The 72089-nt window shown below is 38.0% G+C and overlaps 2 protein-coding genes across 3 annotated transcripts in view; one reads left to right on the plus strand and one right to left on the minus strand.

Annotated features, from left to right (window-relative positions):
• The window catches only part of LOC145989854 (sodium- and chloride-dependent GABA transporter 1-like), a 239803-nt gene extending 223099 nt beyond the window's left edge, over positions 1-16704 (minus strand). Inside the window, exon 1 of one of the 2 annotated variants that reach the window (XM_083125312.1) lies at positions 16614-16704. The gene's annotated coding sequence lies outside the window, so the exon portion shown is untranslated. Of the gene's footprint in view, positions 1-4906; positions 5040-16613 lie in introns of those variants that run through there. The other variant, XM_083125313.1, reaches the window with a different exon arrangement.
• A 24068-nt stretch (positions 16705-40772) lies between these two features.
• On the plus strand, positions 40773-41312 carry LOC145990469 (protein GVQW3-like). Its single transcript, XM_083126162.1, has one exon. It carries the CDS (start codon positions 40773-40775, stop codon positions 41310-41312), a length of 540 nt encoding a protein of 179 aa, XP_082982288.1.
• Positions 41313-72089: the final 30777 nt, after the last annotated feature.

Consider the following 72089-nt stretch of genomic DNA (forward strand, 5'->3'; position numbering starts at 1 on the left):
ATTTTCCATCCTTGTGACTTGGATTTTCAAGACTTAGGAAGGTTTCAGACTGAAGGGACACGCAATACATGTCAATTGGAATGGGCCAATCAACAGCAACGTTTCACACCGTAGAGACACAAAAGGCCGCACAAACCTAATTTCGACTTGTGAAATCCTCGGGCGACACGGTGTGAAGTCTCCCTTCTTAGGCCACTGTCATTGTCACCTCGAAGTAGTAGCTCTTGTTGACCACAGAAAAAAATTATCCTCAACCGGTGGGAATGCTCCTCAGTTTTCTTCTCTTTCCTATAATTTCTGCTTCTTCACTATACAGGCAACATCTTACGATTTGATATATACAGGACATGTACTATGTAGACATTTTAACGAAAAATCGGTTGAAGTCAAGGATGGCTAGGTGGCTCAGTTGGTAGAGCCTGCAATTTCCGCCTACATATGCAACATATTCCTTTCTCTTCTCGACATTCATAAAATTTTCGGCTCTCTTTATGGTAGTTAGTGTTTGAATGTGTAGGCTTAAACAAAAGTTGTTTTTTTTACCATGAAATTCTCGGACTGCATATACGAAATTTAGTTCTGGCAAAACTAAATCATCACTCAAAACTTTGATTTTCAGTTGATCTATGCAGCTTATTTCTGTTTTAATAAACCACTCCAATATGCGGTACTGCTGAAATATTCACTATAGAGAGAGAGGCCTTGATCTCTTCGGCCCTCGAACCGAGCTAGCACTACTCTGAGGCCCCGGAAGTTCTGCTGTCGTCAATGTCTTCATTTTAGAATCACTATATCTTATAAAGCAACCAGAGGACGCTGACTGATATGATCACCAATCGACTGTATGAATTGTCTTACTTCTGAAATCTCATTAACCGATTCTTTGTACAGATCAACCGAAAAATTGAATCTGCGTATTTACGTATATCCTCATTATATTCTAGAACGTTCCGCAGATAAAACGATTCATTAATATTGCCAGTAGTTGGCTCCTTCTCTCATTCAAGAACGTACCCTCTCCCGACTTCCAGAGATTAGAAATTACAACGAATCGCCCTACTTGTGGCGCTACCTTTGTTGTGCAGCTTCCAAATGCTGACAAGTCTCTACATAGTGCTCAAGTGTGCTGCGACAACACCGAAAGCGTAAGAAAAGTTTACGTGCAATATTATCAACAACAGGGTTATAGAACATTCTCCGTCTTGCCTAGATAATTTTCTATCTCCTTAAATCATCGTCACATTATTCAAAAAGCCAAAAACCTAATTTTATCTAGTGTAAAATAGAAAATTTCCCAGAGGGAGGGGGGGCTCGAGCAGCCTCAACCCCACCTTGGATATGTGCTATTAATAATAACAGGGTTATAGAACATTCTCCGTCTTGTCTCGATAATTATTTCTCCCAAATTATCATCACATTATTCAAGAAGTCAAAATACTAATTTTATCTAGTGTAAACAGAAAAAATTCCTGAAGGTAGGCTCGAGCCTCCTGATTCCCAACTTGGATACGTGCTATTGACAATAATAAGGTTATAGAACGCTCTCCATCTTGTCTCCATAATTATTTCTCTCAGATTTATAAATTTATTATCTTCACATTATTCAAGACGCCAAAAATTTAATTTTATCTAGTGCAAATTGAAAAATTTCCTGAGAGGGGGCTCGAGCCACCTCATCCCCACCTTGGATACGTGCTATTAACAATAACAGGGGTATAAACATGCTCCATCTTGCCTCTATAATTATTTCTCTCCTTACATTATTTTCACATTATTCAAGAAGCCAAAAACCTAATTTTATCTAACGTAAACTGAAAAATTTCCTGGGGAGAGGGTCGAGCCCCCTGTGCCCCATCTTGGATACGTGCTATTATCAATAACAGGGTTACGGAACATTCTCCGTCTTATTTATTTCCTTAAATTATTGTCACATTTTTTATTTCACACCACAAGAAACCAAAAACCTCATTTTATCTAGTGTAAACCTAAAACTTTCGGGGGGGGCTCGAGCCCCCTAAGCCCCCCCTCTGGATACGTGCCTGTCTCAAGGTAAATGACCTTGCGGGATACGATAGGAACTGCTGTGCTTGTTCGGCAGGATGCCGGTTTCCAGACTCGTTAGGTAAATATTTGCATTCCAATCGTGGGTGGGATATATCTACCCAAACCAGAATTTTACGCTGTGTATTGCGGGAAGTATCATCGAAATAATGTCCGTTTGACAAAAATAAATATAAAATTATTGACCAATTACTTGTTGCACTGGTGACTTTGCAGTTCGTTTCTAATTGTATTTTTTAAAGAACTCACATCGTATCAACTTCACTGACTTTGATCGGACGTTAATGGAGTTATGGGAACGTAACTTGTTCCCAAGCTATGTGCATTTGCGTTGCTTAACCCCCCCCCCCCCCAGGTTTTGGAACCCAATCGCCACCACTGCTCATTTTGATTTGTCTTCTCTCTCTCTCTTTGTGTATGAATATATATATATATATATATATATATATATATATATATATATGGGTATATATGTATATGGGTATATATGTATATGGGTATATATGTATATATACCCATTCCCACCACATGGATACGCATAAAAACTTGTTCGAAATGGAAATTTTCACTAAACGGAAAAATTTGACATGGTATGTACGTCTCTGGTTACCAGAGCTACGAGACAACGACTGGTGAAATTATGCGCTGTATTACAATTAATAATAGTTAATATTAACGCAGGCCCATACTCAGAGGGGTGGGGGCATGCCACACCCTTTCGAGCCATGAAATATTTTAATGTGAACCTATAAGAAAACCTACAAAAACAACATTGACTTTTTTTTTTTAGATTTTGCAGGAATTTCGGTTTCATTTAATTTATAAATATATTATTTTCTAAACATAGAGTTATCATGGCTATGCTGGTACAAGACAACTATAGAACATTTGAAAACATTGTTAATTTGTGGAATACAGTAGTGTTCGAATACACCACAAAATTGAATGTAAAGAATGAACACCAAGGTGTACGCCCTGTGACAGACAATAATAGAGCCTTTGTATGCAAGCGACTGGTGGTTGAGTCGGATCAGGGGGTCTATCGGTAAGTTGATTTTCCCGTTTCTTCGGACCATTGTAGTACCTGTAGCTGCAATACTTGTTGGTTATCTCCAGGGTGCGAAATATCTGGGGTGTGGGTGGATTTTCTTTCTCCTAACAATCTTGTTCTAAAATTTCATCGAACAAAAATTTTCCATTGGGGAAATATGAGCAATTAGTTTTCAATATACTTGACTAAGGATAATACAGAAAAAAGCAGGCGAAGAACAAAGAATATGTTTGTCTCTGTCTGAATGTTGTATGCATCTCCCTTCCCAACTCTCTCTCTCTCTCTCTCTCTCTCTCATTCTCTCTTTAGAGCTGGTAACATCATGGGGTTAAAGCGTAGCAAAAACGTCATAGATTAGACTTTAAATTTATATCAAATTTGACTAGTCAGGAACGGAGCCATAACTGTGAAGGGGAGTAGGAGAAGCCACGGGTGGTCGCCCCAATCACTGAGGCAAAGAATGCACGACTTATTGATAATTATTAATAGAAAGTAACAATTAAAGAAATTTAGCACTTAGCTAATACAAACATTTAAACTATTTTGTAATCTCTTGACATTTGAAATCTCCCTCCGTCACACACACATGCGCATGCGAGCACGTACTCCCCTCCACACACGAAAAGCAGCATATTTTCGGATCTGGCCCCTTTTAAAAAAATCCTGGGTATCCCTGTAATTAAAGTACATTTACGTAATCATCAAACAGTATCAAACTCATTTGACACGAGTCTTCTGCAATTTCTTTCCCCTTTTAAAGGTTAAACACATAGAAATCGTGGATGGTGTTCAGCTTGCCCAACTGGGATTTTTTTTTTAATTAACTGTATCCTAGCATCTTGTTTCAATACAAAGGAAATGTATTTCCATATTATTATTTTGCACATGATCAGGGATTGTTTATTACCTATTTATGACTGGAATTTATTGTTTGACTGTCTTGAAATTTGACTGTTTGTTTGTTTAATCTAACAAACCAATGGAATCCACAAGACAAGATGAATAATAATAACTAACAAATGAATAAGTGGAAACGAAAACCACAAGTGACAAAAAGGATGAATGCAACACAGACGCCATCATACTCTGCTAAGTAGAGGAGAAGCTTGCTTATATGAATGCTATAACATGCCCTGTTCATGTATTCACAAGTTAGCTCACACACTAAAGGAAAATGGAGTGAAATATCTAAAAGAAAATAAAAAATAAATGAACCGGAACGGCCCGTTGTGGTGTCTGACGAGACGGAAAGGGAAGGTTGCAGATTTTTAAACCATTCCGGTCCTCTCCGGTCCATTTCGAGCACTAACATAAACAAGAAAGAGCGTTCAACCAACATACATTGTCTGCGAAAACTCTTATTATGGATTTTATATGTGCAAATTATATCGTTATGTAAAACTCGAATATAAAGTGATTAAAAAAATATATATAGAAGGAACACACACACGTCTGCTTTGTCGATATTTACTGGATTCACGTGGCTTTAAGCGAAGTACTTTGTATCTTAATGTATAAGTCGCAGTTTCATTTTCACATGAAAATAAATACATAAAAACATGCTACACACATCAAACCTCAGGAGTTAACGCGTTACGTAACAGCATAACACGTTAAATAGGCAAATATGGGACATTATCCCTCGGTTTCAATTGTAGCACAAAACTCTCTTCTGTTTACAAAATTAGATTTTACAATCTCCACATCACTTGGACGTCATTTACGATGAAATATTGAGAGACAATTTGAGAAGTGTTAGAAAATCCCCTTTTAAGTATTTAAGTCAAAACATACCCGTTCTAAAATGACAAGTCTCAATTTGCGCTGGCAGAAAAGTATTCCTTGTATTCCTTGTAACCAACTTGTGATGCACACAAACTGTATGCTCTGCAGTGAAATTCCTGAATCCCCTTGTTGTTAGGCAGCAAACACTGTCCTGATGTTCGTCCGGGTTGCCTAAGACGTAGGCGTAGTGTGAGGGAGGGCAGCGTCCTTGACAAGGGATGTTTACTTCATGCGTAGGAAGGGAACTGCACATGCGCGCTTCATCTCCCGCCAAATTGACGTCGTAACGTCTCTCTTGTAGCGCTGGTTGTGGGTGGTATCGGCCTGTGCTCTATTGTATGCTTGAGCAACTGTGCGCACGCGCAGAAGAAGGAATCAATAACGAAATGAACAGTAATTTATTCGTCGAAGCTGAGAATGTGATGGATGTGACTGAAATTCGCGCCCCGTCTATGCTGCGTACATACACGTTCGTTAAAGCTTAACGCCCACTCAGACGCTGTGAAACGCGGCAACAGAAAGCAACAGAACTTCTGTTGTCTGCTTCTACTAAAACCAAATGGTGTAACGTCCACTACAGGGAAACGAGAGGAACATAAGCGGAATTCCTGTGCCAGAAGTCTGCCGGTTATCTTAAGGGTTATCGCCCACTGAGACGCAGGGAAAAAATCTGTTGCGCAGTGGACGTCAAGCTTGGAACTGGAATACCAGTTTTCATGACAGTGCTCAAGCTCTTCAAGAAAATAAATTTCTAAAGAGGGCTTTTGAAATAAATCGTTGGAAAAGGTTGGCAACATTTACTTATAGACATCAAGCAAACAACCACTACTTAAATAAAATAACTCACTTAGCGTTTAACGACAGAGAAAAGATTCAGGTATCCTTGTAAAGGTCTTAAAACGCTCTACAATAATAATATAAAACGTTTGATATTGCTTCATAATCATTAAATAATTTACGATTAATACCCCCTATACGCCTTCATGGCGTGGTGCTAAGCACAGGGGAACACTTTACCTTTTACCTTTTTACGATAAAAGGTTAAAACAGAAAATGGAAAATCTAATTTTCTCATGTTCTTGTTAATATATTTCAGACAGCATGTCGAACAAACAATATACTTTATTTTATAAATTCTAAAATTGATTCCCTTTAGTTTTGTTCGAAAACGAAGGTTCTATCTCTATTCTGTCAGAAGTTATTTGCGTTTAAAGATTACGCTATAAATTCTGATACGGCGGCCATATTGATGACGTCATATCTCCAAAACTGGCAACAGGATTCTTTGGGATTTTTTTGTGACAAATACTCCTCAAGTAGTTGTACAGTGGGATCCATGAGTATTACTGTGAAAATTATCCATCACCATGTTCGTGCACTTTTGACCCGATAAGATCTTCAAGAATTTAAAGAAAACTCAAAACAAGCTGTTGATAACTTCTGCACCAGCATACATAAAAATCTATCGCTTAAAAACGCATAGGAAGTAAGAGGAAAATTACTGAAAATAGTCATAGGCAATTTGCCGAGCAATACTAGTGGATCCCGCTGTACGTTCCAGCACGTTTCGTTTTATTTTTTTGAATGTCTAGGTTTACCTCCAGAAATGCCTAATTTGACTACTAATTGGCCATTTTGCGCATTCCAGTTGCAGATTAGTTTCCTGAGGTGCACGGCGTAGTAAAAGGTAAAAATCTCGCTGCACTTTGTCTTCAAAGTGTGACTCAGTTCTGAGAAGTAGACTCGTGCCAGTAAGCGTCATGGGAGGGAATAAATAATGAATCACAAATCCATTTTCGTATCTGGCACGTGGAGCCAATGTTCCGCTTTGATCTTCCGGTTAGAATCGATTCTCCGCTCAATCTAGTTCTACTATTTCCATTAGCGTTTGTTTGCTGTGGTTTTGGAACATAATGCACTTTCTTTCAGAATCAAATAACCACATAAATTGTCAGCAGGCAGGCATGTATCTAGAAATATATTTTTGGGGTCAGAACCGAGGTCTTAAAAATAATAATAAATTAAAATAATATTAATATGTAAATTAATTAATAGCGTATTATTATTACATGAATAGGTACAATAACTGTTTAAGAATAGGGATTTAACAGCTCGTGTTCATTATCTAGCTTACGTGTAGTTAGGATCACCAAAATTTGCATAGAAACAACTGCCTGCCAAGGAAACTGTCAAATAGACAGAGAATTGAAAATTTTTTAATCACAAAAAATGATGTTAGATCCAGTTGACAAAAAGTAAAGTTAGTGAAGTGTCCCACCATCATTTTCATCTAAACAGCACTCATTATCATAGTTACGATTAACCAAAAGTGCCAGGAAAGCAACGCACAGGCTAATGATAAAAATACAAAATTCCAAAACTTAATGGTCATTATTTGATTACTGATGATTGTAACACAGTAAATATATTCAAACTTGACAAAAAATTAGGAGGCAAATTGCACCAAATTAAAAATTGCCTACTTGCAACACGATTCACTGACATGTAATTTGTTACCATTTAACTAACTAACTGGTCTTGAAAGTGTATGTCTGCAGGAACACAAACCATCTGTTCCTATACTGGGCAACATCAATTCAATCTTCTTCATCCTTACCGATTTCCTTCAGGTCCATCTCAACGTCTTGGCCTTCCTACAGGTCTCTCTCCATCAACAATAATCCTGTAAACTCTTCTTTCCTCTCCCATTCGTGCTACATGGCCTGCCAACTTAAGTCGTCTTGATTTAATTATTCTAATAATATCTGGACAAGAATACAAATTGTGCAGTTCTATCGCTATCTTTCTCCCTAAAACATGGAATTCAATATCAACCAATATTAAATGCCCATCGCTTACAGTTTTTATTGGCAGCATTATTGACAGGTTTTCGGGGCTTGGTGGAGCAGTGGTATTGTACGTATGTTTAAACTGGATGTGATCCTCATGATGGTAACCAACTTGATTATCCACTTTAAGCCCCTTTTGCAAAGTTTAGGGGGTGTTCTCTCCTCCTCCTTGTATTTACACTTTCCGATTGGACAGACTCTTCCGGGCGCAACAACCGGATCGATCTCTCTCTTGAGCATGCGCGAAGGCATTGTTGACCAAAGATGATGCAATCGAGGTGCACGCTTGCACGAGGTCACACAACTGAACGGGAAAATTCGGGAAGGGAGAACTTTTCTCTTTTCGCAGTTAAAGCCTGTAACTCGTGGTAATGCTAAATCTAATTGGTCAATTAAAAATAAAATTGAATCGTTAATCTAATGATTAGGGTTAGGATTCTCATGACTTAGCATATTTCTTTTTTGTAAGGGTGATGTGTTCCGTAAATACATAAAAATTCATATAATTAAATTAAGGTGCGTTTTAAGGGCTTATTCAGCATATTTAGCCATTTCTGCGTGATAGAGCACATTTTGATAGATTTTCTGTCATATTCAGCAATCAGCATATTTTAGGTTTTTCAATGAATATACAGCCATTTTCGAAGTGCATTCGTAAATAATTAATTATTGATAATTGTAAAAAAATCACCACTTGAGTAAACGTTGGAGAAGGAATGAATCCACTTCGAAAATGGCTGAATATGACCAAAAATGTATCAAAATATGCTCTATCGCGCAGAAATGGCCAAATATGTCTAAACATGCCCTTAAAAATCACCTTAATTTAATTAGTTTCTTCATAATATGAATTTTTATATATTTAGGGAACACATCACCCTTACCAACAAATTAAATATGCTAAGTCATGAAAATCCTACACCTAGTAATTAACATAGCATCTTAAAATTAGGACTCCGTTCTTGTTAAAGGATGCCGTTTAGAATTTACATTAATTAGTGAGAAAGGTCAAGTTTGATTGTTCTTGTTCGATTCTGTGCGCTGATAATTGTGTATGCAACGCTCTCGTGCGTCGCGGACCCAGTGCATGTGCAAGAGAGGCGTGTCCCGACATGCAAAACGTTCATTTGTGGAAAGCACGTGGTCGATTTGTACAGCAACTGCGCTTTGGGTTCCTTTTCAAAGGGAGACATGTATCTATATTTTATTTGATTTCCAATATCTATTATGAATGTTGGCATGTCCGTTGTAATGCGCGTTGGGTCACACTATTGCGTCTCAAACGAAATATTGACTTTCTATGGTGGTGACTGTTAAAGCATACTGTGCACTTACTTCGTTCGTTACTTGCAGTAACCTTTGAAAATTTAAATGGTCTCTATTTCTACACACAGAACCAGTGGCGGCAATTATGGGGGCGAGGGAAGGAATTGCCCCCCACTTTTTGCCACTTTTGTCCCCCCCCCCTTCCACTATGATAAACCTAATACCCTACTGTCTTTTTTTACACCTTGCAACCCGGGTTTTGGAACCCAATCGCCGCCACTGCACAGAACCCAAAACTTGTCAATTTGACACATATATGTTGACTCCAATAACACATTAACGTGCATAAACTGCACATGAGCACTTTTGGGTGTATCAAAATGCACACAGAAACGGCGCTTTTATCAGCTGATTTTCCGTGTGATGCTCTAAAAATGCATAATTTCAAAGATAACAAAATTTCGCGTTTAATGCATTAATTGACACAGCTAAATGTGTAGTTTTGATTACCTTAATTTCTAAAAAAAATCTCTCATCTGAATTAGACGATTTCTTTCTCACTTCCTTGCACTGTGTGACGAAGAAGAAGATTAAAATGTATTCTTTCCTAGTTAGATTAGTGAGAAAGTACACCTACAGGGGATGGACAAAAATTATTGAAACACCACGACATCGGAACGGGTGATATCGACGCAATTTTTACACTTGAAATCGGACGCGGTGCGGCATTTTTTTTATTTTGCGCCGTGAGATAGGACCCTGTCGGACTGGGGGTCTCACTTATCGCACAACACTTGAGCAACCTTGTGTTCTGACGTCACGGGAGAGAGCTTTTTAATTTTAGGCTAGATGCCTACGTTGTCAGTTTAGGCTAGCTATGTTTAGTTCTCTTAGCCGAAATAATAATTTTTCATTGTATTTATGCTAATGAAACCTAACCTAACAGGCCTAACCTGACCTCGTAGGCAATCCTCGTCTGACGTCAGAACACAAGGTAGCAAAACTGCTGTGCAGAGAGGAAGACTTGTCGGACTGGTAGGAGTCGACAGTTGCACTGTAGATAGCGGGCAGCGCAGTTGATACTGAATTATGTCCCAGCTGACAGTGTTTCTAAGAGGGTAAATTGTTGGTGCCCGCCTTGCAGGGGCCTCTGTTACCAAAGTAGCCATGTTATTTGGCGTATCGAGAGGGACTCTATGCAAGATCATGATGACCCCTAATAGGGTGTCCGGAAAGACATCATCAGATATAAACCTGCTTAGACGGAAATGTACACTGAGTGACAGAGACAGAAGGATATTGAGGAGGATTGTGACCATGTTTTGCATGAAGAATGGTGCAAGATCCCATTATCCACCGTCCAGGACTTGTATTTGTCCATTCCTCGGAGACTGCAGGCCGTTTTGGAAGTTAAAGGCGGTTCTGCACCTTATTAGCTACAGCATTCCGGCTTTTCTTCCCAGGTGTTTCCATATTTTTGTCCATCCCCTGTACATATTACTTTACATTTGAAATAGTACTGTAAATTATTTATAATATTAATGATTAAACATTTTCCTCAAAAATGTGTACGTGCAAAAAAATATGGTGTGTCGTACGTGAATAAAATAGTAAAAGTATAACAAATAATCTGATGCTCTTCGTCGCGCTGTCATATCGACTTGAAATTACCCACAACTAAGTCTGTTGAAAGCCATTGCATAACAGCAGAGGCAGATATTGCTACACTGGTTAACCTGATTACTGTGACATTCTGGTAACTTCTTCCGGTACAAAAACGGAAGCTCTGCTAAATGCACGAATGAAACTCTTCCTTGTGAATCGGCTATTTTCCTCTTTAAGACTTTTGCAGTTATTTTCTCTTCACTGAACTGAGGCGCAACTACGAACTTTTGTCTTGGGAAGGGCAAGTACGAGATAAACCTGCCAATAATAATAATAATAATAATAGTAGTAGTAGTAGTAGTAGTAGTAGTAGTAGTAGTAGTAGTAGTAGAAGCATAGATGTGCGCAGAACCTCTGATGAGGGGGGGGGGTGGCAAAAACCTTGATGAAAGTTCAGTTGGGAAAGATAATATAAATATATATATATATATATATATATATATATATATATATATATATTAATTAAGAAAACCAAGAATTCATTGTTTCTGCATGGTACGTTATAATGTTTCCATAACGTCTCTAAGAGGAAAGATGAATGTCCTGGCGCAGTTGCTCATTTTTCGAATTTCAGTTGGTCTGTTGTCAAACGTATTTAATGCAACAGACGATCGCGGATGATTGAAACAATTTTCAAGATTTTCACACATTGCAATATTCACAAATCTACTTTGGCTACGTATTTCTTTCCGTAGTAAATAGTAAACAATGCCAACACTAAAGTTTTTGAAACAAACAAATAGAAATTCACCCGCCTGTAAAACCGTAAATTTTCACCTCGCAAAGCGCTTGAAAAAAGTGTGACCGCGGCCAGCGAGTTTTACCAACTCTATTTGACGGATGTGTCCATGGACATGTTTTTTGTCTTAATAGACCGAACACTCGGAAACGTTTATCTTCACATAGAATACGTCACTCGTATGTCAACTATCATGTTTTTGTCTTTTGAAACTGTATAGTTTATTTATGAATATAAATTTTTACTAGCTTGGTTGATATGCTACATCGCTAACAGTATACAGTACACTTGGACACTTAATCGTGCAGTTCGTAACACTGAGGACATCAGTAGACCGATCCGATGGCACTCTGGCTTTCTTTCGGGCTTACAAGTTGAAAAACAAATTTGTCTCCACACAACCTACCCTCCCATTGGATCCTTCAAGTTCGCCGGGGGATTTCTCTGGCTCCTGGTGGCATTGTAGGCTACAGGATGGCCAAGGTGATACTACACAGATGTTTTGTCAACACGCTGCGAGAGGGTGTTCATGGCCCCCCATATCGGGAGGCTTGCAGGTTGATATTCTGTTGAGGCAACCCGGAAGAAATAATGAGAAACCAAAAGTTAAAGAATTAATTTGTAACATTTATGCTGTATGCCACCACTGCTGGCCTTGCTGTACCGGAGTGCATATATATGACACACGAGGGTCATTCGGAAAGTAACCGCCGTTGTGGCGTGGCGCTAGTAGTAGTGGGCAGAGCGCAACCGTTATTACATCACGCAATCTGTGATTCAGTAAGCTTCCAGCTGTGCTAGTGAGAGCATCGTAGTGCCGCGCGTGTGCTGGTTATGACGTCACATAATGTGTGCTGCCATCGAAAATCCCGCCAAATGCGAGATACACAGAGTGATAAGATTTCTTTGGGTAAAAATTCGTGGAACGTGGTACGACAATCACTTCTGAAGTTTACTTTAACACTTTGCAGAAACTGAGAAGAGCCATCCAGAAGAAACGTCGTGGTCTGCTGACATCTAAGGTTGTGTTCATGCATGACAACCCTCGCCCTCACACTGCTCGGCGAACACAATACCTTTTTGCGCGAATTCAAATGGGACTTTTTTGATCATACCCCGTACATCCCGGACGTGGCTCCTTCTGATTTTCATCTGTTCACTCACATGAAGAAGTGGCTTGGGGCACAGCACTTCGTTGACGATGAGGATCTTCAAAATGCTGTGACAGGTTGTTTGAATTCCCAGGCGGCCGAGTTTTATGCAGAAGGGATCGGTAAGTTAATGAAACGCTATGGGAAGTGCTTGAATTTACATGGCGACTATGTTGAAAAATAAGGACAGCTGTACCTTTCAGATGTAAAGTAAAAATTTGTTGTATCTATGCGGGTTTTTTATTTATACCCAAACGACGGTTACTTTCAGAATGGGCCTCGTATATATATATACACACACACACATTGCTTCAACATCGAGGCACCATAACGAATAAATAAATTGTCTCTGAAATGTGCCGTGCTCTTTTTCCTCCAAACAATTGTGTTCATGCATTTAAGACAAACTCTTTAGCAGCAAGAGTCTGAAGTACTTAGTAGTTATAACTCCTCTCTTTGGTAATTTACAATACATTACAGAAAACAACAAAAGTGCGAGCGAAGCAAGCGAGAAAATTTTACGAAATGTATTTTTATTTGTATAAAATTTGATATCGATGGGGAGCAATTACCCCTCTGTGTCCCCCTGCAGGTGGTTTTGGCCGCCTGGAAGAAATAATGTAAGAAAGACGCGAAAACTAAATCCATCTTGAGTATCATTTTTTATTGCTACTCTTCGATTCTACTAGTCTTACTTTCTTTTACATGAATGCTTGCCCCCTTGGCCTCTAGAATTGATTTCCGTTCAACATTGGGGATGGGCAATGCCCATAGCCCCCCCTGTGGTTTCGCCACTGCACTCCCTTCCCGCGTAGTTGCTTTAAAAATAATTAATTTTCTTTAAGCGTATAATATCGTTTAATAACGGCGATAAGATTCCTCTCCACCAAATTTTAGGTGAAAGTACAATAATGTAGGAGGGACATGGACGTCTGGAAGGGGGTGGGGAAGAAAGGCCACACCTACCTCTTAGAAATCGAATGTCAACCTAAAATTTTACATTTCACCCGTATAATTTGATTTCAGCCATAGTAATTTACATTAATGCGATAATTTCAAATTCAAGTGGTGTTTTTTTGAGGGGGCAACACTGTTATCGGAGTAATTTTCCCCATAGAAAAATACCTTGCTTGTCCCTCCGTGGAAAAAATCTGCCGACGTCCATGATTATGGGGGAATTTCCCCCTCCCGTGCGAATGCCTATGGGTAGTAGTAGTAGTAGTAGTAGTAGTAGTATCAAAGATGTCTATTATCCTCGTAAATTACACAAAAAGGGGGTAGAAGTCGGTGCTAAAGGAATTTTGCTGGAACAAATGATTTGCAATCTTTCTTTTCACCAGGTTCAATTTCACATTAACTAATAATGGAAAACAAGCACACGAACTGTATTTTTGAAATACAGAAAATGCATGATAAATGCATTCCGAATATATGTCCTTTGGTACATATAACGTGCATAACTTTCATGCGCAATATTTGTTTTACACATATGCAACATTAAATTGTGTACGTATTGAAAGTTTCTTTAACACACATATATACAACATATATTATTTAAATACATTCCATAATCAATTCATCCACCTCCTAACAAACCAACAGCAAAAAATATATAAAGTGTCTCTCAAAGTTTCTTCTCTCCTTTTTCTTCAAACAATTATTCATGCATTTAAGACACAACTAATTAATAGAAGTCTTACTTTGGTAATTTACAATACATTACATAAAACAATGGAGCAAGCAAGAAAACTTTTAGATCCAAGTTTTGGCAAACTGAAAACAATGTTCATTTAATGTGGTGCAAATAATTTCAAGGGCACCATACAACTTTTATCCATTTAGATCATTCGGCGTCCAGGGCCGACTCCCGCCGTCCTTTAGCTACTGTCTGAACTTGATGAGAATAAGGTTGGTTGCTTGGTTGATTTAGTGTTTCAAGTCCGCTTTATGCACAGTAAGGTTAATCGGAACTGGACCTACGGTTTGAAGTGGGATCCGAACCACTATGTGTTGATGAGACTAAGGAAAGCAGCTATTGCGACCGAAGCGAGCAAGAAAATGTTAAGAAATGTATTGTTATTTGCACAAAATTTTAATTCGAGGGAAACAATTGTCCCTCTGTGCCCCGCCTGCAGATGCCCTTGGCCGTTAATGTTTAGCCCCCCTTGCCCCACGTCCGTATGGTTGCGCAACTCGTCCCCATATAACAAATTGTCCTTTGTACCATCCAGTGCATTACTAATGCCACACTTCGTAAACGATTTCACCACTGTCTTATTTATTCATGGCATCCACCTATTCACAAACCTCTTTCTTCCTGATGGTGTAACCTAAGTATCGACGTACTAGATGCACCCTATGTTTCGGGCCTATTTTTGAAGGGAAGAAGTGCGTCCCACGCTGGGGTTCGTCGTGCTGACCACACGCAACACCGTAACTGCTTGGATGATCTCCCACCTCGGCAGATGGGAGTGAGGTCAGTAGTCGGTAGGTAGTCCCTGTGCCTCACGGGCTGTTGCGCCACAGGTTATGCGACACGGGTTATTATTATTACTCACATGAACATGGATTTTAGTTTTGCTATTATATAATCCAAACGTGACGAATTAGTGTAACAATCGACCGTACAAGAATAAATGGTTATGAAAATATTACTTAGCTGGCGATTTTATTTCATCTCAATTGAAACAGAGGAAAAAAACATTCTTGTCAGAAATGCCAAGCATCCTTTGAGTGATTCATGACAGTCGTTGGTGGGAAAACGTTTTTGTAATTTAATTATCCAAAAATGTGACACCTACGAAAACGAATTTCAAATATCTACTCTTGTATAACTGAAGACGTAAGTAAGTAACAGTTGTAAAGGTTCAGGTCAATTCATGAACCATATTTACTTGCATGAAATTTATTCTCTTTAATGTAAGGCCATCTCATCTGTGTTAGAGGAGATCAACATCAACGTGGATACAGCAACATGGACCACACAAGGAATGACAAAAGGAAAACAGTGTGAACAAATGCAACAAAATCTGAACAGATGGCAGCAAGGGCGCCCACAGGGAGGGGCCAGGGGGGGGGGCACTTGCCTCCCCTGATATTTTTGGAAAGAGTTAATGTAATTCGAATGGTGAAATTTTAGTGATATTTTACAACAAAAAAATATTCTTTCTTGTGACTTACAGGCCTTAAGTTACAGAAACAACAACTATTATATACAACAATAATTATAATATTATTAGTATTATTGAAATAGGGTTACATTTAAACTTTCAGTCTAATATCTAACTATAAAAACAGCCTTTTGTCCTAAATGAATTAATATGCTAAGTACACAGTTATGCAAATATGTATGGATATCCAGAATATGAAAATTATAAATGTATGTAATTTCTTAAAAAAATATAAGTAATAATAATAATAATAATAATAGCAGTACTACTATACTACTACTATTAATAATAATAATAATAATAGTAATAAAAGTTTCATTGACTCTGCCCCCACCCCCTTGAGAAAAATTCCTGCGTGCGTCCTTGGATGGCAGGGATGAAAGTTTCAAAGACTGATTCCCACACCTCACGTCCTTCAATGAAAACGTATTACGACGACACACTTGTCTTCTATATTAAACAATCCACGCGAAGCAAGTAAGTGCGACATATTGCTTAACTGTCCATAACTGAATTAGCCCCGTCCAGTTAGCTGCACTTTTTGACTCTCTTTACACTCGAGCGTGTAGTTGGTTGCACGGTGCAACACCGACTCGTCTAGTTCGTTGATTTGGGGGTCAAGAAGTGCATTTGGTGTCTGCACCGTTTGCACTACGTTCTGGAGCGGTGTGGTGTAGAGTCACGTGGTGCGTGTTAACTAATCAAATGCACGTTTAAAGCAGCAGACAGGCATTTGTTGAATCTTCTGAACTTGAACACCGATATTCGTCTACTTGATTGAACGTCATTGCACCAGCCTGACTCACGGATAGACCTGCACTACATCTAGTGTCAAAAAGTGCAGCGAACTAGACGGGGCTATTACTTAGCGCTTACCTTGGAAAGAATATACAGCACAAGAACGCCTTCACTGCAAGAGTCACTTCACTGTGTGAGTCCAAGTGAACTTAGGTAGCTACGACTGGACTTCTCATTCAAAACAGGGTGTCAGAGGGGGTTGCAAGGGGGGAGAGCAGACGAAAAGCGTCACGAGTTAAGTCAACGGTACTACTTTCAAGCATTTTATTTCTGGAATAAATATATTCTTGCACTCACTTAATACATCACAATATACATACTCTTAACGAAGAGTTTGTCGGTTTTGAAGATGGATTAAAAAACGTTTAATACTTCTAGTGCTTCGCTGTCGTTGACACTTTACTTGACTGCGCCAGTAAGGACGCTGGTCGATATCGAGGGCAGGGCGCTGGCGTTCGATCGTCGGCGTCGAGACGACTCACCGCTTCCCCCTCCCCTTCAAGCCACTACTGGGTATTCAACCCTGTGTATGCAACATGTCCTCCCCACACCCTGATGCAGAAGAGCAGTTTTGCCAACCTTGTAGAGAAGTTTATATCTAGGACTAGGATTTTCATGACCTACCATTTTTCTTGCGATGTGTTTCTTTATAGAAAATTAAATTATGAAGAAACTAATTAATGAAGGTGCTTTTCAATGGCATATTTGACCATTTCTACGTGATAGAGCATATGTTCATAGCTTTCCGGTCATATTCAGCATATTTTCGCTTTTCCAAGGAATATGCAGCCATTTTCGGAGTGGATTCGTTGTTACTCCCCTCAGGTTGTTGAAGTTTTCACAATTATCTTCACTTCCCAGTTTATTTCCTGAAAAACGTTGAAAACTAGTCTCCTTTTCTAATGAAATGAAATGAGAAAATGGACTTTGGCCCAAAATAACTCTGAGCAAATATTTGCTTATTGTTGAATTTCTTCGAAATGGAGATCACTGTTTACTTTTTACAAAATTATGAGAACTAACATCCTCCCCTATTGCAATGCAATTCAAATTTTCTCTCGATCCTACAGAATTTGAGCCGAATGACATTGTTCACTTTAAATGTGCTCCTCTTGTGTCAGCCGAAGTAAGCTTAAGTTGGTGTTTGAAGTCCACTTTATGCACAGCAAGGCTAGTTGAGACTGGACCTACAGTTTAAAGTGGGATCCGAACCACTTTGTGACTCCACAGGGTATCGAACCCGGGAACCCTTAAATAAAAGTCTATGACGCTACCACTGCGCCATCGGGGAGGCCCATCAGCCGAAGTAGAAAGATGATTTTCTCAGTACGAGGCTTTGCTGGCTGACAATAGGCAATCATGTTTATTTGAAAATCGACAGAAAATAACCATTGTACATTGCAACTCGGGGCTCATAAAATGAACTAAAAATTTTACGTGAAAATATCTCAGTATATGTTAAATATTGATGTTTGAAACAGTTCAGTTCTAAGGGCCTATTTTTCAAATTATAGTGCATATTTTTTTAAAATTTCAGGTCACAAGAGCATTTTTTATTTTGCATATTTTCGTGATTTTTAGGTCATAAAAATCCTAGTCCTATTTATATCCATTCGCGCACCATACTATTTCACATTATTAAAAATAGGTTTCGTTTAGAAATGACAGAGTTAAATTCTTAGTAAAGAATACTATACCTATTCAGGAACAGAAAAATATTTACCTAACTGAGTGCAATTATGCTGAAGTAAAATCAATAAAACATTAAACTAAGATACAATCTGGCGATGATAAAACACTAATTTATCATCGTTCAATACGTTTTCTGACGACAGGCGGTAGGAGTCGAGGCCGCACATGGCAAAATATATCTACTACTAGTTGCTTAGGAACGCCGGTACAAGGGAATGTTGTACATCCAAATTTTTTGAAGAGGTACCTGGTACTGTACCCACCAAAATTATTTAATCGGAATTGTACTCCTTCTGCTCCTTTTTATAATTTGACAGACCCAAGATGCTACCGTTTTTAGTTGATAGATACAAGTAAAGATTTATTTTGCTACGTCCACTGTGCTTTAACTAACTAACTCTCTAGCAATCTTAACCCGAAGGTTTATGATTGTCCCTATCCTGGGCAAAATCAATCGAGTCTTTTCCATTCTTACCATCTCAACGTTATCCATCCATCTTCGTCTTGGTCTACCTACTGGTCTCTTACCATCAGGTTTCCCAACAAGAATCCTGTAAACTCTTCTTTCCTCTCCCATTCGTGCCACATGGCCTGCCCAACTAAGTCTTCTTCATTTAATTATTCTAATAATATCTGGACATGAATACAAATTATGCAGATCTAAATTATGTAACCATCTCCACTCACCTGTCTCCTCATCCCTTGTAGGTACAAATATTTTTGTAAGGACTTTTCTTGAAATACTCTAAATTTACGTTCCTGTTTTAATGTAATGGACCCAGTTTCACATCCTTATAATACTGCAGGTAAGTAACACGCATTTCTTGAATTAAGTCTCTTTTTCATTTCCTCTTTAATATCATTTTCATTTGTTAGTATTACTCCCAAGTACTTGAATTTGGAAACTGATTCAAACGATTTGTTATCAATAATTAAATTGTGATTATTACCTATCACGTTATGTCTCCTTTAGACAAACACAATTTCAAACCATTGTAAATCTATTATAATCTTATTTCCAATAAGAACGATATGATTTTACAATGAAATAAAATAAAAACTATTTCAGATGAAACCAAACTCTGAAGCATAGTTGCGGGTTCGATCCCCGGCGGGGGAGAACCGAGATTTTTTCCCACCTGTTCAAGCGGCTCCGGCACCCACTCAGCGTCGTATAAAGTGGGTACCTGGAGGAAACTCTGGGGGATAAAGGCGGCCAGGGGCGTGGTGCTGATCACATCACCCCCACCTTCGGCCGTGATCAAGAAAGTGTGGGGCCCTAACCCCACATCCACTATACGCCTTCCTGGCGTGGTGCATAGCACAGGGGAGTACTTTCCCTTTTTACTTTTACCAAACTTTTTATATTATTTTGAAGCATAGTTTATTACATTATGTTTTGAATAACACATCATTTAAGTGTCCACCTCGATGACTTTATCAATTTTCGATGACTTTGTCCAATAACCCGGGCCTAATGTCACGAATGCAGCGTTCGATGTTCAATCTTAATGCATCAAGGGTTCGTGGTCTGTTCGCATAGACTATAGATTTCAAATGACCCCCAAAAAGCAATCTAAAGGAGTTAAATCACAACTTCTTGGAGGCCAACTAACAGTTGTGTTTCTTCAGATTATCCTTTCACCAAACTGTTCTTGCAGTGCGTCGATAGTGGCATTAGCAGTGTGACATGTGGCACCGTCTTGTTGGAACCACATGTACTCCAAATCAATTCATCTCAATTTGGCCACAAAAAATCTGTTAAGATCAATCGGTACCGCTCACCAGTCACTGTAACTGCATCTCCTACCTCGTTTTGGAAAAAATGATCCGATGATGCCACCATGCACAGTGACCTATTGCGGATGAATGGGCTTCTCGTGAATCTCTTGTGGATTGTTTTCACACCAAAAGAGACAATTTTGATTGTTAACATATCCACTTAACCAGAAATGAGCTTCATCTGAGAAGATAATTTTTTGCCCAAAATTATGATCTGTTTCAAGTTCAATAGAACGTCTATTTTCATATTTTTTTTGGATAATAACCTAACGTTCTTGAAGCGTGTATTTAGCTATGATGAATTGCCGAGTATACTAAACAAATGTGACAACTAGTGACAGTTATAACATTTGAAGCACAGTTGCCAGTTCATTTCAAAATCATATCATTGTTATTGGAAAACCCTTTACTATATGGCAAGCGTTGATCAACATTCACCTTCATTTATTTATGTATATAGTATTGGTCAGACTGTGGCATGGAATTTTTCCAGGGTGACTTGATTGATTACATACAACATACATTTCTTTCCTACTTGTATTGTAAATTTAAACTGTTTGGATTTCTTTATATCTATGATAATCTATTGATCAAGTTAAAACTTTCCTACCAACCAGAAGAAACAAAAATGATCATAAATTTGTTACGAAAATACCAGCTACGCCTTATTGTGTAAGAAAACTTCAATGTATTTATTATACATATTCTAATGCACTTTTATTGTACTTTGTAATGCTCCTTTATTATTGTTTATTATTATTTATTAGGTATTACCTCATTATCAAATACGTATTACAAATTTGTAACTTTGATATTCTTACTTATATGTACTGTTGTACTAAGGTTCGTTAGTTGTTCTTTAGCAGAATAATATGAGCATAAATGAATAAATAAATAAATATACAACAATGTGGTGCTAGCAGGCACGTAACTAAAAATATATTTGGGGGGGGGGTCCGAACCAATGTCTCAGAAATAATAATAATAATAATGGCCTTTCCTTTGGGCTCCGACTGCGAGACGGCGGGGGTTCAGTCTCTGGGTTCTCGACCTGTGTATGGGACCGGTGGCAACCCACTATCGTGATGAAAATGGGGAGCTACGAGTAAGTAACGTAACCCTGTCTGGGAACTCTCCTATAACGGCTGAGGGTTCGACGTGCTGACCCCATGTCACCTAATTACCGGTTGAAGAACTCCACACCTCCAGGTAGGATTGTGGGAGGGAGACTGGCAGTCGGGAGATAGGCCAAGACCCTACAAGGGCTGTTGAACCATGGGCTATTATTATTATTAATAACAATATTTAAATTGAAATAAGACTAATTTAAAATAATATTAATTAATTCATGTAAATTCATTAATATTGTATTGTTCTTATTACATGTTTAGGTACAAAGCCGGTGTAAGAATATAAATATTAAAACACGTATTCATTATCTAGCCCAGGTATAGTTAAGATCGCCAAAATTTATATAAAAACAAATGCTGTGGCAAGGAAATTAATGTCAAATATGTAAAGAATTGAACATTAATTGAATAGGTAGGTAGCGAACGTTGGACTCTTCGTCAACATGATAAAGCCGGAAAAAATAGTTAACAAATGAGATTTTAGCGGTTCATAAGTGAAGTAACCTAAGGAGACAAAATTACAAGTGAAGATGTCCGAAATATATAATAAAGATGGAAGCAATGGTGGAAGAAATTCAAACTTATCAATGGAATAAACCAGGGTTGTTAAAGGTCCAGGAAAACATAAATGATAATAGGTTCCGCAACAGGGATTGAATTGATTTACAATTCACAGACACGATAGGCTATATATCGCCAAAATATTGTGACGATATATCGCCGACTCGATATATATAGCCAAATAGCGTGACGATATAGTAGCTGATTTAGACTACATTTCTCCTTCACTTTTTTATTTTTGAAATGAAATTCTGAGAAATTAAATACAGTAAAATCCGGACTAATGGGGGGGGGGGGTACGATTGATTGATTGATTTAGTTTATTTTACTTCGCGTTTTGTGCCTCTTGGCTAATTTGCGAAGATGGGGATGAGTGATGAAATGATGAAATGGATGAAAGTGGACATTCACAAACAACCATACCCGACCGGGATTCGAACCCGGGACCCTTGGCGTCGCAGCGCGATGTGCTAACCACTCGGCCACAGGGTCGGGCAGGGGGGGGGGGTACGTTGACCGGTTTAACGAAAGTCCGGATTAACTGAAATAACCTAAAAGAACAGTAGAAAGTGCATTAAAACTCCGTTTATAGCAACAAAACACGTTTATTATGGCGTATTTAAAAGGCATAGGCCTAAATACACTATACAGTACAGTACAAAGTCTGCGGGAAACAGAATTTCATCAGTGGTTGACTGTCTTTTCTTTGGGAAGTTCTCTTGTTGACTTCTAGCCACATTTCAAACCTTACATTCTGCTTTTATTTTCCTTTTGCCTGTCCGGATTAAGCGAAGTCCATAAAGTACTGTTTACATTTTTTTTAGCACATGGTATAATGCATAAATTGCTACTTTTTCTGTGCGAGAAGTTTCAGGAAATTAACAACTGGACGAGAAAATTGAGAAAATTCGTTCTGAGTTCATTTGACGTTTCACTCTTCCTTTCTCTCTATGTCTCCCTATCTCTTTCTCTATTTCTTCTTCTTGTTGTTAGAGAGAGAACAGAGAAAGAGAGAGGAAAATAGAGAAGGAGAGAGAGAGGAAAAGAAAGAGAGGAACGGATGAAAGAGTAGAACATGAGGAGAAATGCAAAAGCACCGAAAATTCTTTTCTCAAATCCGTTAAGTGCTCAGTGTTCAAATATTGAGCAAGTACAGTACATGTACAGGGTGCCCCAACAAGAACGCCGGATTTGGATTGCGCCATTGTCTTGTCGTTGTTGGGTTGGTAGCATATGATTCTTACAGATTTAAGTATTCTTGTCCATTTTTGTTGTCTTGATGTTGTTTGGTTGGCGGTACTGTGGCACCGTGGCCACACCTCCCACAAGACGATAGCCTTGATGCACGACAAATTTCCGGACCGGTCCTTTCGTGCAACGGGCACCAGAACTGGCCAGCAAGGTCATACGACCAGACACCTTGCGACTTCTTCCTTTGGGGGTACGTGAAATTGCAGGTTGATGACAACAATCCCCGAACCCTACCAGAACTCAAGGAGGAAAGTTTTTGAAAATCTGTGTGAGAGTCATCAGTAATCACTGTACATCGATAGAGTGACTACATTAAGAACAAGTCGTGGGGCACATATGGCAGTTTTTCATACTTAACTGGCAACATGTACCCTTTGTAATAATGTGGAAATATATGCAATTTCATGAAAATAAATGAGATTTTTCACGTTATTAAATCCAGCTTTCTTGTTGGGACACCCTTTGTACATATTATGTTATAACTAGCTGATTGCTCGGCGTTGCTCGGGTATTTGTTTATCCCAATATTCTATTAGACAGGAATATAATGAATTCTAACTATAGTATAAAATGAAATTCGAGTTGAACGGCATTGTGAGTGTCTCTATTCATCTCAGCGGCCCCGAAAACTATGGATTCCACACTAATATCGGTCGTTTTACATGTCAACCCCTTCACACCCCCAATTTCTAGGGGTGCCAGGGGTGTCTTACCCCCACAGTATTTCTTTCCAGATTGTAAGTTATATGTGTACCAAGTTTGGTCATCGTGAATGTCACCAATTAGCTTAGAGACTCCGAAAAATATGGATTCGACACTATTCGAGGTCATTTTTGACATTTTATTTTTCACCCCATCTCACCCTCCATCCCGATAGATGATGAACTTGGAGTTGAACGGCATTCGGAGTGTCACTATTCATCTTAGCGACCTCGAAAACTATGGATTTCACACTAATATCGGTCGTTTTCGATTATTTTTTCCATGTCACCCCATTCCCATCCCCACCCCTAGGGGTGTCAGGGGTGTCTCACCCCCACAGTATTTCCTCCGAGATTGCAAGTAATACGTGTACCGAGTTTGGTTGAAATCGCTCCAGGAGTTCGAGAGTTATGCCGGAACAAACACACACACACACACATACATCCATTTTTATATATATTGATAAATTAGACCTCGAATTTAGGTTTTTAACCTATTTTTTCCTTCACAGGTATGCAAGAAATAATAAGTTATGTCAGCGTTTCGTTAAAAAAGGAAACAACTGATGAAGTTTATAGTGCCTAAAATAAACTATTTTGCTTGTTAGAACCTATTTTAGGTTTCTGCGCCTAAATCAAGCCTTTTTAGGTTTTTATATATTTTTAAATGTTTTACAGGACACAGGCATTTGCTTTGTTTGGTTACGAAGAAATTCACTGAACGTGTTTTAAACGTACTCTCTGTCCATTTCCCTTCCTCCAAGTCCATGGTGATTTTTCAAAGCTGTAAACAAAGCAAAAAGTCTGATGCCACTGTTACCTCCACAGTCCAAAGTGCAAACTTCTGATCTGCGTGATCTTGCTCACTTTCGTGTCACTTCGGTGCTTTCTGGCATTCACACCTTGCAAACTAACATTTCAGCATTGCAGTTTGCACCACTCACTCACTATGTTCTTGTTGTGCGGAGTTTGGCTGTGGATAACGTCAAAAATGATTGTTGCCTAACTATACGGCGAAGAGTGGATTTTAATAGCAAATTTCCAATGGTAAGTTCTGCCATCGCCGTAGGGTTAGGCAGCACACATATCATTATGCAAGATGGTGCGTATTTCAGGATATAGGTGTCCCATTTTCATTGCCGGTGACGCAGCTCGGCTCCAGTGTGCCCAATAACGCCACGAGTTTATTTAGTCCCATTTGTAACTGCAAAGTCTGCGCCACTGATTCCCTCCAGATATTTGAGAGTTCTCCGCGCGTTGGTAGGAACGAAACAGCAGCAACAAAACCACGTGGTTTATTGAGCTCTCCGTGGAGCGATGGTTCGGTTCAATAAATGGGTAGAGCCATGTGAGAAAAAGCGTCGTGCTCCGTTTGCAAGCAGACGGCCGCGCGAATTCATTCAGTGCGTGGAGTGGAGTGCGTCACACGCAATTCAAAGGAGGGTAGAGACAGAGAAGACAAGCAACTGCGCGGGGATATCGCGTTCGCTGCTTTTCTCAGAGAGGAACGAGATAAAAGGAATAAAACCAAGGTGGTTTGATTTGAACCATGTTGATTTAATTCGGTTTAAACAAATAATTGATAGAATAATGTACGTACATAAGGAATTTGTAAATATTAGAGTTTGATTGATTTGTTGTTTTAAGTCCACTTTATGCACATAAAGGCTAATCGGGACTGGACCTACAGTTTAAAGTGGGATCCGAACCACTATGTGCTCCATCGGGTATCGAACCCGGGACCCCATGATTACAAGGCGACGACTGTACCATTGCGCCATCGGAGAGGCCCTAGATATCAGAATCCCTTTTGGTGAAAGTACATTAATCTCGTTATCATTTAATGGTGCTTATTAAGCTCTAAGAAGGGAAAAGAAAACAAACAAAAAATATGTACTGATGGGGTAAAGCTCATACGAAGGCAAACTGCAAACATATTTAAATTTATCTTGATTTAAAATTCAATAATTCTTATCGTAGAAAAAATAGCAAACATTTTGCGTATAATAATGTACAAAATACTATTCATGTTAAACCGTAAATAGTGTCATTATCATTAAGCTGTAAATAAACATGGCAGCTGATATTTTGCAAACTATCATTAAGTATCACCAAAATTCAGCTACAAAGGCTATAAAAATATTTTAAGTTACAATTATGGAATGTTTTATTTTGACTGGAAGGAAAGTTACTGAAATTATTAAAGTTTCATTAACACACTTAACGAACGTTTCCATGGTAGGTTCATATATACAGTATCAGAAACAAAAAAAATGTATTTTTACATCCTAATTTCTTATTTGCTTAAATCAAACTGTTCAAATATTTTTTTACAGGGCCGTTTAACAGAAAAACCTATATCTATATGCACGTGCCAAAAAGCATACAAGAAATGTTAGTGTGTTTTCTTAATAAATATATATTGAGAGAGAGAGGGGGGGGTAATCAACTTTATGGTCAATTCAGTAATACTTACTTTCCGCACTTCCGAAAGTACAACGGTAAAATTCAGAAAATAGAAAAGATGTCCAAAAACGGGATAATTCCTGGATAGAGAAATAATTCGGAAGACAGAAAAAATCCAGAAATCGAAAAATTCCCGAATCAGGACAGCGTAATTTGAAAAACAAAAAATCATTGGCTTTCGTGATTAATGCGTGTATCACGAAATGCTTTTTGAAGATTATATGCCTTTTATTATATTTTTGTGTATAAAAAATACCAGCTCTAATTGTAATACGCCTCTTTGATGTTAATTATGGGTGCATAATCATCATCAGTATTCTAACACGAATGACATTTTTTTTTGTAAAGTTAATTGATTTTATCCAAATTATTGGAAACCCAATACAATGTTAATGGAAAACAAGGTCTCCACTTAAGAGCCCGTATCACCGCTGGTGACGATACCTAAAAAATAGGTTCTTGCGTCGACCTTCTGTGCTCGAACAGTCAAGTGTGTGGCATTTAAGAAACTTACATGTGCCCCACGCTATAATTTGTCATGATATTAATATATTGCTATATATAATTTGATTTTTTTATTTGATTTAGTTTATTTTACTTCGCGTTTTGTGCCTCTTGGCTAATTTGCGAAGATGGGGTTGAGTGATGAAATGATGAAATTGATGAATGGACATTCACAAACAACCAAGCCCGACCGGGATTCGAACCCGGGACCCTTGGCATCGCAGCGCGATGTGCTAACCACTCGGCCACAGGGTCGGGCTTCTATATATAAAAGTGGATGTATGTAGTATATATGTATGTTTGTTTGCATAACCTCGAACGCCTGGAGCGATTTCAACCAAACTTTGTACACATATCACTTACAATCTGGAAATAAATACTGTGGGGGAAAGACACACCTGGGACCCCTAGGGGTGGGGTGGGGGTGGGAAGGGATGATATATAAAACGACCGATATTAGTGTGGAATCCATAGTTTTCGGGGTGGCTAAGATGAATAGTGACACTTCCAATGCCGTTCAACTCCAAGATCATTTTACACTATAGTTAGAATTAATTATTTTCCTGTCTAATATAAGAAATCAGCTAGTATTATATATTTGTTATTGTGATTTATGGTGTAGTGCCTATTGAAGTAAGTAAATAAGTTCTTTTAAGGGATAAGTGGATGCATGATACATAGTGTGCAAATTAACGGTGGGTGGGGGGATGCCGGGGTTTTTTCTCACCACAAGAAATTTATTTTTATTCCTGACAGGGATGTTTTTTTTATCCCCCTCAAAAAAATGGCTTAACTGCGCAACAAACACAATTGAAAATTCATTCGTGTCCATTATTGGAGCAGTCATCATAGATTTTTCCCTGTCGAAAAGTATGCAGCCTTGTTGATTAAGAAAGAGCATTCTGCATGCTGTTTTCCACTTGGACTCTCTTGACATACTGCTGATATTTTACATGTAGCTATTACAGTACTCACATGAAACTTGTAGGTGGGTTAGATGGAGTAAATGGTTTGAACTTGGCAATAGAAATTTCTTCAAGTTTTCAGTGTTACTAGTTCGTTAGCTCTTTTTGTGTATGACTGCTAACATACACAAATTTGCACCCCTCCCCAAAATAGTCTAAGTCCTGAAATGAAATCACAAATGCGCCACTGATAAGGATGGACGATATCGGAAATTTGATATCGGCGATATATCGCCAAATATCGTGAAGATATACCATATCGCCGACACGATATATATCGCCAGATATCGTGACAATGTGTCACAGACACGATATATATCGCCGAAATATCGTGACGATATATCGCCGACTCGGTGTATATAGCCAAATAGCGTGACGATATATCGCGGACACGATATATATCGCGAAAATATCGTGACGATATAGTAGTTGATATCGCCTGGACGATATTTTTTCAATATCGCGATATATCGTCTGGACGATATATCGCCCAAACACTAGTCATTGAGTGGACATCACCCCAAAGCAAAAAAGGCTTCATTTGTGTTTGTATGAGTATTTTGTGAACTTGTATCTTAACTGTTGGGCCCATACAATGTTTTTCAAAAGCTGGTATCCCTACTGTACTGTTCCTTCTTGTGAAATAGTGAATAAACAGAAGGTTTAAATCGAAACCTTGTGACTGAGTAAGGAGTGTGTGTACAGTAGGGGAAGCGAGCAACTGTAACCAACAACGGTAGTAAATGATTGCAAGCTGTTTGAGCCAACCCAAGGCGGTTTGAACCACAGCAATTTGTTGAATATTCCTCCTTCACTTGCAACATCGCGTGTAAATATTTCATATTTGAAGCAGAAAAATCAGGAACTGGGCAGAGAATTCGGAAGCACTCATCTAAATTAGTTCCAAGACACTTAAACCAAGAAAGACAGCCTTCTATAAAGAAATATTATCATATAAAAGATTGGCTTCTTCTCAATTATACTTGTGTGGGTAGATCGCCTCTATGTCAATTCATGCAGTCATGTCACCCACCGACACGGATTTCAACGAAATTTTGTGTATTTGTAGCTTTGACCTAGGTAAGAAACCATATCACTTTTTTCTTCTCTTTGCTTTATACTTTTACGATTGAGGAAGGTGAAAGTTTTCAGGATTTGCTTATATACCTAGGTACCTACAATATCTCTTCTGACTTTTCCTTTCAGGAATGTAGTACATTAAAACAGGGTTGTTAAATGTCCAGGAATTTTGAATAAATTTGACACGTTCTTTCCCATTGCACTAATATTTATTGTTAATCTTTTCTCTTGTACAAATGTTTATTGTTCTTTACTCTTAATTTCTGTAATTTACCTATCACTGATAATGTCAGGATAGTAACTAACCTGCATATACTTATCTTGTAAGGGCTGTTACCATGGCAATTACGAGTGTATTTTGTCTTGACTTGGAACTTCAGGTTCGGTTTTTGGAAATAGAGTGATGAAGTTGAATTATAAGAAGTTTAATTTCTTTGAGTGACATGGATTATATGTTAGAAATATAAGTATTTAGTTTGCAAAGAAGTAAAATAGACTTCCTTTTTCTTAGTGCAAACTTAACTTTGATTTTTATTTGGTTTGAACAACGAAGAGAGATATTACCTCCACACCCTGAGAGGCATCACGTGTATGCTTTCGAGTCTTTCATGTGAACTTATTATTTGCTCTGGTAGTTAAATCATGTTCTTTTGACCAAAGAACGTGTCAAGATTTTGGAGCAACAACGCGGGGCTCGAAATATGTTGTTTTGTTAGTGTTTATTTTTTGTGTGTTCGTGAAATGTAATTGATTTGTGATTGTGATGGAAATTCTGTACTAGAAGAATATGGATAAGAAGATGTTGAGAAGTGCAAGTAAACCGTCGACTGAGGAAAATGAATCTCCAGTGCAGTCAGTTCCAGTTACAGCAGACCTGCTTTCTTCAATACGGATTATGTTGGAGGAAAGTACAAGGGCTATGGAAACAAAGATGCAAGAAAACTCCAGTGCTCTGGAATCTAAAATTCAGGAAAACATTAGAGAAAGTTCTAGCAATCTGGAAGCAAAGATCCAAGAAAACTCCAGTGCGCTGGAAGCAAAGATGCAAGAAAACGCTGGAAGTTTGGAAGCTAAGTTTCAGGAGAATGTTGCCATGTTAGAACGCAGTTTGAACTTAAAGTTAGAGGAAAGTGGTAGAAATCTGGTGGAATCAGAAAGGCGCTTAGAAGAAAAGCTTTCACAGGGTTATTCGAAACTCACAGAATCTGCTTTGGAGATGGGACAGAGGCTGGACACTTTGACTGTGAAAATGAAGAAAATCAACAGAAGATAAAAGGTAACATTCAAACAGAGATCGTTAACTTACGTCAGACATGTGAAGCAAACTCTCAACAAGTAGAGTCAAATGTGCAAAAAGAAATTGCCATGTTGAGAGAAGAGGTTGAACAATCTCAGGGTAACTTCCGTAAGGAAATTACTGAGGAACAGAGCAGTTTCAGGAATCAAGTATTTGAAAAGGTGAATCATCAGGTAACTGTTATTACAGATAACTCAGAAGATACCATTAACCAGAAAGTGACAAAGAAACGTGCTGAGAATATAAATGAAACCGAGGGATACAGAAAAGCTGACGAAGAATGGAGGAAAACAGTTTAAACTAAACAAGACAAATTTTCCTCAGATGTTGGTCATATCTGTAGTGAAATTGTTCATATTTCTGATCAGCTGAATAGGTTGCAGATACAGATTAACTCTGATCATTCACCGTGTTGATGAAGGTTCTGGAAGATCGAAATTTTATCCCATCTGTTCAGATGAAGCTTCAAACCCGCAAAGAAAACTCCAACGGAAAAAGATGTACAAGAAAATGAACGAATCCAGCTCTTCAGACAGTGAATCAACTTCTCGCAGCAGAAGAAACAGAAGAGAGCCTTCTTCACGCATTGTACACACTGGTGTAAATCCTAGTATGGCAGACATCAATTCTATGAGAAAGTTCGATGGCAATATTATCGCTACTTCAGCTGAAATATATTTAAATGAATTGAATACAAACCTTGAAATTCTACAAATTCCTCAACATTATAGGCTCGAAATCATTCCATGTTTGTTAACTGAAAAGGCCTATCACTGGTTTTATTCACATAACAACGATTTCCGCACTTACTATGATTTATGCAGAGAGTTCAAGAAGAGTTTTGCTTCAACAGAAGCGAAAGAGAGAGAATTGGCGTCTGTGAGGAAAAGGCGGTACAATAAGCAGAATGATAACAATGTGGAGGAATATGTTTGATCCGTGTACTCTGCCTATAGGAATCTGAGTAATCATTACCATGGCCGTATTTAGAGGGGGGGGTTTCTAGGGTTCAAACCCCCCCGAAACATCTGACATGTTGGATTAATGGAAGTTCAGAAACCAAAATCTGCAACTCTCTTCAAAATTTTCTTTTCGAAGCATCACAAAAATACAAGGAGACAATGTTGAAACGATCGAGCTAGAATTTTCATTCATTTGGAATTCTGAAAGAGTGAAACAGGGTTTATTCTCGGAATCGCAGCCCACCCACGACCCCTCCATTTTCACTTCTGCTGTCCTCTTTCCAGTGTACTTCCTGCGTCACAAGGAATATAGACTGAAAATTCTCTTATGATTGTCCCAAAATTCCCTTTCCAACTTTTAAATTCCCTGTCCGATAAAGTCGAAAATCCCCCTTTGATAGGAGTTCAAACCTAGGATCTCCAGTTTTGTAGTGCATTACGTTCGCGATTGAGGTTACAATTCATGCACCAGGCTGTTTTTAAAAAGAATAACTGGTTCCACATTTTTCAAAATCCCAAAAATTAAGTTTTAAGGTCAAACAACAAAAACTTTATGACTAAATATTCCATCTAAATTTTAGAACTTTTTCTTGAAGGTATCTTAAAATTTAATAACAAAATATAATAATTGTGCATTTCAGTACACACTGTACGAAACGAAAAAACAACAACAAAAGAAAAACAACCTTGTGCTGGATATTCACTCATCTGCTGGATTGCGTAAGCCTCCTTAAGGATATAATAATGTTAATAATAATTATTATTATTTTGGAATAAAATTGTTTTATTATTATGAAATTTTGATTATTATTGTATAATTATTATTATTATTTATATTATTCAAATTTCTGGCGACACCCATTAGAACAATTATGAATGAACCCCCCCCCCGAAAATTTTTCCTGCCTACGGCCATGATCATTACACCGAGCAGGAAGTAGTTAATCTAATCATCGGACAGTTGCCTTGGAAAGTAAAGCAATTGTGCTTGGCTCATGCTCCGAACACCGTGGATCTCTTAGCGGATTTTGTTAAGAGATATGAGCAAGCAGAGGAACAAGATTCTTGGCGGTGTACATGGACACGAGAAACGGGCTCTCAACAAAACAGCAGAGATGTTCAAAGAACGTCTAGAATTCGCTTAGTTCAGCAACAAAATAGGAGTAACCCAGCTGAGAGTCCATACCCTAGAAATGGAAATAATTACCGTCAACAGCGTCAGTTTCGATCACGACGAGAATATCCAGCTTCCAGAGGTAATCCTTACGATAGACCGTATCCTAACAGCGGGTTTTCTTCCCCAAGTCAACAACGTTTTTCTCCACAGAGAGATAACAATGATTCTCCAAGCATTCAAATGACGAGCAGTGGTGTGCAGACAGACATTGTTGAACCATATCCCAGCGCTGAGCAACAGCGTAGTGTAGTAGTAACGAGGAACTTCTGTTGGGACACCGGATCTAATCTGGACCAGGTGCGGGATTTCAACCCTCGCCTGACATAGAAACGTTCCTTATGCTAAGCAGTCTCGGAGGAAACTGGTGGCAACAAGAGAGATTTTACAGTCTGGTGACATAGATATTATGCTGATATTCATAACAAATCAGAATTTATGTGTAAATTAAGGCAGATCGTTAAGTATAAAAATTCAGTGAGCTAGAAATAGAATTCAGAACTCAAATTTGTAGGCAAGCGTAACTCAGTTCTCGAAACTACTGAAAGCACCAATCCAGTGGAAGTTTTCATTGTTATGGATTGACCATAAGATCAGCTGTTGGTTATTCGTTTCTGCGAAAGTATAAAACTGAGATCAGTCTTATACATAGAATATTATATTTAATGGTGGATGGAGTGTCGATTGAAAAGGAGCTAGAAGAGAATAATTCAGTAGACAAGTAAATGAGGGTCCGGAAATTTAAAACTAGCCATTAGAAATGGATTTCTTTCACCAGAAGATATGAAAAAAAGAAGATTGATTTCAGTAAATTACCGAAAATGGAACGAAGAACCGATTTAAGTAGAACTCTTCACGATCAATAGGAAGGTGTCTTTGGAAAGGCCTGGCACTGGAAACGTTTTTCTATGAGTTTGTAGTTACGACATGTTGGAGAACGAGAGCATATTTGAATAGGCTGCTGATTGTTTATTTGATCTGGTCTTATTATTTGTATGAAGTGTCATCGTTTATTTATGATGTATCAGAAGTCCCATGCTGTACAAAAAAATGAATCTTTCTTCAAGCGTCCAGTTTTATCTCGGAACTTGTGAACTAAAGACATGAAGAATTGTAAACTGTTTTCCAGACATTGAAATCAAAATCTCCTAGACTGTTGAAAGTTTTCCAGTTCTTCGTCGATTTTGATTTTTCTTCGGAGGGGGCAATTGACACGTCCTTTCCCATTGCACTAATATTTATTGTTATTAATTATCTTTTCTCTTGTACAAATGTTTATTGTTCTTTAATCTTAATTTCTGTAATTTACCTATCACTGATAATGTCAGGATAGTAACTAACCTGCATATACTTATCTTGTAAGGGCTGTTACCATGGCAATTACGAGTGTCTTTTATCTTGACTTGGAAGTTCGGGTTCGGTTTTTGGAAATAGAGTGATGAAGTTGAATTATAAGAAGTTTAATTTCTTTGAGTGACATGGATTATATGTTAGAAATATAAGTACTTAGTTTGCAAAGAAGTAAAATAGACTTCCTTTTTCTTAGTGCAAACTTAACTTTGATTTTTATTTGGTTTGAACAACGAAGAGAGATATTACCCCCACACCCTGAGAGGCATCACGTGTATGCTTTCGAGTCTTTCATGTGAACTTATTATTTGCTCTGGTAGTTAAATCATGTTATTTTGGCCAAAGAACGTGTCAAATTGAAGCATTCCACCGAATAACACTGTATGGCACATTTCAGTGAATGCGAGAACAACGGATAAAACCTGTGTTGTATGTTATTAGACTACAGTAGAAACAACATATAACCTTATACAAAAACAGTAGCAATCTTTGGGCAACATCCGACCTTATGACTGGCCAGCTTGTAGCCTGTAGAAGCAAGGCCGGAGCATGATTTCACTGGTAACTCAGCACATTCCCAAAAGTGCCATACAGCGTTATTCTGTGGAATGCTTCAATTCAATTCTGGTCCAAGAGAGAAAATCAGCAAGCGTAAATGGTTTCTGGACCGTAAAGAACCTTTTTATTTGTAAAGTATTTCAACTCGGTCCAGCAATGTTCCTTATGGATGAATTTAAATACGGTCCAGGAACCATTTTTCCGGCTGAATTCAAACGTGTCTGTTAATCCTGGAAGACGTGCTGGAACCCGTCTATTGACATCGTCTAGTTGTCAGAGGGAATGCAGCGAAGGTAAGATCCAACCATGTGCGTGTGTGAGAGAGATGACGCCAAGCTACCGCGAATCTGCGTAAATCAAATCATTGCATAACTTAAATCAGTGCTATGGCATAACTAGACATCCTTATTCCGGCTGACTAATCAACGTTATAGATCAGAGTATAGGTTAACAGCAAACAATAGTTCATTGAAATATATTTGTACCTTCAGAAAAGATAAAAGGGTTCGCACGAAGAACAATTATTCATATTATACTTAAAACCCTAAACGGTAAATTGTAAAAGGCAATGTAGCCAAGAAATAGCATGAGTATAGTCAAAGTATTAATTAATCTAACCTTTGTAATTATCATATTGTCACAATATGCCATGGAAAGTGTGTATGAGTGAGAGATCGAGTGAAAGAGGGCAAGATGTACTGTGTATTTATCTGTGTTCTAGTATATGTGTATATTCTGAACCACCTTAGTACTATGTCACGTCATTTCAGGTGCATGAAAACAAATCCTCCTAGGTTTAATCTCGGTAACTCCAACTGTAGGCACTTATCCTGACCGTATTATAATTCATGTAATGTTTAATTAAGTGACAGTTGTATCACGGGGAAGTGATTCTGCGTTGTTGAGTTGCTTTGTCGTCGTTGCTTAGTTAGTCAGTTTAGTTAGTTTTATAAAGCACGTAACAGTGTTAAAAAAAGATCGAACTTTTGCTCTTCTTGCTTTATTGCTCATGATAAACACTTTGAACCACTATCCCTCTCAAACTACTCCCCTCAGCCTCAATACACCGTTGCCATCGTTTCTTCCAATTTTGGAACTCCTGCTAGAACGCACTTTCTTTGATGGCGCGCAGTACTCTCGTCGCATTTCCCTGAATTTCCTCGATGGTCTGAAAACGCCATCCTCTCAAAGTGGTTTCAGTTTTGGAAAGAGAAAAAAAGTCAGCAGGTGCCAAGTCAGGAGAATAGTGTGCATGAGGCACAACAGAAGTGCGATTTTTTACCAGATAACTTGTGACAAGGAGTGATCTGTGAGGTGGAGCGTTGTCATGATGCAACAACAAACGGAGCACAAATTTTACACTGACGCGATGCATGTCAAATTTTTCAGTCAGGATTTTATGGCAGGATCCTACACGTATGCCAACTTCTTCAGCAACCTCACGGATAATAATATAATAATTAATTCTACTTATTATTGCTCCTCACGTCCCAGGAGCTTAACAAAAGTAACTTTATCTCTTAAATTTTAACAAACATGATGATTTTGGGGGTGGGGGTTAAGTGCCCCCTCTATCCCCGTCAAATTACGATCCGAGGCCCGGACTTGGGCCCGCTTTAGACGAAAGCATTTCCTCAGCATTTTCCTTAACATTTGTGCCATGACGAAAATTCTACCGTTTAAAGTGAGAAATGTTACGGCATTTCAGATGCCATGGCACATTTCTTGGCATTTCGCAAGGATAGGAACCGTCCTCTTTCCGTAGCATTTTCGTAGCATATCCAATCAGAAGCGACCTCTAAGTCACGAGTGCAAATGTAATGGCGGTCACGTGAGATGTAAACAATGTATCACTTCACATTTTTAAAAGCCAATAACTATTCAACCGAGAGGAATAACGATTCGTGTAAAACGTTATTAGGTACAAAGCAATGGCGTTGCTTGAATACATACTTCAGAACATGTACAGTACACGCATGGAAGAATATTTTAGTTGTCTAAAATGAGAACACCGTGCATTAACCATACATGGTGTACCTCGACGTGACTTTCGTGCTGTATATATTATACATTGTAATCGCAAAAGTTAACCGAAATGTGACATGAAATACTTCAGTGTAAAGTACTATCTGCTATAAGATTTTGGAAGCATTTACATAGCATTTATGCTAGCAGAAATGCTAAAAGGAATGCTCCCGTCTAAAATTGGCCTTAGATTCCAGCATAAGGAATTCCATTCTCAAATAGTGAACTCAAAACTAAATTGCAAGTTTCCAGGCGCAGTGCTTGAGGAAACCAGACTATGGCAGTTACTTGGCTGCACACCCTCCCCGTTGAGCCAACTGTTCCAAGGTCCTTCAGTGTTTATTAAACAACCGCCTACTAACCTGCTTCAGCCTCTCAACTGCATCCCAGGGAACAACGACGACCTGATCCACTTATTTCTCTCGCCATTGTCCTGCTTATCTCCTTATTTTCTGCTCAGTTTCTTTTCTTGGCTTCCAATGGGGTCATATACTCACTCTGTACTTAGGCCTACCTCAAAACTAAGGAATGACTTCCAAAACTAAAACTTGTTTTTTAGAATTGCCCCCATCCCTATTGTCCAGGTTGTTACACTTTGTCTTGCAAATTCCACAGGGAAAATATACACTAAATACAAATTTCTCTTCATAAACTTTTATCATCTCGCACAATATCTAAGACACTAAAAGTTAAAATGTACAAGACAGTAATTTTGCCTCTAATATTTTATGGATGTGAAACTTGGTTCCTTACCTTAAAAGAGGAACATAAATTAAGAGTATTTGAAAATAAAATTCTTAGGGAAGTATTTGGACCTAAAAAGGGATGATGAGACAGAATTTAGAACTGCACAATTTGTATTCCGGTCCAGATATTATTAGAATAATTAAATCAAGATGACTTAGGTGGGTAGGCCAGAATGGCGGCGATTGGGTTAAAAACCAGGGGGGGGGGGGCAAAGTGCAAAATTGGGGGGGAAAGAAGTATATTTCCCTTTGTATATTAGGTTTAGCATAGTACGGGGGCAAAAGTGGCAAAAATTTGGGGGGAAACTTCATCCCTCACCCCCCCCCCCCTAATTGCCGCCACTGGTAGGCCATGTTGCAAGAATGGAAGAGGAAAGAATAGTTTACAGCATTCTTGGTGCAGTTTAGAGGAAAGAAAGAACAAGCGCCTTCTACCTTACCTTCTTTCCACGAGTGTTGGGAGTTTGTTGCAGCGATTGTTGCAACAATGCGAACTGGGCTAAGAAGTAAGCGGCACGCCTGTTGTAGTTGAAAGTGTACTTATCTGCAGTGATGGAATTAAGCTTCTTGCTTTGGGGGGAGGGGTGAATGCCCACTCAGTGTCGTATTTGTGATTTCATTTTAGGGGAGGGTAATTTCTTTTTATTTGTTTTGTGTCCTATTCTAAGTACCTAGGACAGTGGTTCCCTAACTTTTTCGTTTCAAGGCGCCCTTAGTGTTGCAAAATTTTTCCGCGGTGCCCCAAATCAGAATGTAAGCTTATCTAACACTTGAAACGTTCAGTAAGTGTAGTAAGGTTGCTTGCATTAAATTACAAAATAAACACACACTTCAAATTAGAAACATTTTACATGTAAAAAGTATGAAAACTATGTTTAGTCTAACAAGTAAGTGTCGTTTCAGTGAAAATATTTGAACATTTCGCGGTGCACACTTTGGGAACCACTAACCTAGGACATTAAATCTTATGAAAACATTTACACGTAATTTATAAACAGTATTTTTATATTTACAAAATCCAAACCCATACACAAAGAGAGCTACTGAACTCAGTAGCGGCTTCTGCCTATTCGAACATTCGCACACCCAAATAAATCTGTAATGCAAAACATTATTATTATACTTATTCATTGAACTCTGTCTCCTTCGAAACGTCAAGTGTTCCCACGTCGCTTCACCAAGGGAGGTGGTGGAGAAGCCTGCGATCAGTGATATAAACCCGCGTAGACCGAGCTGCGCTAGGGGCTTGGCTTGAACGTAATGTTAGTTTCGCTCCCTATGACGCTGTTGCAGCAGTCGTGCAGAGGACGCTGATTGGGTCTTTTCGCTTGAGCACCGTGTGAGGGGAGGTTGCATCATTTAGAAAGGTGGCGAACACAGGGATCGGTGAGCTAGCAGACCCATTCCATTAGAGATCGTGTGACGGAGTCGAGGCAGCCCATACATCATTGCAAATTGAGCGACTTCTTTTTTTAGAAAAGGGAAATTTCGATGCTAAATGTTCCCTCCGATTCTGTCCCGAGCATGATGGGGAAGAAAAGGGTGAAGGGGAGGGAGGCAACTTAAAGCGAGACGGGTGTTTTAAACATGCCTGGTATTGCCTTTGCTTAGTGCATCTTGGCCAAAATAAACGGTCTCTGTGGCGCAATAGCCGAATTATCAACCCGCGCGGAGGGAACGTACATCAATCAGTCAGCATTTTTGCATTGTGAGTGTCTGTTACTGAGTTGCAAAATTCTTTAGCGTTGTCAAAAGCTCGTGGCTGTTTCAGTGCAAAGTTTTTGATTTCTTGATCGATAAGGAAACTATACATAGCGAAAGCAGAGACTTAATATTTAACGTTGTTGAATTTTTGGAGGGTTAGCTACAAAGCCTGTAGCAACTGCAGCAATATATGGATACGGCGTAAGGGAAGGAAAAATTCTGAACTACGAAGCAGGGCAGTGTGGACTGAGTGAGTACTGTAATTTTCTTTAAGATTTATTATTATCTTGATTTCGCTTGATTTGTTTAGTTCGATCAGTCTGTCATTAGAAATGAACAACGGCTAGATAGATTGCAACTGATTTCATCCATGTGGTAGTTGGATCAGCTTCTTTGGTGTACGCCAATGTTATTATTCTCCTTGTTCATTAATATCAGCAGAGCGGAGGAGTAAGTTTTTATGAAATATTTTGCAAATCGACAATATTATTGATATTGTAGATAGGTATTTCTATGTTTTGAGTGATTTTGTCAGATTATCGAATGCTGAATTACATATTGCACAATAACATCGAATTTGTAAAAAATCCGCGTTAACTTTTTTTGAAGTATAACTGTGCCATAGCCTCTTTTTCAGTGAAAGGTGATCCAAACTTGGGTTTGCAAAATGTTAAGCATCATTATGTACGCAAAAACAGGTGCGATTATTTGACAGGGGTGGTATAACACTTCTGGGCGCGAGACTAAAGTGCACACCCATAGAGCCAGACCACGAGCCGCCACTGATTGAACTAGTAACATCGAGAAAAAGACCAAATACGTATCTATTGCACGTTTAACTCAATGACGGCGTGCGGCGAGAAATGTGATCTACGTACCTTCAACGTGTAAAGCCGCCTTTAGATGAAAGCATTTCCTTTAACATTTTTGGTAGCATACGTGCTACGTAAATGCTTCCAAAAATCTTACAACAGATGGTACTTTACACGAAAGCATTTTATGGAACATTTCGGTTAGCTGTTTCAATTACAATGTACTACAATACATACAGCACGAAAGGCACGTCGAGTTACACTATCAATGCTGTGTGCACGGTGTTTACAATTGAAAAAGCTAAAACATTCTTCCATACGTGTACAATAAACGTTGTAAAGCATGTATTTAATCAGCGCCATTCTTCTCTACCTAAAACCATTTAATACGAATTAAAAGTGTGAAGTGATACGTTGGTTACTTCTCACGCGACCGCCATTACATTTGCACTCTCGACCATGAGGTCGCATCTGATTGGTTATCCTACGACAAATGCTACGGAAATAGAGCGGGTTCTATCCTTGAGAAATGCCATGAAATATGCCATGGCATCTGAAATGCCATAAGATTTCTCACTTTACACGGTACCTTTGGTCATGGCATTAATGCTAAGGAAAATGCTTTCGTCTAAAGCTGGCCTAAGGCTGACGAAATGAGCTCTTCTTGCCCTGGCAGTAGGCTTTCAAATAGTTAATTTGAATGGAAAAAGCAGCGGCGTTACTCTGGGAGAATTTTGTAAAACCTCTGCATCCGACGACATTAAACAAATAAACAATGAGCTATTTAGAAATATAACTTCAGACGCGAAGTATAATGTATTTGTTTTAAAGGTTAATGAACTGTTTTCGCGAATGATTTTCCAGCCGTGTTTGTTCCATAGTAAAGAAATGGTATAACATACTTTCAATTCAATTTTCCTTTGAGGGGATAAAACAGGGGTGCCCATGCCCCCCCCCCCCAAGGCCAAATGGCAGATCCCCTCAAAAATCATGTCACGCGTCCCCCCAAAATCGTACCATTTGCCTCCTCAAACAATATCTTAATCCCCAGAAAGTATTTAATTACGACAGCGTCTCTTCTGAAAGTAACATTTTCTTACCTTTACTGAACAATATAGGCTACTTGATTTGCCTCTCCTCCTTAAACAGGGGTGCCCATCACTTAAAATAGTTCACCATAATCCCCCAAAATAGTTTGGATCAATACTTAATAAACTGATGTATATTTGAATGAAATACCATGTTAAATTGTCCATATTTTTTAATTATTAGATTTTCGAGAAAAACTTAAGGCTAGCACATTGGTTGGTTAAATGTACAAGGCAGAATCAAAAAGTAAGGTGACAAGTGCCCTGAAAATGTACAACGATATGCTAGTAACTGTATTTTTGTGTGTTGTAGGTATTGATGGATAGTATCCCTGGTGACCACTAGAGAGCAGCACGGTGACACAGTTGCAGAGAATCGCAGTTCGAAGATGGCAGGGTTACTGGAAACATGGTCAAATGTAGAAGTGCGAAGTGTGATCAGGTTTTTGAATGCGAAGGGGAAGAAACCAGCCGAGATCCATCGGGAACTTGTGGAGGTGTATGGAAACAACGTGTTATCCAGGAAACAAGTGTGGTGTTGGTGTAAGGAGTTTGAAAATGGTAGGGCTGACATTAATGATCATAAGCGAAGTGACAGACCGTCAACTTCAGCTACCGACCAGAACATTTGTCAGGTGGAGGGAATGATTAGGGAGGATAGGCGAATCACACTGTCACACATTGCAGATGCACTGAACATTTCGTATGGTTCTGTGCACAGTATTGTGCACAACACGCTTGGCTACCGCAAAGTGTGTGCACATTGGGTACCAAGAAATCTCACTGATTATGACAAAGGCAGACAAATGGGCATGAGTCTTAACCAATCCGTTATCAACAAGAAGGGTCGTCATTTCTGTATCGCATCATTACGGGTGATGAGACACCTGTGCCATTGTGGACACCGGAATCCAAACGTTCCTCCATGATGTGGAAACATCCATCATCGCCCCCACCCAAAAAGTTTAAAACAGTAACATGTGCAAGGAAAACAATGGCCACGTTCTTTTGGGACCACCTTGGTGTGATTCACCTGGAATTCCTTCCACCTGGTACCACTGTCAATGTTGTGACCTACTGCCAGACATTGGACAGATCGTGAGATAACACATTTATCCTCTTTTTACCCTCTTTGATGCTTCAGCACCTTATTCCTTTCTTTTCTTTCATGTTTTGTTAAAAATTGGAAAGAAACATAAATAATTTTTACTCTTCTTGAGCAGCTACAAAAAATCATATAGTCTCATTTTGTAGAGCAGAACGAGAGCAATAAAATGCTATAAAATATTCATTGAAGCCCCAATACTTTCCAAGATAATGTAGCAAAACCCGCGAGAGAAACCACAAACTTCAACAAAACCTATTCGGCAGAACTACAGTTCTCTACGCGGTCCGCGCGCATCATATACAAAAGGCGCAGAAAAAGAGAGCATTGAATAAAGGCATTTCAGCAGCACCTTTTCTTGCACCTTTTTGAAAACATTTTCAGAACTTTTTTTCCCCTTTCCAGACCATAATGTTGCACCTTAAAATCATTCCCCTACTCATAACCTTACCGCGTAAGAAGATTGGGCAGGTTATCGTGACGTAATAATCCTGAATCGGAAAGGAACGTCACAGGTAAATTTAGCGACCAACGAAGAAGAAAGCACGTGATTACAGATTAAAAACAGTTGGAACCCAAATGTGGAAGTTCTTCGAATAATAGACGCAACTAAATTTGTGTATGGCTTACGCAGATGCTATATTTCGAGTGATGCTTAGTATGTGTGTTTTAAATGTCCTGCAGGATTTTAAAAACCTATAACTTTTAAAGTAATAGGTATATTAGAACAAAATATTATCTGTTACACAGAGGAAACTTATAAAAAATAATGTTTGTTGTGGTTTGGATCAGTTCGTCAAGATCTGTCGGTTTCTCTGCATACATGGATCTTGACATGTCTCCATTGCCAGTAATCGCAAGCCGGAAGGTCTGGTGATCTTGCAGGCCAAGGTCGTGGGTGTTCTGCTCCCAATCCATCTGCCACAGTCCTCTTCTATCAGATCGTGCACAAATCTCGACTTGTATGGGCCTGACTTTCACTTTCTTTCGTAAGATAATGTGTAACGTAGACCTCGCCAATCCCAGTTCCAAGGATCTTCATTTACGAGATTTCATTGGACTCCGTTGAACGCTCTCCTGCACAGCATCCACCACATCGTCACTCGTGGCAAATCTGCTGCGCTTCCCATAGCCTTAAACTTGTACACGCACTTGTGTCCGCTTGAGGTATTTTTCCAAACGTAGTTTGGAACCTTCTCCGCACCAAAACACAACATTTTAACTCGGCATGCCATAACACTCACTGAGCTTTTTCCTGCATCGACACCATCTTGGAATCACGTGATCGCGTGATCACCTGCACACACGTCATTCAGCAGTGTGGGGAGAACAAAATTTTAAATTTTCCTCTGTGTACAAGAGAACAATATTTCGTAGAAATGAACCTATTACTTTAATGTTGTAGGTTTTTAGAATTCCGCAGGACTTTTAAACACACGTATATCGAGAAGCCACAGCAAGAAACTAATGGAGAAAACGACATGTTGCCATGATATGGATAGCCTTTTGGTCGATGTAAGGGAGAGTTGCCGAAACTGGACCAGTTGGCACTGTTTTGCTTCTGCATCAGAAACAAGACACAGAAAAGAACGAAATTGTAGCTATGAGAAGCACAAACTATTAGCTTTCATTTCATATATGTATTTCAACAAAAAAATGCAGGAACCAATATAATAGAGTACATAAACGAAAGTAGTGACATCGGTCCATTATAGGCAACTGGTTTCCTTACTTGGACCACAGGTTGCTTAGGTTGGACCGCTCACAAAAGGCATGTACGTATGTTGTCTACGGTATCTAGACACCTGCAGCACTCACTGCACACACCATTGTGGTATTTATTCCACGTTCGCCGCTTGTAACAGTACCTACCTGTGATTCTCCTTTCTTTGCTACAATTTTTTGTGGACGTTTCTGGACTGTGGTGAAACCTGACTCATCCACGTTGAATATTCGGTCAGCTGTAAAACCAAACAAACCATACCTTCTACTACACTCGTTCAAGCCATAGTCCCCATTATTGTATGCTGCTATAGCCATTTGCAATTCCATCTCTGTCCACAGCCCATACTTTCCCCGGTCCAATTTGGGAAACACGTGGTGGTCCAGCCCCGTTAATAAAAATATGACGATACACGAACATACGCAACTAAACCATAGTTTTTACCACATGTAGTTAGTGGTTAATGAAAAGCACTTTTATAATATACTACAGGACATTTGATTACTTACACCTAGTCTACACGAGAGCTTAAGATCCGAAGCACAATAATTGCAACACGAACAATGCAAACACAATAACAGCACTCCTACTTAGTCGAACGTCTCTAGTCTCTAGTTGACTGACCATTCAGTAATTTGTACATGGTACTGACGCCAACCAGTAGTGACAACTCACCTGTTTCAAATACTCGTCCATAGGCAAAAAAAAAAGGTTCAACTTAGGCTACAGTCCAATTTCAGCAACTCTCCCCTATAGTTCAGTACAGGAAATGTGAGATTTGTTTCCATTCAGGATGCGCAAATTTTTCCACATCAAGAGAACTAATTCCTGATCTTGACTTTGAAAGAATTGCAGATCAGATAAATATGTGAAGAGGTTTTCTCGGGATATCAACCAGGTGATTTCCGGACAGGCTTCCAATCTGTCGAGAGCTAACGTCACTCTCATCTTCAGAGATTGAAGATAGCATGTAGTTACATATGCGTGTGATCAATGCCTGAAGATGATAGTGACGTTAGCTCTCAACAGATCGGAAGAATATCCGGAAATCACTTGGTTGATATCCCGATAAAACCTCTTCATCACTCATCGCCAGGAAAGTTTCAAGATTTATATCAGATACATACATTTAGTTTTATTATGGAGGCTTTCTGGGGCTGGTTAAAAAAGTTGAAATAATAAGAAAAGAAGATAAGAATTTTATGAAGCAAATTGAAGATGGAAAAGTTTGATTTTTTTCCAGTTTTACAATTGCTTTCCGCCACGAATGTTGGTTTCTTGTGTTTCCTTAATGTTTTCAGTTGTATCTCACATATGTAAACCAAATTGGTGCACTACTGATTCCACATCAAATCACCTAGAAATAATTCAAAATGCGACCCACCGATTCAGATTTTCATGAAACTTGGTGTATTTGTTAATACTGACAAGGTATAAACACATGCCAAATTTTTCTTCTCTTCACCTCATAGTTACTGAGAAACAGGAGGCTAAAGTTTCAGAATTTTGCGCGCATTGCCGAGACCATTGCCACCCATATAATACTACAGGCAAAATTACTGTTTTGTATATTTTAACTTTTAGTTTCTTAGATATATTTAGATATGCAAGGTCAAACTTACATCATGTGACATTGAAGACAAAATTTCAATACTTTCACATAAAAATATATTTTTGTGAAAACTATGCCCTCTCAGCTTCAAGACAAGCCCAAGATGAAAGTTATACCATAAGTGAAAGCAAAGTTATGATTTTTTTTATTTGACCTTGTAAGCACTCAAATTTTACATTTGTTATAAGGTTTTCAACCCTGCTGTATGAATACCGTGTATCACTGAAGGATGAAATTTTACATGTGTAAGTTTCTTCGTGTCTTCTACCATCCTACCAAATTTCATGAAAATCTGAAATGGTAAAAGGTAAAGGTAAAGTGTTCCCCTGTGCATAGCACCACGCCATGAAGGCGTATAGGGGGTGTGGGGGTAACGCCCCACACTTTCTTGATCCGGTCGTGAGTGGGGGTGATGTGATCAGCATCACGCCCCTGACCGCCTTTACCCCCCAGGGTTTCCCCCAGGTACCCATGTTATTCGACGCTGGGTAGGCGCCGGGGCCGCTTCCACCGTTAGAAAAGTTCCCGGATTTGAACCGGCCGGGGATCGAACCCGGGACCTTGAGCATGGTAGTCAGACGCGTTACCGACTGAGCCACCGCGGCCTGAAATGGTCGTGTTGAAAAGTTTTTTGTGATGGTTTCCGTCATGGAATAGCCCATATGAATACACTTAAATTGTTTTTTAATGAAGATTTATTAATAGAAGAAGTGAGAAAGCCACTAATTTTATTTTATAGTTTTTAGAACATTCTTTAAGCTTCAATTTGAAAACAAATTTGGCATGACAACTGCAGTACCTTCTTGTGATAATGCAATTTTAGTAACGTCAGACATTGACACAAAAAAATCAACATTATTTACAATACAATATTTTCTTTGCTCAGTGCAAGGGAATCTTGGTGATAACTTTTTAAATGGAACATACATATATCTATGAAATTTCCAAGGAAAATTCAAAGTGATATATCGATTGTGACTGAGATATAACTTTCTCTGTTAAGCACTGCAGGCCACTACCATGGGCTCGGCAATGACCGATCCGTGCACAATTCTGAAACTTTAGCCTCCTGTTTCTCAGTAACTATGAGGTGTAGAGAAGAAAAATATTTTGCATGTGTTTATACCTTGTCAGTATTAACAAATACGCCAAGTTTCATGAAAGTCTGAACACATTATAATGATTAATTATTCTGTAGACATGAATTTACATATAGAACATAATTTTATTAGTACTCTATCACTTAATTGTTACAAATTTGTCATGAAGTAAGTGTAGTAATCACATATGTATGAGTCTAGTTCAGTGACGGCGCCAGCCTGAAATAAGTAAGGGTGGGGGGGGGGGGGCTAGAGATTGCGGAATCAAATTCTTGGGGGGCTAACTGATGCCGGCTAAAAGGTATTAACTTAATACTTTACTACGGTATAATTTTACCAGTGAACATATTCTACAATCAGATGTTCTGGGCACGAATCTCTCTCTCTCTCTCTCTTTTTTTAAAAAAAGTTGCATTAATTATATTGTTTTCTTTTCCTAAATCATTATTGAGTGGAATAATATGTGAGACTTACTATTTATGTGAACAATACAAAAAACGCCATAAAAACTACAATTATTAACTCTCTTGCTATATGTAACACTATTTCTATGTAAAGGTTTTGGGTACTTTTTTGCTAAAATGAACCAGAGCAAGAAACTACGATATTGTACGTCTGCTTTTATAAGCAGTTACAACCTTGTTTAAATCCAAAGATTTTGCAACCTTTTGTCTCAATGGACACAATTGATAGAGCATTCAACCTCTCGTTACCAATTCGATTACGAAAGTAACACTTTATTTGCCGCAAGCAGCCGTTGATTGGGGGATGCACAGTTCAATAACAAAGCTTACGAAGCTCGTAAAAGGCAATATTGAATGTTCCAACTATTGAAAGTAGCTGCTGAAGAGTCATATATTTTCAGTTCCTTTCTGCCTCATAGTGTGCCCGTCAGCGCCTTGAAATCAAGGGCTCCCGGGTTCGATACCCGGTGGAGGCACATAGTGGTTTGGATCCCACTTTAAACGGTAGGTCCAATCCCAGTTAGCCTTACTGTGCATAAAGTGGACTTGAAACACCAACTCAATCAATCAATCATAGTGTGCCATACCTCTAAACTATCCACATTACAACAATAGTAAGCGGCAATAGATTGTAGCTTTTCGTGCTAGAACTTAGGGTTAACAATGGGGAGGATGCGGAAATACCGTCCACTTAGGAGGTGTCACTCTCAAGGAACTAACATATTTTCACTACAAATTCACCTCCAATAGGATACAATTGGACATAAAATAAACGAATATAGTTGCAACTCTTACATTGAGCATTTTTATTAGTAAAAATAACTACTGAATATTATAATTTTATTTCTTCTCCATCTTTTTCTCTTTACTTCTTTCTTTCCTTCTTTCTTTATGCATAAATACTGGTCAGAATTGGATCAATAGTTTTAGATCTGCTTCACTGTAGGGAATCAAATTTGGCCACTATGACGGTAGTTACTGTACAAAATATATTTTCTAACCTCACAAATGATAATTAAATAACATGTAGGACTAGGGCTGCGAGAAATAAAATTGCCCAAGCGTGCTGATTTTCGAATCGTTTGCAATACGGTTCGAAATGAGTTGATTTGATTTTGATAAATTGGAAATTGTATTAAGGTCTGCTATATGCACAAGGGCTAATCGGGACGAAAGCTAATGGAATCCGAACCACTTAATGAAATGTTACCGGGGATCGAACCGAGACCCCTTGATATCAAGGCAGCAGTTTTATCGGGGCTGGGAGCCCAATTTTAATACTTCTAATTCTTAGCATTTAAGAATTAGGTAGTTTGTGTACTCTTTAATCTTTTAATATCGTATTTCTCCCTCTCGAATATTTGCAGCGCTAAGGATATATGAAAGCAAACCAAAAATGAAGGAACATCGCTAACGCGCATTCGGTATTCGAATGAGGAACTAACAGAGGAGAATGACGGTTCTTGAGATTTTCAATATCATCCAACTCATAAATATTCATTTGTCACACCTGTTAGACCTATTCCGAAATATAGTGATACGATTTATAGACGCTGATAATTGTACACATTTAGCTGTACGGGAGAGTTGCCTATATTGTACCACTTCCCAATTTTTGGACGATTGTTGACAAAAGATTAAATATATATTCATTATTGCATTACTAAAATAAAATTTACTCTTTTATGCAACACTTCACTAAGTTACAATTGACTTAATGAATCCAAAATATGTTAAATAGCTATTTGAAAAGAAGTTTACAAACGGTACAATATTGGCAACTGAGCTCCTAATTTGTACCAATGGGTTCCTATTTCGTACCGGATAAAAAGTATCACAGAAACAGTGTCAAAGTAAAGAAGTAATACATGTAAGCTTTTATATAATCTTCCAGAATATATTTACTGAAGCTAATAGTTAAAATGACAACATCTACATTCAATATAACAAGTTAATGTGGAAATTAATAGGGTAGGTAGGGGGAAATCGGATCATGGGGGAAATCGTATCGGCTGAAAAGAACTCAGTTTTGCAGACACAAGAAATGAAGTTTTTGCGTCATTACGGTGTGCATTGTGCTGCCACCTCTCAGAAGAAATGAGAACTGTCAGAACTCATTGTTTGTTTGGCGCCAGAAGAGTTCCAGACTACATTGTTTCAAGTTGTGCATTTTTGTGCGGACAGAAAAGCAGCTGATGTAAGTTTTCATTGTCGTGGAATAAGCTTCTATTCATTGCTTGTTAAGTAAATTTTATTTTCAATTGTAATATTTCATTGAATTAAGCATGCCTCACCAGATCTTGTGATAATTTAAAACAAAACACAGAAATCAGTGCCAACAAAAAATAGGTTTCTTATAAGGTGTATTTCAGGGTAAATCGGATCATTCGAATTCTCCTTTCTGTTTCATTGTTTTGAAATAACTGGAGGGATCCAGTAGGCTATATTTATATTTTAATAAATCAGTCTGTCTATCTATGATATCAGCAGCCTAATTTGTAGCACAACACATGTGTACGTATGCTTTAATGTAGGCTATAGCAACGTTTTGTTTTGTTTCACATGCCTCATAACTACATTCGGAAAACTGCTCATGGTCCTTATAGTTCCTGGTCGGTTGTAGCTATGGAAGAAGCTGTCACTGCTGTTAGAGAAGGGCAATATTCAATACGGACGTGTTTGATGTCCCATTTACAACCTTTCAAAACCTTCAAACCCATCAGCGCCTGAAAATGTTCCAGTGTATAATGTTGGACGTCAACCAGTGATACCTCCAGACATTGAAGCAGCTCTAGTTGTGCGTCTAGTCTACCTGTCCAAAAGGAGATTTGGTTTGACACCGAGGAGTGTACGTGAGTATGCCTATAAGTATGTGACTGAGCGAGGTATTCCAAACAATTTCAAAGAGGAATCCGAAACGGCCGGCATTGATTGGTTTCAGGGATTTATGAAAAGACACCCGGAACTTTCTATTCGGAAAGCCGAAGGTCTTTCTCGTGCAAGAATGAATGGCATGACACGAGAAAATATTTCGAACTTTCACACTCAGTTGAAAAATGCACGAAAATCTATTCCTTCACTTCATCTGACATCAGGTGAAAATTATCCTTACGTCAACACTGGGGATAAGAGGAAGAATGAGAAGGATAAGAGACATGTTAAGCAAGCTGGAAAACTCGCATCGAGAAGTGAGAAGAACGAAGCGTGGGGGTGTGGATTCTGCAGCCTTTCGTACTACGACAAAAAAGTCACCAGGCTGGTGATTGGATACAGTACCAGGCTTGCTAAGGGGGGTTCCGTGAAAGCTGTGTAAACGCCTTTGGTAAAAAGCAGTGCATTTGTGGTATTTGTTTATCAAAATCTGTGTGATTCGATTTACCCCACCGCCGACCCGATTTACCCCGCAGAGGTGAGGTAAATCGGATCAGTGCACCACGTGCATTAAAGTTACAATATCTCAGCAAATAATAAGAAATGAAAGTAATTTATACATTTGTCTAGTAGCTGAAGGTTTGCTTGTTTTTATGCATATCATTTCAATTGTAATAAAGGCACTGATATTCAATAAATAGAGGTTTTTAAAAAAAGTGATCCGATTTTCCCCTACCTCCCTAATTGAAAGTTCAGTTACTAATATGAAATTTGCTGAATCAGGCCTACACTTTCATATTATAACCTGGAAGCAGTAAATCACACATCACTTTCACAACTACTACATATATAGATCACAGCATTACTCCTGAACATGAATCGTGGGTCCACAGTTTCACTGGACACACTGAGTCATTGCTTCCACGCTACATGCATCGCAGATATTTCAATACCAATCTTCTGCATGTTCATGTGGAAGAGTGGATGAAGATGTGCTGTTATCGGGGAATATTGCCTCTCTATTTGATGCTGGTTCAGTTTTCGGTCGACACGTTTTCTTTGTTTTCTTTGTACCTCGTCTGTTACCAAACGTAGAAGGAGCTTCGAACAGAACCGCAGATGCAGTGGTGTCGGGATGAGACGTTTTCAACTTTTTTTTACTCAACTGGCTTTTGTATGGAGAAGCAGTTAGTTCTACAGCTGGCTGGGATCTCTTCCAAGTGGAGTGTTTCACCCTGAGATATTTCTGCTGGGGTCACTGGTCGTGGCAAGTCAATAGGAGCTACATCGGCACCCTGAACTTGATCGACAACCTCTGTAGGTTCCTGAGAAATTTGAGAAACTGCAGCAAAATCAGAGTCTATGAAAACGTGACGGTTTACAGGCCAGATACCACACGCTTTGAAGCAGCTCTCTGCAACAGCTGAAGTGCATACACGACCGTAGGCTTGTGCAAATATCTGGGACACATGCTATTGGGTTACTGCAGATCCGACATTGCTTCTAATCCAAGTTTCTATGGCTTCATCATAGTACCTTTCCAGTGGCGAGAAGAACGACGTCCAAAGGCTGAAGTCGATGGGTTGTATGCCCAGGAAGCTGCAGCATTATTATCCCGTGTTATCTGGCCACAGTCAGAGCTTCAAGATTTCTAGAGTGGGTGGTATGGCCATCTAGTAGCAAAAGAACTTTCCTTTCCGGGGAACAGTTCACGTGCTGGATGAAATGTCGGAGGAACTTCACAAATAAATCCGAATTCATGTACCCAAACTCGGAGACTTCCACCACACTTCCAAGTGGCGCGCCCACCTTCAGGGCATCACTCATTCTCTGCCTCTTGAATATGATCATGGGTGGTAAGTAATGTCCTGAGGCGTTTACACAATACACAACAGTTGAAGTGACACCTCTCTCTGCTGACGTGATTCCTCCGACCTGCTTCTTCCCTTGCATTCCCACTATTTTCCTCATATGTTTCTGCACAGTGGTTACTCCTGACTCACCCATGTTATAAAGTCTTGTGCCGTCCAGTCCATTTGAATCTACACACTTTTCCAATATGTCAAAGAAAGCGTTTACAGATTCTCAGTTAAATCACATGGCTCGAGCGTATGATGTTGGCTCTGGCTGTCTGACAGATAACGTGGGGTGTTGTCTCATGAAATTATAGAACCACTTTTTACCTGCCATTCATTTCTGTTTGTTGAAATTATTGGACAAATTATTTGCTTCCGCATGTTGAAAGGTAACCTCCTAACATCCGATATTGACGATCCAAAGAAACTTTCCTCCATCTGAAGAAGGTATTTCTCAATTTCCTTTTCCAGTTCTGGCGAGAAAACTGTACCACGACCCATTTTCTTCACAGATTCATTCGCATATGCATTTTTGGCCTCTAGATGTCTCTTCAGAGTGGGTTTTGGGATGCCGTACGGTCGACAACATTCAATTTTGCCGCAATCCCCGTTCCTGAATGCAGCCATGGCCATCTCCAACTCGTCTGTAGTCCATGATCCGTACGTCCGTTTCGTATACATCTGAAAAATAAAATTGGGGTACCGACCATTAGTCACTCTCATCGCAGTTTCCTATATTGTACCGGTACGATATAGGAAACCAACGTGTGGTACAAATTAGGCAACCTGCAATCTCCTTATTCCCGCCATTCGTCTCCTAACAAAGAAAACTCGTGCACAAACTTCGCAGTCAACATGCTCCCGAAACTTACCTCTAGCATGCACTTAAAGATCAGTTACTTCAAACTCACCGTTCGAGTGTATCTTTTTACGCCTTCGACACAATTATTACTTCACACAATGCTAAAACCTTCAAATGTTTCTAGCAACTAGCAGACACGAGCATAAACACCAACTTTCATCACTGCCTCCCTCGCTACTGAAGACCTTTCAATACATGCCGCTAGATGGTACTCATTGACATGAATCATAGAAATCCAGCGGAGGAGGTACAATATAGGCAACTCTCCCCTATATACCAATAATCAAATAACAATATCACAGCCACTAATACATCCACCTATCAAGCAGGCAGCAGATTTCGTAGCAACTTTGGCGACTCATGGTTAGCCAATTTCTTGGTATCAAATGATGAGTGGGCTCTGTTATCCAGGCACATCTGCAGCGTCCCCCCCTTGATTTTACAATACATCGTAATGAATAACCTTGCGATCTAAACGAACTACAAAATGTACTTGAACATTGTGCTAGCCCGAAATGGAAGTTTTATGATGGAAAATGGAAACTTCTACTTTCCGTTTTCAGTCGAAATTCATCTACCGTATTACAAAAATCTAGGGGTACAAGGGGGGGCTTGAGACCTGTTTTGGGGGCTTCAGCCCCTCTTAGCGCCCCCTGTAGTGCCGTCTCTGGTCTTTTTGGGTTAGGCAAAACTTCGTGAGGCAAGATGAATCACAATGTTAATAGAACATTACAACCGCCAAGGACAAAAATCAGTTATCATCCATCTATGTTAGGTTAGTAATGGCAGTAATGCACTGGTCTCACCAGAGCTCATTTTACTGCAATAAAACTATTTGAATTTAGTATATTGCAATCTCAGGCGATAGGAGAAGTTATACAGTGTGTTTTAAAAGTCCTGCAGGATTCTAAAAACCTATAACTTTCAAAGTAATTGATTTATTACAACAAAATATTGTTTGTTACACAGAGGAAATTTTGTAATTAATGTTTGATGTGGTTTGGTTAATCGCCAGATCTCCAGCTGGGAACTATTCACGTCCAAACACTCTTGTAATCCTCGTTTGATTTCGAGAATTGCGTTCTGACGGTGTTTGTCTGGAATGTTGCGAATTACATCACGTATCTTGAACTTCAGGTCGTCAAAATCTGTCGGTTTCTGTGTATACACTTGGGTCTTGACATGTCCCTAATACCTTCTCCGCACCAAAACAGAAGATTATAACTAGGTAAGCCATAACATACACTACGCTTTATCCCGCATCGACGCCATCTTGGAATCACGCGGTTCCGTGATTACCTGCACACACTTCATTCAGCAGTGCGAGCAGAACAAAATTTTAAATTTTCCTCTGTATTGATAAAATAAACAATATTTCGTTGTAATAAACCTATCACTTTAAAGTTATAGCTTTTTAGAATCCTGCAGGACTTTTAAAACACGCTTATGCAACGTACGGTAGATGTACAAAAATTAAATGAAGAAAATAAGCATGCCTATAAAGTAAAAACGTTAATAACATCGTTATTGAAAAAACTTTTACAAAATTTAATATGAGCCCCTTTCTACCGTACTTACTCTCCCAGCCACCTTTGGATCCCTTCTACAAAATTATTCTGGAGTTGCCATTGCGACTGATTGTTTATCGACTGCCTTCTGAAATTCAGTCTGAGAAGAAAATATAATTATATATTCATTTCTTTCTCCGTTGTGTTGACTCAAAGTTGACTTGACGATCAAGGACAGCCCAGAAATCAATAACTGGATGAAAGGCAAAATGACTTTGTTCGACGTAAAAGCGTTTTGATGTGGCACTTAGCATTTAGCTCCCTTTTAGCAGTGGCCTTCGACTCTTGGTCAATATTTTTGCCTGAAATCTAGGAGACGATTCAAAGTCAAACCAAGATCGACAAGCTGAATGTTAAAATCGCTGAGAGCTTTATAACCAATCTTTGCACACTGGATTAGAAAAGATGAGTGTTCTATGAGCATTTCATCTGTCTTTGATCTTTAAAATCTGTTTATTTTATTCAACCTTTTATCGCAAGTCAAGACACGATGTTATGGATTACTTGCAAACAAGGTGGATAAAAATCATAATTTTTATTTAAAAAAATAATTTTACGTAAATTGGATCTTTTATTTAAAAACATGCTTAAAATTGCTTCCATTATATTTATAAAAACATTTATACAATAACATAAAAATATTTGAATAGTTTGATTAAAGCAAATAAAAAATATATGTAAATATACATTTTTCTGTTTCTGATACTGTATATATGAACCTACTATGGAATTTGAGTAACTTTTCTTCCAGTGAAAATAGAACATTCTGGATGTACTCTATAATTGTAATATTTTTAATAGTCTTTGTAGTTGATTTTTGGTATTTTTAATGATAGTTTGCAAAATATTAACTGCCACGTTTATTTACTGTTTAATGATAATGACACTATTTACGGTTTAACATGATTAGTATTTTGTACATTATTCTACAGAAAATTTTTGATAAGAATTATTGAATTTTAAATCAAGAGATATGTAAATGTGTTTACAGTGCACATATTACATTCCCTTTCGTACGAGCTTCACACCAACATTACGTATATTTTGTTTCCTTTCTTTTTCTTTCTTAGAGCCTAATAAGAACCATTAAATGATTACAAGATTAATGTACTTTCACCAAAAGTGATTGTGATATCTACAGAATCCTTATGTATCTTATTCTATAAATTATTTCTTTAAAGTGATTTAAATCGTCATTTAAATCAACCTCATATAAATAAATCCACTTTGCTTGCAAATTATTCCCGATACAAATATAATATTTCGTGGACCGAAGAAAGTTCACGTTTTAGCGTAACGGGATGTTTAAAATTTGGATGAATCTGTCTGGTTGTCTGCCAATGAGAGACAATAATTGACCTACCCTATTTTACGACTACCGTTATCCGACAGGAAAAGAAGTCATATTTCTCTTTTAAATTTGGCGCTATTCAATTAAATAAGAAGGAAACGTGACGATAACTAAAACAGTGAGGCGTGCTCGATAATAAAAATGTCAATGCGAACTTATCCTCACTTGTGAACGCAGCACACGAGCTCGATGCTCTTAATAATCATTTTGGGCAAATTAGCAATCTATCTTAGTATTCCCACTCAACTAAAAACACAACAAATTTAGTACTTTGAAAGCCGTAGCTTTACCGATGAAGATAAATTATTTTGTTTTAACACAGTAACCGAAATTGATGTGCACAAAGCAGTGCATAACATTAAATCAAACAGTGTTGGAGCAGACGGCATAAACACTAAGATGTTAAAGATTGCACTACCATATGTACTGACTCCATTAACTCATATAATCAATTATTCTTTGTCTAAAGGCGTATTTCCAGAAACATGGAAAGAAGCACGAGTCTTGCCTCTTCAAAAGAAAAAAGAGATCAGTTCTTTCGATGACCTAAGGCCCATAAGCCTATTGCCAGTACTCTCTAAAGTACCGGCCTCCCCGATGGCGCAGTGGTAGCGTCATCGCCTTGTAACCAAGGGGTCCCGGGTTCGATACCCAGTGGAGGCACAAGTGGTTCGGATCCCACTTTAAACTGTAGGTCCAGTCCCAATTAGCCTTACTGTGCATAAAGTGGACTTAAAACAACAAATCAACCAACCAAATCTCTAAAGTACTAGAAACAATTGTATTTTCGCAACTAATATGTTATGTTGACGCAAACAACTTGTTACCTACAGTTCAGTCTGGATTCCGTGCACGGCATAGCCCAGCAACAGCGTTAACAAAAGTTACAGATGATATTCTTTGCGAAATTGGCAATGGTAGTTCTACACTTCTCGTTTTACTGTATTTTAGTAAAGCTTTCAACAGTGGCGTGGCAACATATCGCGAGGCCATGGGCGAGATTAAAATGCGAGGCCCCCTTCCGTTTTCTAAATTTGAAACACAGTGTTGTTCGATACAAAATCTCCAGTCATACGTTAACAAAATTTTAACAACAACAATAATAATAATAATAATAATAATAATAATCTACTCTGATCATACTTTGGGTACTGTTCGTCACTCAGCAAAGGACGTAATGGACCGTTGCTTACTATTTCGCAGCGCTGTTGATCACTTACAGGTAATATCCACTTACCTGGATCTTTGAAACTTGGTTCCGCTAAGTCCTTGCTTACTGACGAACAGGAACTCGAATTATCTTGTATAGCAGTAACACAATGTAATTCACTTACACTATGATCTACAAATGCACCATCCTCTGAATGTACCGGTTGACACTCATCTTCATGTATTTCATTAACATCACTTGCAACACTTTCCCCTTGCATTTGTTTTCAGATATTTCATCAGTGAACCACATGAACTTTTATTCTGTTTTGTTATTTCAACTTTTCTTTTTCTCTTAGACGAACCGGACGGGAATTTTCTTCCCACATCGCGATCTTTACCCGACATTACTGTAATATCACTACCCAACACTAAACACGGTGGAGAGTTAATAAAGCAAGAAAGGCTAAGAACCGCTTGTTACCGTGCACAACATTCTGTGTTCATTGCTGTGTCTGGCTTCAAGGCTTCAAAATATGTCAGCAGTGAAGATCTTACAGTTACAACAATCGAATAACGCTCGTGTTTAACACGAGCAAAGAAAACTTGTTGGAAAAAGAAAAGAAAGAAAAATTGTTGGATTTTTCCGTCTCTTTTGTTGTCGCCGTGCTGCGTAAAGTTTGGATTTCAATGCATTGCGAAATCTACCGCTGTGGGTTGCAAGTTTGTAACAATACGTAAGACTATGTTTTCGTTTGAGTTTCATGATATCAGAATTCAGATAAATATATAACACGCTGCCGTAAAATCTTTCGTGAATTTAAATTTTAGTAGCCCTATGTGTGTGTGTGTGTGTGTGTTTCAAATTCTTTCGTCAAGCTTAAACCAAGCATACCGTCGGAGGTTTCCAACACTGCTTCCAAGAGCATAAAACGAAAGAATAATAGACAGAGAATTGATAAAACGGAAAATTATTTTATTCTTAGTTTGTTTATAGAGACGAGGCTTCTCAAATGCTAAACATGTAACGTATTCAGTAATACTTTTATTGCCGGGCAAACAATATAACTTTTTCACATATATTTCTCACTTCTAATTATTATATATATATATATATATATATATATATATATATATATATATATATATATATATATATTTTTCGTATAAACCTGGGAGCGCGAGGCCCTTTCAAGTGCGAGGCCTTGGGCGGTCGCCCACTTCGCCCACCCCTTACTACGGCTCTGGCTTTCAACACAGTCCAACACGATTTGTTAATATCTAAACTCAAATACTATAATTTTGACTCTGTACCCGTAAGGTGGTTTGAATCCTATTTAATAGAAAACAGAGAACATTCCTTCAAAATTCACCCCCGCGGATCTCCGAAGCTGTAGTTTAAAAGCAGGGGTTCCGCAAGGATCAATTTTAGGACCTCTCCTTTTCACCCTCTACACCGCAGACTTAAATAAGATTATAAAATTTTTCACACCACATTTCTATGCAGATGATACACAACTGTATTTTTCGACTAGAAGTACAGCGCTAGAAAGTAGTATTTCCTCACTCAACACCGATTTAAATAATATTTACATATGGTGTACATCAAATGGACTTAAGATAAACCATGAAAAATCACTTTATATGCTAATTGGAACGAAACAATCGCAAAGAATTTCTATTGTTGAGCCAATTGAACTTAAAATTAATAATGAAACCATTACATGTAAAAATTCAGCAAAAAATCTTGGCATATTTTATTCTGGGAAACCTCTATCGTTTCCAAGATCAACTACCTGCAGAATGTAAACTTAGACTAGTTCAATCTTTAATTTTTCCACTATTTGATTATTGTGACACTCGGTTGGAAAATTCAAATCACACAAAATGCATGCATCAGATATACTTTTGGCCTGGATAAACGCAATCACATCCTTCCCATCTTAACCCATTAGTGCCCAGCGTCCCTTTAAAAGGACGTTAGAATAAAACTGAAAATTTTTGCACCGATTGTTATGTTGATTGTTCTTTTCTTTGATTGCATTGTCAGAACAATGGTTTCTTTAGTCCATTGCTCGCTTTTATTATTTCATTCCAGTTTTTGTGTTTTACATGCAGTTGAAGTCTAGAATTCTGCAATATGGCAGCTATGGAGCGATTTGGGTAAGTAATTTATAATTATGTAATGGTTTTAATTATTTTTTAAAAATATTTTTTATGTCTAATGACAGTAAAATTTATCATCTGTTAACTAAAATCATGAAAGTGAAAAAGTTTTTAACAGTGTCAATACAACAACAACAACAATTTAGGTGTCCCTTTAAAGGGACGCTGGGCATTGACACAGTAAAAAACCTTTATTTTCTCTTTTTGCAGATGAATAAAAGTGAGGGCAAAACATAGCCATAAATTCAATTCTGATTTAAATTATGACAGAAAGATAACAAAAAATTAAAGAGGCTTACGTAACAAAACGTTTAGTAGTAGCTATATGTTTTGCGCATGCGCGTATCTACATAATAGATGTACCTAATTCTGTCAATATTTTTCTTTACTTTGTAGCTCAGTAGCAGAAATCCTGCAAATTCTGGAGGAAGAAGAACAGAGTGATGACGGTTTAGATATTTTCATGGAGCCTCCAGAAGAGTCTGGTGGAGTGACAGATAAAGATTCCGATGATTCGGATGACGAGTGCAAACACTTATTGCAAAATGTAAAGTTCGACCGATTCGTAAGGAATACTGTGACAGTATGCAACCTGAGGAATGTTATACTGATAGTGTAAGAAATGATACTACACATAACGTATCAAAAAAAGGAAAACTTTTCATCACCCTAAATTGACGAATTCAAAAGGGACCAATACCGGAAATAAGTGTCAAGAGTTGTCAACACCAATTTTTTCTGAAAGTCATATAAAATCTTCTGTTGAATACTTCCAGTTCCTTTTTGACAGTCTAATGATGGATCTGATTATCTCACAAACTAATTTGTACTCCTCACAAAGAAATGAGCAGCTGTCTGTAACAAACGATGAAATTGTTTGTTTGTACTGGTCCCTGGAAGAAGATGTCCCAAAACTACTGTCAAAATCTATGAGGAGAAACAGATTTGACGATATAATCAAGAATTTTCATTTGGCTGATAATTTCACGCTAGATTCAAATGATCGTCTCTATAAGCTATGCCCATTCCTTACCATGTTGCAGGAACGGTTCCTGAGAAACAATACCCTGGATAATAATATTTCTATTGACGAAAGTATGATGCCATATTATGATCGTCATTATGCTAAGCAGCTTATACGAGGAAAGCAAATAAAATCCGGATACAAGAATTGGGCTTTGTGTTCGTCAGATGGTTACATGTATGCAATTGATGTTTACATGAGGAAATCTGAAGATGCATCTCTGGAATTTGGATTGGTAGGTGATGTTTTCTTAGGGTTGGTGGACCAAGCTTCAGTACCAGGTTATAATGGACATATATTATACTTCGATAATTACTTCACTTCGTACCACCTACTGGCACATCTTCAAGAGGAAAGATACCAAGCCATGGGAACAATGCGTGACAATCGGACTGCAGGTTGTCCATTGACAAAGCCTCCTGATTTCAAGGAAAAGACCAGAGGAAGCTATGAATTCATGTCCAGTGGAAGGGTGGTTATTGTCTGATAGTTGGAAAATAATGTTGCTAACATAGCTGATAACTTTGGAAAGCTAGAGGAAGGTACAGTGTCAAGGTGGTCACGTACTGAAAATAAGCGCATTCCAATATCTCGCCTCAACCCTTTCAAACTCTACAATAATTGCATGCGAGGTGTTGATCAAATGGATCAGTAAGTTGCAGCTTTCAGAAGACTCCGTCAAATGAAGTGGTGGTGGCTAATTTTCGTGTATGTTTTTTATGTAGCTGTTGTTAACTGCTGGTATCTAAAGAAGAAAGTAACTGGATCAAATGAAAGTTTGTTCCAGTTTCGCCGAGAGCTGGCCATTACTTTACTGAAACAGTATGGTTGTCCTTCTGGACAAGGCAGGAGATCTGCAACACCTCAACAAAGTGTTCGCATTGATGGACTGAATGACTGGATCGTCAAAGGTGCAACTCAAAGAAGATGTCAAATGTGTGGGAAGAAATCTTACTATAAATGTGAAAATGTGATATTGGACTCCATGCTGAAAGCTTCAAGAAGTATCATCACAAGTTATAAAAAACCAAAGAAATCACATAGCCTATATCTATTCTTAGTAGCAAAGAGCAATGAGAAATACTGAATATGTTTTGTTTTTGAAAAAATATTATTGGAAAAATGCCGAGAGTACTCTTAAAATAATTTCTTATATATAATTTATGTATAAAAAGTTTTCACTTTTTTCTACATTGTGAATCTGCTTTCAAGTGTAACAAAAATACGTATGTTGATATGATATTCTGTTCAAATATATTTTATGAAAAGTTTTTATACATGTATAGAGTAGAAACAGCAGTCCATGTTGTATGTAAAACAATTATTGTGATGTTTCAAGTCTAGGAAAGAATCAATAAATTGATGGAAAAAGAAATACAGACTTTCTTGAAAAACATGTCAGTTATCTAAGGTGAGTGCCCAGCGTCCCTTTAAAGGGACGCATTATATATAGACAATGATTGGCAACTGGGGATCAAATATCAGTTGTTGGGTCGATTTATATACAAACAAACACAAATTACTAAATAAGATTAAAATCTGATGAAAAAATCAACTTTGGGCACTAATGGGTTAAACAGACATAATATTTGAACAATGGCGCTATCTATATTTCATTCATGATCTGTAAACACGGGTCACAACGAACTTGACATTCCTCACCATTCAACTACGCTATATACCTCATCTTTTTCTATATCTGCCCCGAAAGCATGGAATGCACTACCAACAAATGTTAAATCCATAAAACTCAATAAGTTTCAAAATTAAATTGAAAGAAATGCTTCTACAGGAACAGCAGCAGAACAGTAGCACATATTAGAAGCAAACTGGCACACTAAAAAAAAAAAAAAAAAAAAAAAAAACAACTCTGGAACTGGAACTATTGGAATTTTATTACTATCTTCAAATTATTATTATTTACTTAAAGGCAACCTTATGCTAACATTCACATTTACATTCTTTTCTTTTAACATTTTTTAAATATTTTCTTGTTCTTTCACATTTATATTATCTTATGACTAATATTACTGTAATGAGAGTATTCGTAATTGTAGGTAATGTGAATTTTTTTATTTCTCTTTAGTGTAATCAAGCTTTCCCATCTGTATTCATATATTATCATATTATATTATATATACTTATATTTTCTTATGCAGCTCATGACAAGGGTTAGGTGGTAGAGCAGCCTACGGCTGGCTGAACCTCACCCGCTAAATAAAGGAATTATTATTATTATTATTATTATTATTATTATTATTATTATTAAATGAAAAGTACAATGAATTTTGTAACGCACTGCTCAGTCATTATATAAATGCAAATATGTCGACTTCTGCCGCAAATGTGAGGAACAAACTTCATTCTTTATAATAGTTGAATCAGTATGAAAGAAGAGGGTTATTACCGCCAATAAACTCCATGCAATCATCATAACCTTCTCCCTCGATAGAAAAGTGACTTCGAACAGTCTCGAAAACCTGCGTCACCGGGAAAATGAAGAACCAAATCTTCTCATATTATTGCATACATATAGCATAGAAAATACCGTTTTTCGAGGATTGGCAACATGGAAATGAGAAAAATAATAAGTCAAAATTTGTTTGCCAAAGTTTGTTTTAAGTCGACTTTGAGATCAGATAGGCTAATTAGGACTGGACTTAAAGCTTAAAGTTGAATCCATAGGACTGTGCAATGTGCCTCCATCAGCGATAGAATCCGCGATGCTTTAATTACAAGGCAACAGCGTTATTACTCTGCCACCGAGAGGTCCAAAAGGAGGAAGAAGATATTCAGAGAAATTGTTCTTTTTCATGTTTTGATGACAAAATGTAGAATTCGTTACTAAAATAGAAGCCATAACCACAATTAGGAAAACCACTGCCATTCTTTACTTGAAGAAGTAACATTCACTTCCGAATGTTAAAAGTTGTTGCATAGCATGGCATTTGTGTGTTCTGAGGGAAATCTAGTATAACTGCAATGTTGTTTATTAAATAACATATTTACACTTTTGTATGGCCCATAGTCCTTCAAGAGAACTCATTACCAGGGTTGTCAAGGTGTAAAAGAAGAACTATTTCTTTCTTATAGTACAAATTTTAAAACTACTTTCATTACATTACATTTTTAACTTTAATTTTCTTACGTATTTCAGCACAAAATAATTATTTTCTGAAGATTGTTTACACAGCCACCTCACGGCCTCACCCTCAGTAACAGATCTTTAAAAATAGAACTGTTTTCTCAGATACTGTTAACTAGTGAGAAACCTGTTGATATATATAGGCTAGTACTTGTATTTATAACCTAACATAACGATTAACGACAATTTTATTGGATTGGATTTCAAAGTTCTAGTAAGAGTTTAAAATTCCTTTTGCATACGTAAACTGTACAAAAAGAAACACGTTTATTGTTAATTGTTATACGTTATACTGAAAAAGAAACTGCTGATTGAACAGAACATTTAACTACTTATATTAAAATTAGCCGATTTTGATTCCAACACTGAAAACAACAACTTTGTCGCAATTTTAATTTTCACTGAAAATGTTTTTATACACTCAAAATTTTTATACATAACATCACATGCAAATTCGGAAGGAAAGTTTTTAAAGCCTTTTTTTTTAGTTTTCTTCCACTGCCAACTGTCATACATAACAATAACCATCGCGAAATCCATGTTTTATTTTTATTTTTAGGTTTGATTCTAGTTTTTAACGTACTTTACGTTTTATACGTATTTTACGCTTTTATTACCCGTAATTTACTTGTCATATAGAATGTTTTTTTACGCGTAATTGCACAACCCTGCTCATTACATATTGATTATCTCTCGTTGGCCTTTCTGAATGTTACGTCACATAAGGTGCGTTTCCTCGGCATGAAGTGAGCCGCCTTGTAATTTGAATTCATGAAACTAGCGCCCAGTGCCCTTTCCTCCTTTTTTACAGAGGAAGAAGAAGAGGAGGAAGAGAGTAATTTCGTCAGATACTGTCGCGCTGTCTGTTGCTCAACCTGCTTCCTGTTGCGACATTTGTTTGCGACCCACCTTCTCTTCCTACCACCATGACTTGTGATCAGAGGCGCAACCACTAATTTTTGTCTGGGACGGAGGCAATAACCAGGACAAACGTGCCAATACTACTACTACTAATAATAATAATGATAATGACATCATCATCATTATTATAATCATTATAAGTAGTAGTAGTAGTAGTAGCAGCAGCAGTAATAGTAGTAGTAATAGTATCAAATACGTTATTATCCCTGTAAATCACGCAAGAGGGGATAGAAGTCTGTGCTAAAGCACTTGTGTTGGAACAAAGAATTTGAAAATTTTTTCAACACGTTCAATTTCAGATTAGCTAGTAATCGAAAACAAGCACACACACTGTATTTTTGAAAGACAGAAAATGCATGACAAATATAATTCATTTTGTGTATATGACATGTATAACTTTCATATACTTACAACATATGTTTTACACACATGCAACATGGAGCGACTTAAAATTAGAATATACATATGCAACATGCTAACACTAAATTGTGTACGTAGTTTCTTTAATACATATTTATTTAAATACATTACATAAACAATTCATCGTCCTCAAAACAAGCCAGCAGCAAAAATGATATAAACTGTCCCTGAATGTGCGCGCTCCTTCCCCCTCTCAAAAAAACATATCTAATAAAGGAATTTTAACAGAAGAGTTCGCAGTTTCCTCAGGAGTCCCCCAGGGTTCGAATCTCGGACCTCTGTTGTTTTTAATTCTAATCAATGACTTACCAAAGTACCTGTGTGACTTAAAATTCCGTAGGACCATTTGTAATATTGATGACTGCAAATCGTTACAAAATGAAATCAATACAGTAACAAAATGGTGCAGAATAAATTATCTTAATCTGAACATAGAAAAATGCTGCGCCATGACTTACTCGCGCAACAGAAAGCAAATTGAATTCAAATACAAAATAAATAACACAAAAATTAAAAGGGTTAACGAGATGAGAGATCTAGGAGTTACATTTGATTGAAAACTTACATTTGCAACACATGTTGAAAGGGTCGTAAATGAGGCACACAGGAACCTAGGGTACGCAATTAGAATGAGTAAAGAGTTTATGAACAAAGAAATAATTAAAATAATATTTAGCGCTTTAGTCCGAAGCAAAGTAGAATATGCAGCAGAAATATGGGCTTCTCAGGACAAAAAGTACACGCATAAAATAGAAATGCTACAGTCTAAATTCGTAAGGTACGCCACTTATAAAGAAACAGGCATATATCCCCGATACGAATCATACACTTCCCTCTGTAAACACCACAACCTGCCTTCTCTCAGCAAAAGAAGGAAGATGCAATTGCTCTGTTTCTTATACAAAATAATGAACAATAATATTCAAGTGCAACATCTTCTAGAACAAATACACATACGTGTTCCTATCTCCAAGACACCATCCAAAGGGGGCCTCTTTTACTGTAGGAACAGAAGATCGAACATTATAAATAAATCACCTATCAGGAGAATGTGTGAACTGTACAACAGATGTTCCGAAAGGGAACCAAAATTAGATATATTTCACATGCCTATTGGGACATTCAAAAAAGTTATTAAAGGAATGGAAGAATAAATGTCAACAATGTAAACATAAACGCAATTTTTGTAAATATATATATCTTTGGTAGTTTATACTCAATTAGATATATGTACGTACTTTCTAGAGTGTCAATTATTTACAGGTCCTATATTACACACATAATTAATGTATTTCTTCAAGGTAAATAACTTCTATCCTTGATTTATACTGTGTTTATTTTATTTCCATATTTTATGTAATTTATAATATATTGATATATTATATTAGTATCTCCTTATATATATAGTACGTACATGGTGGTAAAGATCTGAAATACTGAGTGTAAAGATAAATACGTTGTGCATTGTACTTAATAATTGAAATATTGTATTCATGTAGGCTAATTTTGTAGATAATAGTTAGATATTTTATTCCACTCTCTTCAATTAACATGCATTATTATAACTCCGTTTGTAAACTGTTATAGACACATATAATTTAGCGTTGACATGTTTTATGTTTTTTTACATTTCTGCACAATAATATTTCTTATCAAACTGTAAATTTACAAACTCAAAGCAAGAAATGTAGAACACTGTAATTGGGCATTCGCCTGTTGTGTTTAATAATAAATAAATAAATAAATAAATAAAAAACAAGGAGATGCATTATCTCTATTGCTCTTTAATTTTGCCTTAGAATATGCTGTTAGAAAGGTAAATGAAACTAACGAAGGACTAAAATTAAACGGTGTGACTCAGCTGTTAGCATATGCAGATGATGTAGACTTATTAGGGGATAATATAAATACAATTAAGAATAATGCTAAAATATTTTTCAAAGCAGCTAAAGAGATAGGTTTGGAAGTTAGTAAAGAGAAAATTAAATATATGCTTACAGGTCGAAACCAAGTGTTAGGTAATAATCAAAATCTAATTATTGATAACAACTCGTTTGAACCAGTTTCCAAATTTAAGTACTTAGGAGTAATACCAACAAATGAAAATGATATTAAAGAGGAAATAAAAAGCAGGCTTAATTCAGGAAACACATGTTACTTTTCTCTTCATAAACTTTTGTCATCTCGTTTAATATCTAAGAAACTAAAAGTTAAAATATACAAAATAGTAATTTTGCGTGTATTATTATATGGATGCGAAACTTGGTCCCTCACATAAATTGAGAGTATTTGAAAATAAGATCCTTAGGAAAATATTTGGGCCTAAAAGGGATGTGGATTGATTGATTGATTTAGTTTATTTTACTTCACGTTTTGTGCCTCTTGGCTAATTTGCGAAGATGGGGATGAGTGATGAAATGATGAAATTGATGAATGGACATTCACAAACAGCCAAACCCGACCGGGATTCGAACCCGGGACCCTTGGCGTCGCAGCGCGATGTGCTAACCACTCGGCTACTGGGTCGGGCAAAAGGGATGTGGAGACAGGTGAGTGGAGAAGGTTACATAATTTAGAACTATATAATTTATATTCGTGTCCAGATATTATTAGAATGATAAAATCAAGAAGATTTAGGTGAGCAGGCCATGTGGAATGAGAGAGGAAAGAGGAGTTTACAGGATACTTGTTGGAAAACCTGATGGTAAGAGACCTGTAGGAAGGCCAGACGAAGCTGGAAGGATAAAATTGAGATGGACCTAAAGGAAATCGGTAGGGATGGAAAAGAAAGAGAGTATATAGATCTTGCTCAGGATTGCCTGTGTTGCTGCAGCTATGAACCTTCTGGTTTAAGAAGGCTAGAGAGTTAGTTAGTTAGTTAGAGTGTGTTTTATGGGTATGTGGAAATACTTGAATAATTAGACACATCTGGTTTTTTTTTATTAATTTAAGCGACTTAAGCATATAGGAGAAATACAGCAACTAACGACCGTGAAGAAGCAAAATTGTCCAAGGATGTAACAGTAATTATTTAGTTATTCAACTCATTATTCATTAAATTAAAAATAAGCAATGTATTAAATATGCTTGTTATTCTGTCGTTGATACGGATGAAAATTCCCTTGTGTTGCCAGGTATACCTGTTCTTTCTCTATTGTGTGGTGCACGCTCCTTCCTTTTATTTACATCCCGAGAAACAAGTTTTGTAACCTTCCACATCCAGTGGCGGCAATTGAGTTCCAAAACTTGATAGGGGAGCAAGGTGCCAAATATGGTGGGGGGGGGGGGTAAGGACAGATTTCTTTCCCTTGGTAGATAAAGTTTAACATAGTGCGGGGGCAAAAGTGGCAAAAAGTGTGTGTCTGCTGAGGGAGGGGGGGCAACTGTCCCCCACGCCCCTTCCAATCGCCGACACTGCCCACATCTGTAACTTTTCTACATCACTGCCTCCGATTAAGCATATTTGTTTAATTTTCATCGCATATCACAAAAGCAAAAGTACGATTTATTTTGTGTTCGATCGCGTTCAGCATTTCATTCAGGATCGAAAGTTCTGTGTTTAAATTTCAACCAGGGCCAGGCACGTATCTAGAAATATATTTCTTGGGGGTCCGACCGAGCGTCTCAATAATAATAATAATAATTTATTAATTAATACTGTATTGTTATTATTACATGAAAAGGTAAAACTATTGTGAAATATTAGAAGCATAACACTACGTATTCATGGTGTAGTTTACGTGTAGTTAAGATCGCCAAAAAATTGTATAAAACAACTGCCCTGGCAAGGAAATTAATGTCAATAGATAACAGGTTGATTTATATCAAGATTTTAATAAATAATTTATAGAATAATGCACATAAGGATTTTGTAGATATTAGAATCACTGTTGATGAAAGTGTATTAATCTGGTAATCATTTAATGGTGTTTATTTGGCTCTAAGAAAGGAAAATAAAGGAAATAAAATACATGCACTGATGGTGTGAAGCTCATACGAAAGTAAATGTAAACACACATACTCTTGATTTAAAATTCAATAAATATTATAGGCAAAACTAGCACACTTTATGTAGAAAAATATAGAGAATACTAGTCATGTTAAACCATAAATAGTGTCATTATCATTAATTTGTAAATAAACATGGCAGCTGATATTTTTCAAACTACCATTAAAAAAAATCTCCAAAATTCAGCTGCAAATACTAGCAAACTATTCAAGATATTATTTTAAGTTACAATTTTAGAGTACACCCAGAATATTTTATTCTCACTGGAAGAAAAGTTACTGAAATTCTTATAGTTTCATTAACACACTCAACAAATATTTCCATCGTAGGTACAGTACCAAAAACAAAAAGAAAAATGTATATTTACATATTTCTTTTATTTGCTTTAATCAAACTGTTCAGATGTTTTACAGGGCGGTTTACTAGAAAAAGCCTTTCTATAAAAACCTTATATTTATCTATATGAATGGTCACATAAACCAAACAAGCAATGTTAATCGTGCTTTTCTTTAAAAAATCGATTTAAATTTAAAAAATTTCTTTAAATAAAAAAATACCAAATATGATTTTTTAAATAAAAAGCATGATTGTTATCCAGCCTGGAGGGGGCGATTAGGGGGACGTGGAGGGTATTTGCACCCATTTTTTGCCACTTTTGCCGCCGCACTATGCTAAACCTTATCCACTAAGGGAAAGCAAACTGTCCTGCCCTCCCTCCCCCCCAACTCCCGATTTTCGAACAACTGGAGACGAAGCATTGCAGTCATGAAGTGACGTCATCTACTCTTACTAGAATTTCTCCGATGAAAGCGCGGTATCTGCACCCCAGACAACAAAACTAGTGTTGGAGTTCACCTGCCGGAAGTTTCTGCGTGGAGGTAGACAGAGGAAATGAAAACTATTGTGAAACTCAATTTTCACAGACATGAAACAGCGAAATATAAGTTATCTTGAAGTGCTGTGTTGGCACAGTGGTGTTGTATGCACTTGTCTTAAACCGTGTCATTGTGGTCTCAAGCTTAACGCCCACTGAGACGCAGGGAAACGTAGCAACAGAACTTCTATTGTCTGTTTCTATTTGCGATTAAAATTAACCGATATTCCATCTGGTGGGATTTTCAGGAACTACTCTATGTAGGATACGTTGTGTTGAAGTCGTTTAAAGCATGGGGAATATGCGAAAGAGTAAGGTCTACTGCTCAGGTTTTCTTCCTCAATAATTTCATGGGTCAGAACAAATTAAAAATTTTCATGTCTTTCCACCCCGTGGAATCAACAAAATGAAATCTGTAAATAAATCAGGGAAAATGTACGGGGATAACATTGTAATTCGGCAAGGAAATTACGAAGAATGCACGAGTCTGCTCAATTTTATTTCTCGAGAGATAAATATAGCTATACAGTATTACCATGGAAGAAAAGTTTTAAATTGTTCTTTTTGTTCTTTATAAATAAAACTTTTTTTTTTTCGAAAACTCGTGAATCGTCTTACCCAATGCAATGTATCCATGTATTATGTATGTGTGAAATTTGGAACAGGTGCAAGTCGATTATGAGAGAAGATGAAAGTAGTTAAAGGCCTGCACAAGACCTGGAGCAGACCCGTTCGCGAGACATCGCTCCTGAAATGCCATGCAACCTGCGCAACACCCTCGCTTGAGCAGCTTGTATGCCCACCTGCACAGATCGTTCCTGGCAGGCATTGTAGACCCGCCGGGTACCCGCAGTCTTACGATACCTAGTAGGTCTCAGTTCGTTCTTTCCATCAACTGCAGACCCCTCCCTCTGCATGACGTAGTTGCTTCGAGTAGAAACTGCACCTGGCCCACACCGTTCTGCAGTGTTGCCAACTGCAATAGATTTTCACTACTTAAAAAAGGGAACTCGAAGCTTCGTAAGCCACATCACCAATGAAATGAGATTTACGAATGTTGCTACCCCCCCCCCCACACACACATTGAAATAGGTTTTCCGTGGCACAGGATCCATAAGTATATGTCGTAAACAACCAATATACGTATATATAGTGATATAGGACAGGACTGAAACATGCCACGTTCGACGCTGAGGTCGCGAGTCGAACAACACACTGTTCTACTGCGAACACCAGGGCCGTAGCCAGCCAGGGCCATTGCCGTTACCCTCGTTTGGGGGGTAGGGCCAAGTACTTGGATAAACGTGCCAACAAGAACAATCACAATAATAGTAATAAAGTAGCATGAAAGGCATTATAATCCTCATAAATCACGCAAAAAGGGGGTAGAAGTCGGTTCTCACGCGCATTTGTGTTGAAACAGAGGATTAGAAATATTTTTTTTCAACACGTCAATTTCACATTAGCTAATAATGGAAAACAAGCACACAAACTGTTTTTGAAAGAAAGAAAGTGCATGATAAATGCATTCCGAATGTACAGACATATGGCATGTAAAATTTCCATCTACAATATTTTCTTTTCACATGGAGCGACGTATTACATAATCAATTCATCCAACTCGTAACAAACCAACATTAATAGCAAATAATATCACGGGCAGCCACTTAGATCGTTCGGCGCTCAGGGCCGACTCCCGCTACCCCTTTGCTACGGCATTGAACTTGATGAGACTGGATAATATTTTATAATATATTTCTACTTTCATAAAATTTGAAATCAAGGGGTTGCAATTACCCCTCCATTCCCCCTCTGCAGGTGCCCTTGGCCGTCTGGAAGGAAAATGCAAGAAAAATATGAAAATTAATTCCATCTTGAGTACCCTTTAGCCCTGCTACTCTTAAATTCTGCTAGTCTGTTTTTTCTTGTACTTTAATGTTTGACCCCCACCCTGACCCTTCCGCTAGACTTAATTTCCGTCCAAGCTTGTGAGCAATGCATCCTACCCCCTCTGGTTGCGCCACTGCGTGCCTGGTTAAGGCACCATGCAATGAAAAGCAATTAGTTTTCAGTGAGGAGATTTTTGTTTGCTCGATCATTCATTTAAATAAATGAAGCTGTAATACTGCGTGCATTTCCTGGCAATAAGATAAAAACTGCTTACGCTGAACTGAAATCGCTAAGTATATAAATTCTCCTTGGAGGAGAGAGCTCCTCCTAGGACCTCGTAGGATTTACGACCTACGTAAGTAGGCAACACTGGCTGAAGCTGTCCACGTGGTGATGAAACACCTGGAGCGACACGCTGCCGGAGGGCTGTTTCCTTCCAGCAGGTTTTGCAGGCGCCCGGGTCTTGTTGAATGCCCAGTTACCTTGTAAGCGCAGAGCGCCTGGAAGACGAAGAACCCGGGTAAAGACGCAAGTCGACTCGTTGCCGTGGGCAGGCGAGCAGGTATACCTGTCCTCGCGGCAAGCGGGCAGTGGGTAGGTAAAATGCACATTATGCTGGCCTCTGAAAGTAGTTTGAAAATGAATTAATGTCAAATGTAACCAGAAAAAGAAAATGGACATTCTAACGTTGCTGTTTCATTCAATACGATGACTTTTTTCAGTGAGGATAGCCTGGTCATGAAATCGTGAATATTATTATTAAACCAGCCTTCCTCTCTCGAAAAGGAACTGCAACGATATGTTTGCAATTTTTTCCTGCCCCAGCTTTTCAAGTACAGGTCAATTTCAATTTCTTTCTTTTCAAATAATTTCCTAGAACCCCAGTTACAACATGAGATGCAGATGATACAGCACTGCTGGTACATTAGTTTCGTCTGCGTTTTCCGTGTTATTTTTGCGTATCATAAATAAATTCTTCGTTCTCAGCACATTCTTCGTTAGAGTTCCCGGAAATTACATCGCATTCGCAATAGTTAAAAATATCGCGTAAGTTAAACGTTTCTTCCATACCAGCCAGGACAATACGCTGCTCTTTAGCACATACTGCTGAATGTAAACAAAGATTTATCCTACATAGAGCGACCATATTGGAAGCGACACTAGCGCTCAGGTGGTAATTTTAATCGCGAATTGAAATCATATTGTGAAACGACCACTAGAGGGAAACGGCGGAATTTGCGTGCGAGAAGTCTGCAGGTTGCGATTTTTTTTTCAGTCAACTTGTGAATGCCGTTTCATTTCTTACTCTCTGATTGGCTGTTGGAAAGTTACGGTGCTGTGATTGTGAGAATGTTTTATTTCCTATTATTTAGCGCAAATTTGCTGCTTTCTAATCTAACCTAACCTAACCTAACGTACAGCGCAAACAAGATATTCTCACAATCACAGCACCGTAACTTTCCAACAGCCAATCAGAGTGCTAGAAATGAAACCGCATTCACAAGTTGACTGAAAAAAGAAAATGCGCCTAGGTTATCTTAAAGGTTATCGCCCACTGAGACGCCGGAAACGCGTCTGTTGCGTTCTGTTGCTGCG

Source organism: Lepisma saccharinum, chromosome 7 (genome assembly GCF_977018435.1).
Source record: "Lepisma saccharinum chromosome 7, izLepSacc3.1, whole genome shotgun sequence".
Taxonomy (NCBI): Eukaryota; Metazoa; Arthropoda; class Insecta; order Zygentoma; family Lepismatidae; genus Lepisma; species Lepisma saccharinum.

Coding starts and splice junctions, on each gene's coding strand:
- LOC145990469 (XM_083126162.1), top strand. CDS start 40,773: ATGGCAGGGTTACTGGAAACATGGTCAAATGTAGAAGTGCGAAGTGTG.